The sequence below is a fragment of the Prionailurus viverrinus genome, chromosome D1, assembly GCF_022837055.1.
Source record: "Prionailurus viverrinus isolate Anna chromosome D1, UM_Priviv_1.0, whole genome shotgun sequence".
Taxonomy (NCBI): domain Eukaryota; kingdom Metazoa; phylum Chordata; class Mammalia; order Carnivora; family Felidae; genus Prionailurus; species Prionailurus viverrinus.
The window spans coordinates 104,173,971-104,246,059 of record NC_062570.1 but is presented as its reverse complement, the minus strand read 5'-3'; the positions used below and the strand labels follow the sequence as shown (position 1 = coordinate 104,246,059).

Genomic DNA, 72,089 nt, shown 5'->3' with positions numbered 1-72,089 from the left:
AAATAAATAAATAAATAAATAACCATTGTGGCTTTTGTGCAGATATATTCCCAAACCATACAAGCACTTTTAAGTTTAATTTCAGTGGGCAAATTAGTAGAACGGACCTGAGAACAGGAGATTCTTGGTCCAAGCGTAGATTTGTCCATGTATATATCTGACTAAACATGACTTAAAATATTTCTTCTCTTTTCACTAGTAGGTAAAATATATTGAAGATTCTGTACTCAAAATATTAAATCAAGGAATGATTTTAGTAATTAACTGGAAATACAGAGCCACCAGAGAGAGCACGCATGAAATAAACACGTCCATAATTTCCATATATGCATATTTAGGATTAGAGGGCTAGACAATAGGGAACCTGGATTCTGTGCCTGATTAACGCCATGAGCAGTGCTAATGACCATCCTCTTAGCATTTATTATTCTTCATTCTCATGGCAACCCTGTGAACAGACAGTGTCATTTCCATATTTCAGGTGGTAAAAGTAAGGAAAATATGTTAGCATCGAGAATCACAGGTTATACCAAAATAGCATCAGGTTATCGATTTTCACCTTATATCCCCTACTTCTCCCAAGGTCACAAGCCCAATAGCTCATGTTCAGCCTCATCTCATCCTTCCTGGAAGAGAGTTGAGTGGCTATGAGGATATTCAGAAATGACTGGCAAACGAGCTAGCAGTCTGTTGCCCCAGGACGGCAGTTTGAGGAAAGCAGAGCATAGATTTCCGGTCTCAGTGTGAGTTCTCACCCCAGCTTACTGCTCTCAGAAGGTCCAAGCCTTCTGTGTAGTCTTTTCATGGCAGACTTCATCTCCTGGTTCCTCAGGGTATAAATCATGGGGTTCAGCATGGGCGTAATGACTGTGTTGTTGATGGACACAGCTGTGTCCATGGGCAGTGTAGTGAAGGGCCGGCAGTAGATGTAGACACAAGGCACAAAGTGCAGAGTCACCACGAGGATATGGGAGGTGCAGGTGGACAGGGCCTTGTTCCGTCCTGCCCCAGAGTGAGATCTCAGCATCACCAGAATAACGGTGTAGGATCCCAGGAGCAAGAGGAACCATAGCAGGGTCACCAACCCATTGTTAGAGATCATGAGAAGTTCCAGAGCAAAGGTATCGGTGCAAGCCAGCTTAACTACCTGGGGCACATCACAGTAGAAGGCATCCAGGATGTTGGGGCCACAGAAGGAGAGTGGAAGCATCAGAATTATCTGGACAATTGAGTGCAAACCACCGCCTACCCAGGAAGCCACCACCAAGCCCACCCACACCTCTCTCTTCATAATGGTCACATAATGCAGGGGTTTGGCGATTGCAAGGTATCTGTCATAGGCCATCACGGAGAGGAAGAAAATATCTGCCCCACCAGCAAAATGGAAGAAGAAGATCTGTGCCATGCAGCCATTGTAGGAGATGGTTTTCCTCTCTGATAACAGATCCACCAGGAACTTGGGAACAGTGACAGATGAAAAAACAATGTCCAGGACCGATTTGTTCCGCAGCAGAAAGTACATGGGAGTGTGAAGGTGGGACTCACAGGTGATGGTCAGCACAATGAGGGCATTGCCCAGCACGGTGGTTACATATACAGCAAGGAAAGCCACAAACAAGAAACATTCCAGCTCCTGGAAGTGAGTGAGTTCTAGGAAGACAAATTCCTTCACATTGGTGTGGTTGCTCTGGCCCATGGTTGGGACCACCCTCCTCCATGTCTATCTTGGGAGAAGGTACATTAGGGTTAGGAGTATGGTGTCGTGAAGGGACAGCATCATTTATCCTATATTGTCTTAAGGCTATCTCGAGCATCCAGATCATGACTACTCAGAAAAACTGGGCTAGGGTCTCCCCTCTTATGGCTTGGAAATTCTTTATCCTGATGATTCTTCTTTCCTATTGGAAATACCCTGAGCAGACAGCAAGAGCCATCACACTCTGATGCCTTCCTTCTGAAAGAGGGAGATGGCAGGACTATGGCCATTTGACTATGTCTTGCCTTCTGTCCTGCAAGAGTATGTATGCAGAACTTTACTCTTTACCAAAGTCTTTCACCTGAAATATCTTGATTTTTATTCTTATGATGTTTGTGTGGGGTCTAGAGAGTGGTGATGATCATCTCCATGTTATATAAGGGAAGCTGAAGTTTAGAGCAGTTAATGACTTGCCCACATTTGCACAATTGCAAAGTTAGTGAGTGGCAAGTCAAGGATTCAGATGCAAGTAGTTTTTCTGACTTGACAAAGGCCAATGTTAATTGGGCACCTTGACCTTGGCCTTCTATTCTTTCCTTGCTGAGAATCCTGCTAAATCAGTTTAGCAAGAAGACCCTACCTTTGGTATCTGATCAAATGTCTCATCCCTGATCTTTGATATATAACTCCTTGTAACTAAGTCTTTGGCTTGTCTTTGCAAGAGTCCTGTTAAGCCAGTTTAGTAAGAATCCCTTTGTCTTTGATGTGTCCTTTTAGTAATTTTCCACCTACTGACCCACTTGCTCTGCTCCTGGGCTATAAATCCCCACTGTCCTTGTTGTATTTGGAGTTGAGCTTAATTTCTCTCCTTTATTGTAATAGTTTTGACCCCTGTTGCAATAGTCTTGAATAAAATCTGTCTTGCCATTTTAAATAGTATCCAGTAAAAAATAAATAAATAAATAAATAAATAAATAAATAAATAAATAAATAGTATCCAGTGAATAATTTTTGTTTAATAGACTGCAGAGGTTCCCGCTGAAACATTCTGCCAGATCAGAGATTCTGGCACTTACTTTGGCTTATCAGAATTACAGTGGGGAGATAAGGCTTAAGCAGTTAATTAAATGGCCTGACAACTTAATCCTCACCTCCTCCTTAATTTTTTTTAATTAATTTTTTTTAGCGTTTATTTATTTTTGAGACAGAGAGAGACAGAGCATGAACGGGGGAGGGTCAGAGAGAGAGGGAGACAGAATCCGAAACAGGCTCCAGGCTCTGAGTTGTCAGCACTGGGCACGACACGGAGCTCGAACTCACGGACAGCGAGATCATGACCTGAGCCGAAGTCGGACACTTAACCGACTGAGTCACCCAGGCGCCCCCCTCACCTCCTCCTTTAAAGGAAAAGAAGAATCAGGCCCTCTTAAGTACTATCCCCCTGCACTCGGAGACACTTGGACCTCACCAGGTCCAGGGGCTCTTGATAGCGCGAAGAACTGCAATCATTGTTCAGAGCACATGCAGGTATCACCAACAAACTGATCATTAAAGCTGCAGAGGTGACTTAACCCAAAACTCCTCACTTCAGGGGTGAGCAGAGAAGATTGCTTATTTTTTGAGAATCAGTCTGACTTGGTAAAAGATGGAGAATTTTTTTTAAATATTCTTTTTTGTTTTTTGTTGTCATGAAAACATGTAAGATCTACCCCTGTTAACACATTTCAAGTATACAATAAAGTATTTTTAAGTCCCATCTTCCCTACCTCCTCCTCCCCCTCCCCCATTACCATCTTTCTATTCTCTGTTTCTGTGAGTAGAGCATGTTATGCTAAGTGAAATAAGCCAGACACAAAAAGACAAATACTGCATGATCTCACTTACATGTGGATTCTAAAATAGTCAAACTCATAGAAAGATAGAGACTTTTAACCAGGGTTGATGACTCCAATTTCAGGGATTTTCTACTATTTCTGTATGATAGCACAATAGATTTATTTGATTTTTTTGTCAAATCAGATATTTGACCATCTAAGGACAAAATTCTTTTCAATAGGAATATTTGTATGTCCAAGGACTTTCATATCCCACATAAAATTTAAAAATTCAAGTAGTTGGGATGACTGAAATATGGTTCAACAATAGAAAATAGATAGTCTAGGTATTTGCTGCAATGAAATTATATCTGAAGGAAATAGGCTAAGAAAGAAGAGAATACACTAGATGAAAAAAGAACCAAGCACTTTCCTTGAAATAAAAGTATAATAAACATCAAACAACATATTTCTGCAAACAACATATTTCTTGATGTTTCTTTCCCAATTCTGTTATACTTGGGTGATTTTTATGTTTTAACCTGAATGTTTGGGGCCTATACAAATCCTCTTAAATAAACTTCTCTGTTGATTTTCCTAGATTCCTTGTATTCTTACTATTAGAACCATTTAATTACTGTTGAAAAGTGAATTTTTTCTTTAAAGTTTCTTTTAGTATGATCCAATAGGAATACTAAGTATGACAGCATCCAGGAACAACACATTGCCTAGAACTGGCACTCTGTTTTTTACTGCCACCTAACAAACAGCAGAATGCTTTTTGAACGGTATTCTGCATTTGGGATTATGTTATTGCCTGTAACAAGAAATACAAAGTGGGCTACAAAGAAGAGCCCACTTTAGGATTATATTAAGGCCAGGATCTACTCAGTGTCCCGGATTTGAGACTGCAGGGGAAACCAGGGAAACATTTGTCCTTGATCCAAGGGTAAGGGAGAGCTCCCTGGGAAACCAGTGAGATTCTTCCTCTTAGATGATGAAGACTAAGTATTGGGCCATTTCCCCCTCCTTTGACTATCATATACTCAAAAACATATATGTGGTTTGGGGCACCTGGGTGGTTCAGTCAGTTGGGCGTCTGGCTTTGGCTCAGGTCATGAGCTCATAGTTCACAAGTTCAAGCCCCGCATTGGGCTCTGTGCTGTCAGCTCAGAGACAGGAGCCTGCTTTGGATTCTGTGTCTGTCTCTCCCCTACTTGTTCTCTTTCTCTCTCTCCCTCTTTTTCTCTCTTTCAGAAATAAATAAACATTATTTAAAAAAAACATATGTGGCTTAATTTCCTACTCCATCTTTCTTTCTTTCTTTCTTTCTTTCTTTCTTTCTTTCAAGAGCATGAGCAGGGGAGGGGCAGACAGAGAGGGAGAGAGAATCCCAAGCAAGCTCTGCATTGTCAGTGCGAGGCTCGAACTCACCCACTGCAAGATTATGACCCCTGTCAAAACCAAGATTTTGACACTTAACCAAGATTGAGCCACCCAGTTGCCCCTACTCCATACTTTTTCAAGTGTAGTCTCTTAACAGTTTCTTACTTACATTTTATTTTATTATGTGTGTTTTGTTGTTGTGTCTGTAAGATCTCCTTAATCCTTTGTAGAATGCATTGGGAAAATACATTGGCTACTAAGGTAGAGAATGGTTTTCATAGGAATATGACAATTGGACAGATCAAGAATAAGCATTGGTCACGTGGGCTAGACTGGAATGGGGGTATGCTAGCCAGGCGAGCATAGCAGTCTGAGGAGGCAGGGGTCAGAAAAGGAATATGGAAATTAGGGGTGGGTAGGTAGCACTGGGAGTCAGGCTTGTAGAATATACAGGAGGTGCATGGTCACAGAAGTCATACATTAACCTCTTCAGTTTGCCTAGTTGGGCCCTAATTACTATTTTCAAATAATGCTGCTCTCAACATTCTTTAATTACATTTTCGTGTGCATCTGTAAGTCCAGAAGCAAGCTCACTAGGTCAAGTGATATGTTAGTTTTCTAGTTTTAACTGATGATTAAGGTTTTGTAAAGAAGCAGCCTAATTTTGTGTTCGAATGTTTGATTTGTTTTTAGAAGTAGATGCTATGAACTGAAATAAATGATACTTTATGACTTCTCATGGGAAAAGAAGACTGAAGACTTTGTCCTCTTAGTAATATAAATGTCAAAAAATAATTAAAATATTAGAATGAAATTTAACTAAATATTTTTATAATTTTGGGGATAGAGAACTTTGTAAGCATTTTGCCAAGTATGATTAGATTTGATGAAAAATACGAAACTTTTATGTTTTAAAAGCATGAAAAAGAAGTTAACTAAAAATAAATTAAAAACCTGGGGAAATATACGTAAAAAACATGATACAAAATCGGCTTAATATCTTTGATGTATAAAGAGTGTTTGTCAATCAATAAGAAACATACTTTAAAACAAAAATGGGTTAAATTCACAGAGAAATATAATTGATCAGTCCACATTTTAAAAGATGGTCAACTCCATGTATGGTTGGTAGGAGTGTATATAAGGACAAACTTTCTGGGGTCATTCTGGAAATATGTGTCAAAACCTAAAATATGCAAATCCTTTCATGCAGAAATCCTACTTTAGGAATTTGTGCTAAAGAGTTAAAAACCAAGTGCTTAATATTGTAAGTACAAAAAAAGTTGCTAGTAAAAGAAATTGGAAGAAATTAGAATTTAAGTTAGTATCTGATAAATAAAATTCTTTCTTCTTTTTCTTTTTTTAAATATGTATTTATTTTCGAGAGAGAGAGAGACAGAGCATGAGTGGAGGAGGCCAGAAAGAGAGGGAGACACAGAATCCAAAGTAGGCTCCAGGCTCTGAGCCATCCGCATAGAGCCTGACGTGGGGCTCAAACTCACGAACCATGAGATCATGACCTGAGCCAAAGTCGGATGTTCAACCAACTGAGCCACCCAGGTGCCCCATATAAAATTGTTTCAATAAGTTATGATACACTAGAATAATCTAGTATTACAGTCATTCAAATTTATAATGTAGAATTTAACTTATGGACAAGGTAATATTCCTTTTTAGTGACAGATCAAAACAATGAATGTATCATATAATGTTATTTTGGGGAAAAAATCTACATATCTAGAAGAAATCTGGAAAGATATAATAGTAGCAACCATTACCTGAGAGTAATTGGATTTTGGTAATTTTACTTTAAAAATATATTCTATTGTATCCACTTAAAAAAATGACTTTAAATGGCTTCTGATATAAAAAAAAAACCTCACACATATTTACAACTTGAAGTGGAAGGTTTTTCCTCATTAATTTGAGCTCTGATATTATGTTTCTTGTATTTTCCTTTTCCTTTTCTGTAAAATTGTCTTAAGAAAGGTGAGTTCTTAAGAAAAGAGAAGTGTAGGGAAGACAGTTCTAATTAGTTTTGGTATTTAATGGTTCCATGAGGCACTGGCTGAAAATGTGTAGCAGAGAGCCTGGGATCAGCCAAGTCAAGTCTCTGGACACTGATGTTGAAGCTACTTACTATTGGCTTTTCTGTTGAATTAATACAATTCCACTGGTTCTTCTGGCTAATCATCTTAGAAGATTCCAAACTATACTTGCAATGTCAGGACAGGATAGAATGGTGACCTTTTTTTTTTTTTTTAATATATGAAATTTATTGTCAAATTGGTTTCCATACAACACCCAGTGCTCATCCCAAAAGATGCCCTCTTCAATACCCATCACCCACCCTCCCTTCCCTCCCTCCCCCCCCCCCCCATCAGCCCTCAGTTTGTTCTCAGTTTTTAAGAGTCTCTTATGCTTTGGCTCTCTCCCACTCTAACCTTTCTCTTTTTTTTTTTCCTTCCCCTCCCCCATGGGTTCCTGTTGAGTTTCTCAGGATCCACATAAGAGTGAAAACATATGGTATCTGTCTTTCTCTGTATGGCTTATTTCACTTAGCATCACACTCTCCAGTTCCATCCACGTTGCTACAAAGGGCCATATTTCGTTCTTTCTCATTGCCACGTAGTACTCCATTGTGTATATAAACCACAATTTCTTTATCCATTCTTCAGTTGATGGACATTTAGGCTCTTTCCATAATTTGGTTATTGTTGAGAGTGCTGCTATAAACATTGGGGTACAGGTGCCCCTATGCGTCAGTACTCCTGTATCCCTTGGGTAAATTCCTAGCAGTGCTATTGCTGGGTCATAGGGTAGGTCTATTTTTAATTTTTTGAGGAAATTTCACACTGTTTTCCAGAGTGGCTGCACCAGTTTGCATTCCCACCAACAGTGCAAGAGGGTTCCTGTTTCTCCACATCCTCTCCAGCATCTATAGTCTCCTTATTTGGGAAAAGATATTTGCAAATGACATATTGGACAAAGGGCTAGTATCCAAAATCTATAAAGAGCTCACCAAACTTCACACCCGAAAAACAAATAATCTAGTGAAGAAATGGGCAGAAAACATGAATAGACACTTCTCTAAAGAATGGTGACCTTTCTATCTTGAAACCTCAGGGCTGCATTATGGAACCCAGAGGCAGTTTGTTCAAAAAAGCACAGCCTTTGAATTCAGGTTCGAGCATTTTAAATGTTGACCGTGTGACTCTGAGAAACTTAACCTTTGTGCACGTCCAAATCCTCAGCTATGGAAGGGGAAGGAAGCATAAGGCTTACTCTGCAGTGGAGTTTACTTGTGATAACCTAGCACTTTTTATGACCTATCATTATGCATCTATTTGCTTCTGCCTCTTCCTCCCAATATAAATTCCTTGAGGGCAGAGAATTTGTTTCCTTACCTCCTTTGTATCCCTGCCTCCTACCTGGCATATATCAGTTATTCAGTGATTCTTTTTGAATAGATGAATGGACAGATAGATGGCCAGTGCCTGATAAACAGTAGTTACTCAACAAGTACTTGTTCCTTTTCACTTCATCTCCAGACTCATCCTAAAGGAATGCCCTCCCCATTCACTTTTCTTTCTGCATAAATCCATTAAATGACAATTCATATGAGAGCACATTGTAAACTTCAAAACATTATACAAGCATAAGGGATTAATACCACCATAATGTTAATGGCACTATATAATTGCGTTTCTCTCCCTGTGTCCAGCTAGCTTTTAATCTCTTTCTTAGAGAAAGTCTGTGCCAGTTATTTTTCTATATATTGTAGGTGCTCGCTTGGTGAATATTCGGGGAAGGAGTTTTTGTAAAAAAAAAAATCACTTCTAATTCGAATGTGTCTTGAGAAGTCTAGTATTTTACATAAGAGACGGAGATCTTAATCAGCCTAAGGCTTTTAGCTGAAATGGACAAATAGTACAAGAATCACATGTGGATATTGGTACCTTTCAGGAATCGGAGGCTGAATGGTACTGAAATCCTAAAATCGCCTGTGGGCTATGCTAAGTTGCCTGAAATTGTGTCTTCAGGCAGCCTCACCTACCTTTGCATTAGAAAGGGGAGTCTGCCAGTTCCCCATCTTCACTGCTCTCCTCCTCTTTTCCCAGACGCATGCACAGTCCACACTGCTCCCTTAGACACTGTATTGGAAGTCTCATATAATAATCAGCAAAGGGAATAGTGTCAGATATTTGCAGGAAATATAATTTTCAATGGGGAAGCTGGCAGTTGCAGATGCATTGGGAGTTATTAAATTAAAAGTTACCAAGCAACATGTGGATATATTGGAATTCTTCCATCTATCTTTTTGTTCTTGCTTTCCAGTTTAATATCACTGTGGTCTGAGAGTGTACCTTGTATGATCTTTGCAGGTGTGTTTTACAGCCCAGAATGTGGTCTGAGTGAATGTTCCATGTGAGCTTGGAAAATATGTGTATTTTGCTGTTGTTGGATGAAGTATTTTATAAATACCAGTTAGATCCAATTGATTAATGGTGCTACTTAAATCAACTGTATCCTGACTGATTTTCTGCCTATTGGACCATTAATTGCTGATAGAGGGGTATTAAAGTTGCAACTATAATGTTGGATTTGTCTATTTCTCCTTGTATTTCTATCAGCTTTTGCCTCATCTATTTTGACACTCTGCTGTTAAGGGCATACACATTAATGATTGTTACATACTGGGAGAATTGACCCCTTTATCGTCATCATTATAAAGATCCTCTTTTAATCTGATAATTTCCTTTGTTCTGAAGTCTACTTTATCTCAAATTATGTATCTACTCCAGTTTTCTTTTGGTATATTTTTCTCCATTGTATACTACCTTTAATCTGTGTTTTTATATTTAAAGTAGGTTTCTTGTATAAAACATATAGTTGGGTCTTTAAAAAAAATCCACTCTGCAGTCTCTTTTAACTGTGTATTTAGACCGTCTGCATGATCAAGTGGTTTAAAAAAACCTTTTATTGTAAACTATAGCATACTTTCTATAAGGTATAATTATAGAACCAACTCTTTGTAACCATCATCCAGATCAAGAAATGGAACATTGCTAAGCACTTCAGAAGCCCTAGTGTGTTACACCCTGACCACTGCCCCCATTTAACACTGATCACAATCCTGACTTTTATGGTAATCACTTGTATGTGTGTGTGTGTGTGTGTTTTAATTTTTTTTGCAACCTTTATTTATTTTTGGGACAGAGAGAGACAGAGCATGAACGGGGGAGGGGCAGAGAGAGAGGGAGACACAGAATCGGAAACAGGCTTCAGGCTCTGAGCCATCAGCCCAGAGCCTGACGCAGGGCTCGAACTCACGGACCACGAGATCGTGACCTGGCTGAAGTCGGACGCTTAACCGACTGCGCCACCCAGGTGCCCCGTTGCATGTGTTTTTTTAAAACTACTTATGCTGAGTGTTGTTTCAGCCCTCTGGGTTGGCAGAAAAGGAGAGTAAGAGAGTAGTGGTTTCCTGTTGGGTGGGTTTTGGAGACGACTATGCTCCCTGTTTCTACTTCTAACTGCCCTTTACCAGTTGTGTAACTTTGGGCTACAAATATGGCAACAGATTTTTTTCCAGTTTTTATTCTTTATTGAAGTATAGTTGACACACAATGTTACATTAGTTTCAGGTGTACAACATAGTGATGGGACAAGTCTATGCGATATGCTATGCTCACAAGTGGCCATTACAACACCATTGACTATATTCCCTATCCTGTACCTTTTATCCCCGTGACCTACTCATGCCATAACCGGAAGCCTGTACCTCCATTCCCCTTAACCCATTTTGCCCATCCCCCATCTCCCCTCTCCTCTGGCAACTATCAGACTTTTCCCCGATTTGAGTCTGGTTTTGCTTTTTGTTTGTTCATTTGTTTTTGTTTGTTTGTTTTTATTTTTTTAATGTTTATTTATTTTTGAGAAAGAGAGACAGAACATGAGTTGGGGAGGAGCAGAGAGAGGGGGAGACACAGAATCCAGAGCAGGCTCTGGGCTCTGAGCTGTCAGCACAGAGCTTGACGCGGGGCTTGAATTCACAAACTGTGAGATTGTGACCCAAGCTGAAGTCGGATGCTTAACCAACTGAGCCACCCAGGCACCCCCATTTGTTTTGTTTTTTACACTCCCATATAAGGGAAATCATATGGTATTTGTCTTAGTCTGACTTATTTCATTTAGCATAATAAGTCTACCCATGTTGTTGCAAATGCCAAGATCTCATCCTTTTTATGGCTGTGTAGTATTCCTGTGTGTGTGTGTGTGTGTGTGTGTGTGTGTGTGTGTATCATATCTTCCTTATCCATTCATCTGTTGATGGGCCCTTGGGATGCACCCATATCTTGGCCATTGTAAATAGTGCTGTGATAAACATAGGGTACATATTTTTGAGCTAGTGTTTTCATTTTCTTTGGGTAAATATCCAGTAGTGAAATTATTGGATCATATGGTATTTCTATTTTTAATTTTTTGAGGAACCTCCATATTGCTTTCCACAGTGATCGCACCAATTTACATTTCTACCAACAGTGCACAAGGCTTCCTTTTCTCCACATCCTTGTCAGCACTTGTTGTTTCTTGTGTTTTTTATTCTAGCCATTCTAACATGTGTGAAGTGATATCTCATTGTGGCTGTCATTTGCATTTCCTACAACAGGTTCTTTTTTGAGACTCAGTTTCTATTGTCCAGTGGGAATGATATTGCTTGTCTCATGGGGCTATTTAGACTCCTGTTTCAGAGGATGTATGTAAAGCTTATAATAAAGTTACAGTCAATGAGCAAGTGCTTCTTTAAAGGTGCATATTCCCAACGGTGGCTCTTGGACATGGATGGAGTATGTCATGTGACTCCATGTTGACAAGTGCTAAACACTTGATATAAACACTTTCAAGTGCTAAACACTTGAAAAAATGAGTCCCTTATGGGAGATATGCAAGTTCAGAGGAAGGTGTTTTAGAGGTGATGTTGGGGATTTAGTCTTCTTGAGACTGAAGCATCAAGCAAGGGGCTCTTTTTGATCATTCTTTTATCTTAAAAATTTGGTCTAGAGAGGGGCCCCTGGGTGGCTCAGTTGGTTGAACGTCCGACTTCGGTTCTCACAGCTGGTGAGTTGGAGCCCTGCATCAGGCTCTGTGCTGACAGCTCGGAGCCTGGAGCCTGCTTCTGACTCTGTGTCTCCCTCTATCTCTGCCCCTAACCCACTCGCATTCTGTCTCTGTCTCTCTCAAAAATAAATAAACATTTTTAAAAATTTGAAAAAAATTCAGTCTAGTGAGTACCCTTGAGAAAGAACATTCACAATTTAAGGGTAAGATTTTTTGCCACCATAAATCTATTTTTTATTCAATAAATTGACACCAGAAGGAGAGGAATAGGGATATACTACCCTGAGTATTACTTTACAAACAAATTAGAATGATTTATCATCAGGGATTTTTGATATAATGGGAATTCCTGAACTTTTATTGTAAATGTATAGAGACTCTCCGAACTTAGAAGAGGACTCTTCTTTCCTTGAGTCAGGGGAGAAGGTCTTTGCCCTCATGATAAAACAGAGAATTCAGTCTGCACTCAGAACCACAGAGAGATGGGGACCAAACACAAATTACACAAATTATGTATAGATATATAATGAATTCCCACACCTATTGTGCCAAGTGGATGTGAAATTAAATATTCGTGAATTTAAAATTAATAGCATTCCTTCGGTAGATTTAGAGAAAGGGGATGTGACAGCACAATGACATCCATAAATTGTCAGGTGGCAACTCGAGGCTCTGGGACTGGAACCTTGATCATCTGAGAAATACCCACCTGACAGGTTATGGTGCTAATTACATAAAACAGTGAGTGTGGTGTCTAACACAATGCTCCCTGAGTCATAGGGAAACATTGATTCCTTTATGTATACTGTGGGGTAATGGTGAGAGGCATCTGGGGAATGATTCTTTTCCAATTAGACAACACCAGAACTAATAAAACAGATACAATTTTATTGGTGTGCAAGACCCAGAATGTTTTACACATCTTACCTCGCTGAATTAGCTCTGGCCAGTTTCAAATGTCTTAAAACTTGGCGGCTCGACCATTTGGGTCGACAGTTTTGGTCTGACAGGTGTCTTGACCCTGAAAGTGAAACGGCAAAAGTCGTTATCAATGTAAGTAACCAGACCTGCGTCAGGCTGGGGATCGTGCTTTCTGTCTGCGAGTGCGCCCTCTTCTGGTCCGGAATTTGTCCTCTTCCTAACTTCCCAGGTGCTCAGAGCCTTCCGCTTTCTCTCTCAGAGCCTTACTGTACACATGTCTATGAAACTCACAGAGTAAAGTAACCTCTGTTAAAAGGGGAAAGTTTAAAGAGGGGGCGTTGTAAGAGGGGACAAGCCTTCAATTAACAGATGAGTTTCAGTTGGTAGAATACCAGGCATCAACATTGCAAATAAGGGGGGAGTTTGGAGTTTGGGGACTTCCCTTGTGCATAGGATATATGTCACTCCTAATTGTTTTTAGGTAGGGATTGAAAGCAAGCAACCTCTTTGGGAATTTTTTTTTTAATTTCTTTTCCTTGGAGCAAAGATTCAGACATGGCTCAGGATGCCCATCAGAAGATGTCATCAGAGGAGCAGAAGAGGAAAAGGAAAGATCTGGGTTGAGTTTATAGAAAGGCATAAAGTCTAGAGTAATGCATGGAGAAGAGATGCTAAAGAAGTTTCTGTTCTCTGGCTGAATCTTATGGTTCGCAGGAGGCTCATAAATAAGACTGCCTGGTACATGCACACACAGCAAATGCCAACTGGCTGTGGGTACCCACTCTCTCCTTCGCCCTCCCACCAATCTGTTCCCTAAGTATTTTATGCTTGGATTGACTCTGCTTTGCATACAGTCTAATCAGGCACATGTAGCTCCTTCCAGTCCTCAGTTCGTCTCTAATGAGGCTACTAGAACTTGAAGCTGCCTTATTCATCCATCCTCCTGGACCCAGTAAGGTGTGTTTGCAGGCAGACACTAGAAGTGATAAGACAGAAGGAGATTGGGGAGAAATTGTAAACTTTTAAAGAAACTCTTTTCTAGTGCCTGTTAACACCTGCAACTTTGGACAGTAGAGAAGGGGTTTTCAAAGTCCAAGGTTAGGGGTGTGTTTGGGGAGATGGATCTCTATATTCTTGTAGGTGAATCACTGCATTTACCACTTGGGTGTCTCTGTGAAGGAGGGCTTTGCAGAATTCAAAATCCATGGCTTCATGAATTCATCACTCCCTGAAGTATAGAGGACACATTTCACTTACATTTTCTAAAAGCAGAGTAAATTAATCTCCATTCCATTGGTCAGACTCTCAGATTCCCCAGAGATTATCAATCGTGGGATTCTCCTTTGTGGTCCATGAGGAAAATACACAGGAGGATCTGAAAGACCCAGCACAGGATAAACACCTGATCATAGAAAACCCTGCCCTCTTCACCTCCAAATAACCTGTCAGCACAGAGATTCTCATAAGCATTGAGTTTCTATTGTTTGCCAAGTGCTGGGCATTTTGCATATGTTAACATATTAAATCCTGCAAACCATCCACTCACAGATGATTTGATGGACATCAACACTCACAAATTGGACACTTTGCACTAGAGTCCTTACATCATGAGCCCATACTCTCTTCCCGGCACACACTGTGACCTTTCCCTCCGGTGTCGGAGCACAAAATACTCAGGCTTTCCATAGAATTTAAAAAAAAATTTTTTTTTTAGAATATTTTTTTCCCTAGAATATTTTCTGGGTTTTATTAAAAATGTGCAGTATTTAAGGCAGGAGTGAAGAATATCTTTTCTATGGAGGAAGCATATGCCTATAAAAAGCAATAGAAGATGACAGACTCATAAGAAAAGCAACTTACTAGTTAAATATACATTAAAATTTTAATTTAGCAAACCACTTAATTATATTAAATAAATATTTAATTTTAATTTGATACAGATTTTAATTTAACAGAATATGAACATTTTAATTCACTTGCTTCACAAACAGAATATGGAATTGGACATTTTTTTAAATAGCTAAAATAAATCGTAAAAAAGGTAGAGACAAGTTTGTTCTTAATTCATGTTATGGCCAGTTACAGGGAAGAAAGACACCTAGATTAGAAAACAAGGTTTGATTTTCAAGGCCCACAAGGTCATTTCAACTTTTGCCATCATGCAAAACATTGCGATGAAACATCCTTGGATGTGTGTGAATATCTTAGAATCCATTCCTAGAAGGACAATACTTAGGGCAAAACCATGTACATTTTAATGATTTTTTTAACACACATTGCCAAACTAACCTTTAGAAAGAAAGTACAATTTATATTTTCACCAACTGTATAGGAGAGGGCCCATTTTCCTGTACCTTTGTTAGCATTCAGTATTATGGTTACTTTTAACCCGTCTTTCTAACAAAAAATTTTCTCATGGTTACATTTTCATTTCTTTTTTTTTTTAAAAGATTATATTTTTAAGTTACTTATGCACCCAACATGGGACTAGGGCTGGAATTCACAACCTCAAGATCCACAGTCCCATGCTCCACAGACTGAGTCAAACAGGCGCACCCACATTTACATTCCTTTGAATATTACTACAGTCGAGTATTTTCTCACCAACTTATTAGCCATTTGTGTTTCTCCTTTTGTGAATTGCTTGCTCATAGCTGTGCCCATTTTTTCTATTGGTTTATCTTTTTCTAATTTTGTTTGTAAGAGACATTTACCTAAACTATTTTTTAAATGTTTATTTTTGAGAGAAAGAGCACACAAGAGTCGGGGGGCAGAGAGACAGAGGGACAGAGGATCCTAAGCGGGCTCTGCACCGACAGCAGTGAGCCCCACATGGGGCTCAAAAATCACAAACTGTGAGACCATGACTTGAGTTGAAGTCAGATGCTTAACTGACTGAGCCACCCAGGAGCCCCTATAAAACTATTGTCTACTATAGGTGGCATGCATATTTTCCTTGGCTAAACATATGGTCCTTTAATTTTCTTTATGTTTTGTTTGTCATACAGATTTTATTTTATTTTTTAATTTTTTAATGCTTGTTTATTTTTGAGAGAGAGAGAGTGAGGGAGGGGCAGATAGAGAGAGGGAGACAGAGGATCTGAGGTAGGCTCTGTGCTGAGAGTGCAGAGCCAGATGCAGGGGTTGAACTCAAGATCACGAGATCATGACTTGAGCTGAAGTCAGATGCTTAACCAACTGAGCCACCCAGGCACCCCTGTCATATAGAGTTTAACACTATTGTAGTCAAACCCATCCTTTTTTTTTCTTCATGGTTTGCTTTGAGCATTAAGTTTAGAGAGATTTTTCTACTCCAAGCCTTCATAAATATTTATTTATCTTTTCTAATTGCCATGTAGCATTTTAACTTTTAAAAAGCATATAACTTCACTTTTTTGCAACTTGCTTTATTTTGTGCAGTGAATGCATATTTGAGACTACAAAGAGGTAAAATGTTTTGAATTTTGAAACTAGGATAAAATATTTTGAAACTAGAAAGAGTAAAAATTAAAAAGTGGAGATTTTTATCTCTGCCTCAAAACTTAAAAAAAAATAGGTTATTTAATGTTTAAATATGTTCCACAAAGTGTTTCTGGCAAAATTGGATTTGTAAATATTTTATAAAATCCCTTCGTCCTCTCACCGAGTTAAGTCAGCTTTTCATTTCTAAGGGGAAGGAGCCACATTTCAGAGAGGGAAGATTTCTGCATGAGACGGAGAAAAATGACCTCCAGAGTGTTTTGTTCTGGAAACAGTAGATTCACCTTGTGATCCAGTCGTCTCTTTTCCCTGTTGTCTATGGTTAGAGAGAAAGGGGGCAGGGGAGGCTGAAGAAGCTTCAGGGTGGGCTCACACTTGCTTTTGGGCACAAACTGGGTTAGATTTCTCAGATTAGGGAAATAGGTGCTTTGATACCTGATTGAAGATGCAAGCCCATTCAAGCCAGGAACATGGTAACACACCTCTCACTGCAATTAAGCAATCCTGTATGGGCTTAAATAAGTGATGCTTAGAGACAGCAAAGATGGAAAGTGATTGAGGATTGATGTATAGGGTGTTTTATTTGTGCTGATGCTCTGGTTTTTGCTTTCCTCTTTAACTGTCTCTAGTTGTGTTATACTTACAAAAATTAGTGCTACCAAGTTTTGAATTGTTATGAGTAGCAGTTTAATTAAAAGCTCCCTTGGGGCACCTGGGTGGCTCAGTCAGTTGAGCGTCTGACTCTTGATTTCAGTTCAGGTCATGATCTCACAGTATCGTGAGTTCTAGCCCCGTGTCCAGCTCTGTGCTGACAACTCAGAGCCTGCTTGAGATTCTCTCTCTCTCTACCCCTCCCCCATTCTTACTCTCTGTCTCTCTCAAAATAAATAAATAAGCTTTTTTTTTAAAAAAAAGCTTTCTTAAAACATTTTTAAAAAGAGTAATAGATGGGAAGAGGGGTCTAATTTTGTTCGATCTCTCTTTCATTGAAATAAATCCATAAGAAACCTTGTTAGCCATACCACAAGGCAATAATATAAGCACTATACTCAGCAAAAGCCAAAGTTACTATGAACAGTGAATCGTTCATTTATTAAACAAATATTTATTCCATGCCTACTATATGCCACTGTGTTAGGTTCTGGGAGAACAACAGTGAACAAGGGTCAGTCTCTGTCCTCAAGGAAATTATAGTCTAGTGTATAGGACAAGTTACAGATCAAGCAATTGCAAACAGTCATGTTAGTGCAACGACCGAGTAAATGATTATGTTTTGGATTTGGGAAAAGGGTGGGCAAATCTTCATGGAGGAAGTGCTTCCTGAGCAGAGACCTGAAAGATGAGAAGCCATTAGTTAACTGAAAAGGGTATGGAGGAAAGAGAAAAATCATTGTGTAAAGAGCTCAAGGCAGAAGAAGAAGAACCAGCAGAAGAAGATGAATAGGAAGAAGAAGAAGAAGAAGAAGAAGAAGAAGAAGAAGAAGGGAGGAAGGGGAAGAGGAAGAAGAAGAAGAAGAAGTAGTTGAGGAAGACTAGGAGGAAGAGGAGGAAGAGGAAGAAGAGGAAGAGGATGAGGAGGAGGAAGAAGAAGAAGAAGAAGAAGAAGAAGAAGAAGAAAAGAAGAAGAAGAAGAAGAAGAAGAAGAAGAAGAAGAAGAGGGGGAGGAAGAGAAGGAGTTGTTGTTGTCATGTGACAGTGCTGTCAAGATCCCAAAGTGCTAGGGCGGGGGTGAAAAGCTATAGAGGTAAGCAGGACTATATTGAAAAGCAAAAGGGACTTAATAATGCATGTTAAAGACTAACTTTGAGGTCCATGGGGAACTCATGAACGTTTTTGAGAGCTGGCCTCATAAGCTCAAATCAAGTGATAGGTATTAATAGAACAAAATAAGCAGAAACGTGGCTCCTCAAAGATGCCTACATCTGAATACCAGGAGCCCATAAGTAGATTATCATTCAGGCAAAAGGGACTTTTCAGATGTGATTGAATTATGGGCCTTGAAACAAGGAGGTTTTCCTGGATTATCCAGGTGGGCAAAATATAATCACAAAAGTCTTTAAAGGCAGAGAACCTCTCATCTATCAATGGACACTTGGGTTGTTTCCATAACTTGGCTATTGTAAATAATGCTACAATAAACATAGAGGTGCTTGTATCCCTTTGAATTAGGGTTTTTGTATTTTTTTTTTTTTTTTGGTAAGGACCCAGTAGTACGATTACTGAATCATACAGTAGTTTCATTTTTAACTGTTTGAGGGTAGATGAATAGATAGGGTGTTTGTGTGTGTGTGTGTGTGTGTGTGTGTGTGTGTGTGTGTATAATGGAATATTACTCATCTATAAGGAAAGAATGAAATCTTGTTATTTGCAAGTTTGGATTGAGCTAGAGAGTATAATGCTAAACGAAATAAGCCAGACAGAGAAAGACAAATACCATACAATTTCACTCCTATGAGGAATTTAAGAAACAAAACAAAGGAGAAAAGGGAAAAAGAGGGAGGCAGGGAGATAGATAGAGAGAGAGAGAGAGAGAGTACAAGGAACAGACTTTGAACTATAGAGAACAAACATATGGTTATTAGAGGGAAGGTGGGTGGGTGAGGGAATGGGGGAAATAGGTGAAGGGGATTAAGAGCACACTTATCATGATGAGCACTGAATAATGTATGCAATTGTTGAATCACTGTATTGTACGCCTGAAACTAATATAACACTGTATGTTAACTGCACTGGAATTAAAATTAAACACATAGTTAAAAAAAAAAACAGAGAACCTTTCCCAGCTCAGCATAGATGTGACATCACTGGTTTTGAAGATGGAGGAAGGGAATCACCAGCTAAAGAATGCAGGTGGCCTCTAGAAGCTGGGGAAGGCAAGGAAATGGAGTTTATCCTAGAGCTTCCAGAAAGTAACACAACCCTGCCGATGCCTTGATTTCAACCCAGTGAGACTTTTGTCAAAATTCTAACCTACAGAACGTTGAGATAATTTTTGTATGTGGTTTGAAGCCACTTAGTTTTTGGCAATTAGTTTACAGTAGTGATAATAAACTAATACACTCAGATTCCTCAGATCAAACTATGTAGAGGCCACATTTTACATGTACTTACGTGTAAAGCTTACATGTAAAGCTCCTTCATGAGGTCACGTGGAGGTCTATGGTATATGAACTAAGATTGGTTGCAAAATAAGACATAAGGAAAAACAAAGGGGATGTGTGTATGTTTGAACTTAAAGAAGAAGGTAAGATGATCTGATATTGAATAAAGATTTTCTTTAAGTAAACCTTTTCCCATAATTTTCATAAATTGAATCACTTCTTTTAGGAAGAAAGAATAATTATCCTTAATCAAGTTGTATTCATTTTGATTAAAAAAAAACCCCATAATTCAAGCATATCAATGCTAAGCTTCAAAGGAATAATCAATTTTTTGGTCCTGAGGTCTGCTCTTCTTGGCCCCTCCATTGGATCTTACATTTTAAATAATCACAAAGACCTCCTCACATTATCCTCAGCCAGCTGGGGAAGCACAAAACTAGAGCTGTCCAGGGTGTAGCAACCATCAGTAGAAATGATCCCCAGACTTTCCAATACAATGATGTCATATGGGTTCTAATATTCATAAAGATAACTGATAAAGGAACTTCAGGAAAAGTTACCCATTGGGTAATACCATTGGGTGTTATTTCTATGGGTCATTTTAAGTTTGCTTGACCTTGGGTGGGAATGAATTTAGGAGACTGGAGAGACCAGGAGACCTAACACAGATATCTTTCTTCCCCGTGCATTCTTTACACTCTTCCAGATACAAAGGAAATAATTAATCCACTTACATGAACAACAAAATCAAATTAAATCTTTCTGCATATCCACTAGACCTGCACGAATGGAAAGTCAGTGTGTTGGGAAGGGAACAGAGCCACAGAACAATGAGAGAGGGATTTGCCAGGAGAAATGGTTGTGCTGATCAATGCCACTGTAAGTACCTTCCATAAAGGAGTAATGACCTGGAGGTGAGAGCCTGGGTATACCTTCCTGAGATGATAGCAAATAATACTCACTGTGGGTCTGCAAGGGCTAATCTATACAGGGAAAGAAGCAAGGATCTTATAGGAGCAATGGGTTCAAATAGAAGAGAGCAAGAAGAACTCAGAATATGGTGAGAAAAGGAGACCATACTATGAAATGGAGTCAGGTGCTGAACAGGATGACGTGGTAGAAATCTGGAAGATACTGACCAACTAGGTGGTTTCAGTGATTGAGACTGGGAAGAAGAGCACTGATGTGATTCCGTTGAGTTCAGAATTTCTAGGCCCCAATGTAGTGGAGATAGAGAAAAATGGCGGCAAAGGGTAATGTCCTTCAGTGTTAGCAAATAATTGAGTAGCTGTAATGGCAATCTAACAGGGAGGTCTTGGAAGAGTGTTTAATGGAGTAGGTATCTTATGCCTCTCATTCACCTCAACCATACATAGTGTATCTTTTTGGGTTCTGCCATATGCCAGTAACAAGAGTCATACACTTGTACAACTTCAAGGTTGTTTGTTGTTGAATGTGGAAGGTAGCATTTGGGCAGAGCACTGGCTCTGGAGTTCGGAAAACCTGGGCCTGAATGGGTTCAACCTTTTCCTGTATGGTCCTGGGCAAGTCAGTCTTCCTTGCTGGGACTCTGTCTCCTCATTTATAACATGGGGATGGTGCTATGTGCGTCATTATTTAATTAAATAACGTTTGTGCCTGGTACTCATTAAGCACCCAATAAAAGGTGGTTGTTGTAATACCAATTGGGTATCCTGGGGTGATGTTTTTGCTGAAGTAATCTCTTCCTCCTTTTGACTATCCATGGTGGGTCAGTAGGCAGATGGCCATGAGGAATGGTGAGAGAAATCTGGTGGGAGGAGCCTCCATTTTCAAATATGCACACAAGATGTCTCCCTTGTCAATGTCAGAGGTGTAGGTAGATGCCAGAGATCATTTGTCTCTGGAGAAATATATTTTCAATCGTGAACTAGGAAAACAGTTTCTTCTTCTCCAACACCTTCCATAGGGCATCTTTGATCTCTCTGTTCCTCAAACTGTAAATGAGAGGGTTCAGCATGGGGATCACCAGTGAATAGAACACAGACACTACCTTGTCCCTGCCAAGCGAGTAGCTGGAGCTGGGTCTCAGGTACATGAAAAGGGCTGTCCCAAACAACAGAGTCACCACCATCAAGTGTGAGGCACATGTGCTGAAGGCTTTCTTTCGGCCTTCCACTGAACGGATTTTCAAGACAGCATTTCCTATGTAACTGTAGGAGATGATGAGGATGAGGAACGATGTCCCCCCAATAGTGACTACCACGAGAAAATTCACCACTTGACTAGGAAAGGTGTCAGAGCAAGAAAGTGCCAGTACTGGAGGGAGGTCACAGAAGAAATGATTGATAATGTTGGGTCCGCAGAAGTGAAGCTGAAATATGGAGCTGGCCTGGATCAGGGAGCTCAGGAAGCCACCAACATATGCCCCAAGCACCATGCGTGTGCAGAGGCCCTGGGACATGATGGCTGTGTAGAGCAGGGGACTGGAGATGGCTGCATATCTGTCGTATGCCATGACAGTCAGGAGGAAGCACTCAGTGAGACCCATACTGACGAAGAAAAAAAACTGAGCAGCACAGCCCAAGAATGATATGGTCTTTTGCTCCCGGAAGAAATCAGTGAGCATCTTGGGGGCCACTGTAGAAGAGTAGCAGATGTCGATGAAAGACAAGTTGCTGAGGAAGAAGTACATGGGTGTGTGCAGACGGGGGTCACCTCTGATCAAAAAGATGAGGGCCAGGTTCCAGGCCAGTGTCACAAGATAGATACCCAGGAAGGTCACAAAGAGAAGGGTCTGGAGTTCTGGATGGTCTGCAAATCCCAGGAATATGAACATGGTTACAGAAGAGCTATTCCAGGCCTTAGCTGTGGACATGCTTCTCATGGACCACAAAGAGAAGAGTAGACCTGGCACAATAGTGATAATCCAAGGGCAACTGTTGGACTTCATCAAGACAAAAAGCTTCTGCACAGTGAAGGAAACAATCCACAAAACTAAAAGGCAGCCTGTGGGTTGGGAGAAGATATTTGCAAATGACATATCTGATAAAGGGTTAGTACCAAAATCTAGAACGAGCTTACCAAACTTAACACCCCAAAACCAAGTAATCTAGTTAAGAAATGGGTAGAAGACATGAGTAGACATTTTTCCAAAGAAGACAACCAGATGTCTAGTAGACACAAGAAAAGATGCTCAACATCACTCATCCTCAGGAAAATACAAATCAAAACCACCCGCACCCGTCAGAAAGGCTAAAATTAACAACACAGGAAACAACAGATGTTGGGGAGGATTTGGCAAATTGTTTTTTTATTGTTGGTGGGAATGCAAACCAGTGTAGCCACTCTGGAACAGTATGGAGGTTCCTCAAAAAATTAAAAATAGAACTACCCTACCACCCAGCAATTGCACTACTAGGTATTTACCCACAGGATATAAAAATATAGGTTTGAAGGGATATATGCACATCAATGTTTATAGTAGCATTATAAACAATAGCCAAACTATAGGGAGAGCCACATCTTCTTTATCCATTCATCAGTTGCTGGACATTTGGGCTCTCTCTGTAGTTTAGCTATTGTTGATAATGCTACTATAAATATAGTATGCATATATAAATATATATTTATAATATATGTGTATATATAATGTGTATATATAACGTATAATATGTATGTGTATATATATAATGTATATATATATGAATGTATATATAGTATGTATAAATATGGTATGTATATATAAATATATATGTATATATATGATGGAATATTAGTCATCAAAAAGAATGAAATCTTGCCATTTGCAACAATGTGGATGGAGCTAGAGTGTTTTATACTAAGTGAAATAAGTCAGTCAGAGAAAGACAAATACCATATGATTTCATTCATATGTGGAGTTTAGGAGACAAAGCAGATGAACATAGGGGAAGGGAGAAAAAAAGAGAGAGGGGAGCAAACCATCAGTGAGTAACACCAAACAGCTCTGCTGGAGCACTCACCCATTCACATGAGCTCTGCCCTTAGGTAGACACCTGAGGTCTGCAATGTGATTCAAGGTCTTTTGGGGGGCACCTCTTCAGGTTATCAGGAAAAGGAGGGGAGTAGGGTGGTGGTTATAATTCTGGGTAGGCTTCAGGACAAGCCTGGCTCTCATCCTGACTCTGCCACTTGCCAGCTGTGGGATGTTGGGCAACTCATTTAGGCTTTCTGAGTTTCAGTTTCTCCATTTGTACAATGGGGATAACAGTGACTTCTTCACAGAGTTGTTGAAGGGTTGCTTAAGATAATGTGCACAAGGCTCATGGATCTTGAGATAAGACTTTTCTTAATTGGGTCTGTGATTGCTATCAGCAGTGAATATTCCTTAAAGAATTCTTTAAGGAACTGGGTTTTATTTGGAAACTCTTCCCCTTATGTGGGGGAAATGTGCTTACCTTACTGAATTGAGTTCACTGATGGGACATGTAGGTTTGTAACAAGTGTTTAGGAGAGGGGTTGAAGAATTTAATGATCTAGGGGTTGATAGGTCAACTGCAAGTCTGTTTGAATGTTGCCATCAGTGGGGAGAACTTCCACATTTAAGAATGAAATTTACCATTCCCAGAAACAGAAAGTGAATCTGGACAAATTGAACAAGAGAAAAAGCATACCCAGAGTTTCACTCTTGCCCATGGATGCCCTGAATCTTACTCTAGAACATTAAACAGAAGGTATTTAAGGGCTCTTGGGAGCACTTTATGCCACTGAACTCTGCTCATGAGGACTTTCTTCTTTTTTTCACAGAGAAAGAAAATCTTCACTCACAGCAAACTTGCAGGGCTCATTTTGGTCTGAGTCTAGACTCCCTACTATCCTATGATATAAGTATAAACAATAGCAGCTGGAAAAGGAGAGTTTGGGAGGCTCAGTGACCTCACTGCACTCAGTGAGGCTGCACTCAGTGCTGACCTCACTGCACTCAGAGGCTCAGTGACCTCACTGCTGAACTGCATCTTTGTGAATAACACTAGTCTTTGAGGCCATTGTGAAGATATGATAAGCCAGCAAAATCAGGCACCTAGAATAGTACCTTGCACACAGAAGACACTCAGGAATTGATGGGAACTGATAAAGTTGATTTACAACTCAGCTCATCTTTTATCAAATATCTGCAAGACAGTACTAAGTCTGCTTAGTCCGAGCTTAACAGAATAGTTGGTGATGGAATTAAAAAATGGTGTAATGACAAGAGTTTCGGCCAAACTGGGGAGTAGGTGTGGATCATCTGATCTGCCCATTATTCCTGCCCTGGGCTCTGTCCTCCACTCCATGATGCCTCCTCCTCTCACTGCTGCTGGAGCCCAATCCCTCAAGATCTTCTTCCAGGTCTGTCCTACAGATGTACAAATTGTCCTACAATGTACAAATAGTTGATGGAAATGAAAGAGTCCCTCTTGACATAAGGTGAGCATTCAAAAAGCACCAAAGCTTGACTCCAAGAATTAAGATTCAGATAGTAAAATTCAGGCCACCAGTTAGAAAAGAGAGAGAGGGTTTTAGAGGTGAGGGGTCTCTGTGGTGTTTGGAAAATCTGCTATGTAAAGTCTGCGCCAATCACAGCCCTTCCAAATTGATTTTCAAACCACTTATTAATAACTGGATCTCTGTTCGAGGGCATAACAATTCCTTCAAAATTTCATTTCCTCTTAATTTCTCTTTCTAGTTGCAAGGGCTCAAACATAGTCCAGGAAGCCCACCAAAGCAGGGGTAAGGTAAGATTGTGGCTGAATTGGGGAAAAGACAGAATTGAGAGTAAATGGAGAAAAACTAAAATCCAAGGAACTTAGTCATCTGTATAGTCTTGTAGATCTAAAGTGCTCTATAAAGCAAGAAGACAAAACAATAAAAGATGAATGACTGAACTCACCCTCTTCCTCTCGTCTGTCTGTCCTTTAGCTGATACCCGTCTTGAGTTTTGTGTTGAAAGGAGTCTAATCATGCTTCAGTAACTGCTTTCAATCCCCAAAGTGCTAATGAGCTGGGAGAGCAAGTTTGGAGCTGGTTTGTTCAGGGGAGATAAAAATATCCACTTGATGCATAGAATGTGTGTTAGCCAGCAGAAAAGTAGGAGAGAAAAATATACAGAGAGAAGAGAGAGATATAATCTTTAAGAAGTTCCTCTGGTATCTGCTAATATCTGCAGTTGGGGTCATGTTGAAAATGTTTCAAAGCTGGGATTGGAAATGAACTTGAGAGAAATTTTTTCCTCTCTCCTTGGAGATATTTCATTACATTTGCCCTTGAGGGTCTTTTTTGAAAGAGAAAGAAATGTATCACCCAAACCTCAAAGATCTGTAGTTAATTGATCTCTGGGGTGGTATGGAGAACACATACTCAAATAAATGCTCCGAACGCAATGTTATTAAACTCCATCCCAGTGGCCATCTCTTCTGATCCCCCAAGGCTAGTCAAAATCTCTTCTGGTGGTACATGATGAACGAACTCAGGATAGCAGAAGAACACACAGGACAAGATAAACGCCTACTCTGCAGAAGAAAGCAAAGCTGTATATATATATGCAGAAAAGCTAAGTGAGTTGCTCAAAATTTTATGGCTAGTAAGAGACTGATCCAGTATTTGAACCCATGATTATATGACACCAATGAATGGTACATTCATTTACTTTGGAATGCAATTGCACATAAATGTGTTGAAAGGTCAATTGTAATCTTCCCTTCATAAATCCATTCTCTTTCCACAGAAACCTGCTATCTTTCTGTGAGAGAGACGTTAGATACACGGCTTTTTCCTCTAAAAATTTTAAAATTTACTCTGATATAGCATGATGTAGTATAAGAATGTAAAAACGTTGATTCTATGGAGGGTCATGTACAAATAAAAAATAATTTAAGGCCAGACACTCTGCACAAAGGAAATCACTAATTTTTGTGTTTGGAGAGAGGAAGGGAGAAAAGAAAAAGGTTTGATTCACTTGTTTCTTAAACTGAGAATACTGAATTTTGATGAGAATTGAAAGGACATTTGAGTAAGCTCAACTGAAACAGATAATCCTGTACCTCCAAGTGACCCTGAACCTTTCTAGCCATGAGAATAGTCTCTTACTCTGTCTGAAGAGACTAGCCCCTTTGGGCTTGGACAGAAGGATGATTTTTTTTAAATTTTTATTTTTTATTTTTTAAAATTTACATCCAAGTTAGTTAGCATATAGTGCAGCAATGATTTCAGGAGTAGATTCCTTAGTGCCCCTAACCCATTTAGCCCATTCCCCCTCCCACAACCCCTCCAGTAACCCTCAGTTTGTTCTCCATATTTATGAGTCTCTTCTGTTTTGTCCCCCTGTGTTTATATTATTTTTGTTTCCCTTCCCTTATGTTCATCTGTTTTGTCTCTTAAAGTCCTTATATGAGTGAAGTCATATGATTTTTGTCTTTCTCTGACTGACTAATTTCACTTAGCATAATACCCTCCAGTTCTATCCACATAGTTGCAAATGTCAAGATTTCATTCTTTTTGATTGCTGAGTAATACTCCATTGTATGTATATATACCACATCTTCTTTATCCACTCATCCATCAATGGACATCTGGGCTGTTTCCATACTTTGGCTATTGTCGATAGTGCTGCTATAAACATGGGGGTACATGTGTCCCTTCGAAACAGCACACCTGTATCTCATGGATAAATGCCTCATAGTGCAATTGCTGGGTTGTAGGGTAGTTCTATTTTTAGTTTTTTGAGGAACCACCTGTCAGAATGGCTAACATTAACAACTCAGGTAACAACAGATGTTGGCGAGGAGAAGGATGATTTAAGTGATAGAAAATGTTTTTTTCCAGATCACCTCTCCTCTCAGGCTGTACCACTGTCCCGAAACCAGATGAGTACACTTTTATTTCTTCCTTTGGGATCTTCCCTTTGAGAATTTCTGAGGGAAATGTAGATCAATGGACATTTAGTCAAAACGTGGAAAACTCATGCTTAAGAAGATGTTGATTCATAGGTGTCTTCAAATGCCTTGATAAGTAGAAAACACTTAATGGTTTATTTCCATGAAAATTATTTAAAGTTTAAAAATCAGTGTACAGAAATCAGTTGCATTCTTATACACTAATAATGAAGCAACAGAAAGACAAATAAAGAAACTGATCCCATTCACAATTGCACCAAGAAGCATAAAATACCTAGGAATAAATCTAACCAAAGATGTAAAAGATCTGTATGCTGAAAACTATAGAAAGCTTATGAAGGAAATTGAAGAAGATTTAAAGAAATGGAAAAACATTCCATGCTCATGGATTGGAAGAATAAGTATTGTTAAAATGTCAATACTACCCAAAGCTATCTACACATTCAATGTAATCCCAATCAAAATTGCACCAGCATTCTTCTCAAAGCTAGAAGAAGCAATCCTAAAATTTGTATGGAACCACAAAAGGCCCTGACTACCCAAAGTAATTTTGAAGAAGAAGACCAAAGCAGGAGGCATCACAATCCCAGACTTTAGCCTCTACTACAAAGCTGTAATCATCAAGACAGCATGGTATTGGCACCAAAACAGACACATAGACCAATGGAATAGAATAGAAACCCCAGAACTAGACCCACAAACGTATGGCCAACTCATCTTTGACAAAGCAGGAAAGAATATCCAATGGAAAAAAGACAGTCTCTTTAACAAATGGTGCTGGGAGAACTGGACGGCAACATGCAGAAAGATGAAAGTAGACCACTTTCTTACACCATTCACAAAAGCAAACTCAAAATGGATAAAGGACCTGAATGTGAGACAGGAAACCATGAAAACCCTAGAGGAGAAAGCAGGAAAAGACCTCTCTGACCTCAGCCGCAGCAATCTCTTACTTGACACATCCCCAAAGGCAAGGGAATTAAAAGCAAAAATGAACTATTGGGACCTCATGAAGATAAAAAGCTTCTGCACAGCAAAGGAAACAACCAACAAAACTAAAAGGCAACCAATGGAATGGGAAAAGATATTTGCAAAGGACATATCGCACAAAGGGCTAGTATCCAAAATCTATAAAGAGCTCACCAAACTCCACACCCAAAAAACAAATAATCCAGTGAAGAAATGGGCAGAAGACATGAATAGACACTTCTCTAAAGAAGATATCCAGATGGCCAACAGGCACATGAAAAGATGCTCAATATCACTCCTCATCAGGGAAATACAAATCAAAACCACACTGATAGAGTCACCTCACCCCAGTCAGAGTGGCTAAAATGAGCAAATCAGGAGACTATAGATGCTGGAGAGGATGTGGAGAAACGGGAACCCTCTTGCACTGTTGGTGGGAATGCAAACTGGTGCAGCTGCTCTGGAAAACAGTGTGGGGGTTCCTCAAAAAATTAAAAATAGATCTACCCTATGACCCAGCAATAGCACTGCTAGGAATTTACCAAGGGATACAGGACTGCTGATGCATAGGGGCACTTGTACCCCAATGTTTATAGTAGCACTTTCAACAATAGCCAAATTATGGAAAGAGCCTAAATGTCCATCAACTGATGAATGGATAAAGAAATTCTGGTTTATATACACAATGGAGTACTATGTGGCAATGAGAAAGAATGAAATATGGCCTTTTGTAGCAATGTGGATGGAACTGGAGAGTGTTATGCTAAGTGAAGTAAGTCATACAGAAAAAGACAGATACCATATGTTTTCACTCTTATGTGGGTCCTGAGAAACTTAACATAAGACCATGGGGGAGGGGAAGGAAAAAAAAAGAGGTTAGAGAGGGAGAGAGCCAAAGCATAAGAGACTCTTAAAAACTGAGAACAAACTGAGGGTTGATAGGGGGTGGGTGATGGGTATTGAGGAGGGCACCTTTTGGGATGAGCACTGGGTGTTGTATGGGAACCAATTTGACAATAAATTTCATATTAAAAATAGAAATGAAAATGAAAATTAAAATTAAAAAAACTATTTAAAGTATAAATTTTTTGTTGCAATTTTTACTGTATCAATGGTTAAGGATATTTTTATCTTATTTAGGATTCAACACTTATAATTTCCTAATGATTCATTTTGAGTTTAAGTCTTACTTAGCAATTCCAAGAGGGTCTAATATGTTCATGTATTTTCCAGAAGTATAATGTCACATCACTCACAAATAGTGTTCATAGTAATACTAAGCTCAAAATAATAAAAAATGACTGATAGTAATAATAGTTTATTAAAAAATTATTGTGCCAATAATAATTGCTAAACATGAAAGTCTTCTAAAAACTATGTCCAAGATGAGGCTCCCAGGTGGCTTAGTTGGTTAAGCATTGGATTCTTTATTTCAGCTTGGGTCATGATCCACGGGGTCATGGGATTGGGCCCGGTGTCAGGTTCCATGCTGAGCATGGAGCCTGCTTGGGATTCTCTCCCACCCTCTCTCTCTCTCTGCCCCTCCCCCCTCTAAAAAAAACTATGTCCAACTTAGCTGGCATCTTAATGAAAACATGTACAGTAGTTAGTTGGTATTTAATAAAAACATATTAGCTGGGAACAATAGTAATATAGATTACCATGAATTTCTAATAAACTGGTATCAGAATTCTATAGCTGAAGGTGTTTCTTCTGAGCCAAATTGATAATTTAAAAATCATTCCATTTGAATAGTTTTTATATAGTGGTTTTTATATAGGGTGCATATATGATCCTGACACAATCATACAATGTTGATACACTTGGTTGAATCTCACAGATGAAGAGGTGATGTGAAATCAGGGGAGGTGCACAAGACCACTCAGATGAAAACAGGCAGGATTAAGACTCATGCCATGTGTTAACACTACCATTTTTAATTAAAAATTTTAAAAATATTTATTCATTTTTGAGAGAGAGAGAGAGAGAGAGAGAGAGAGAGAGAGAGAAAGTATGAGCAGGGAAGGGGGCTGAGACAGGGAGACACAGAATCTAAAGCAGGCTCCAGGCTGTGAGCTGTCAGCACAGAGGCTGACACGGGGCTCTAACTCACGAACCATGAGATCATGACCTGAGCCGAAGTCTGATGCTTAACAGACTGAGCCACCCAGGCGCCCCCCCCCCCCATTTTTAATATTTTTTAACTCGGAATGGCCACTTTTCTAGACTGTTCTTTCATTATGTTATGATGCTTCTTTTAAAGCACTTAAAAATCTGATTGGTTTAAAACGGTACCTTGAATGTGAACTTGTGACTTGCCTATTCTCAATTACATCACTCTTGTCTAAATATATTTGTTGATTAGTGTTATTTACCATTTTCAATTTGCTTAGCGACTTGCTCCATCTCCTGGTCTGGTTCCTTTCCCAGAATTGAACTGCATGATGGTATTGAGTTAAGGAACTTGAGGGGTATATATAGTACAATGCTTAGAGCATAGTGGGTATATACTGTTTGAGGATAATCCATTACTATTGCAATGCTAGGTTCTCACGTGGATTTTAGTCCCCAAAGGTCACCTCCTAAAACTGACCCTACATGGGGCACCTGGGTGACTCGGTTAAGAGTCAACTTCGGCTCAGGTCATGATCTTGGGGTTTGTGAGTCTGAGCCCCACCTTGGGCTCTGTGCTGACAGCTCAGATCCTGGAGACTCCCTCTGTCTTTGCCCCTCCTTCAGCTCGCGCTCTGTCTCTCTCTCCTCTCAAAAATTAACATAAAAAAGGTCCCGGGCTCGGCCCCGCCGCTGCTCTCCGTTCCTCTCGCTGCAGCCCCGGCGGTAGCAGCCGCCGAGCCCGCTGCCACCGCGCCCCCCCCTTCCCCCCCCCCGCAGAAGATGGCTGTGCCTCCCACATATGCTGATCTTGGCAAATGTGCCAGGGATGTCTTCACCAAGGGTTATGGATTTGGCTTAATCAAACTCGATTTGAAGACAAAATCTGAGAATGGACTGGAATTTACGAGCTCAGGTTCCGCCAACACTGAGACCACCAAAGTGACGGGCAGTCTGGAAACCAAGTACAGATGGACTGAATATGGTCTGACGTTTACGGAGAAATGAACACTAACGACACACTAGGCAGAGATGACTGTGGAGGATCAGCTTGCACGTGGACTGAAGCTGACCTTTGATTCATCCTTCTCACCAAACACGGGGGGGGGGGGGTGGGAAATGCTAAAATCAAGACAGGGTATAAGCGGGAGCACATCAACCTGGGCTGTGACGTGGATTTCGACATCGCCGGCCCTTCGACCCGCAGCGCTCTGGTGCTGGCTGGGCTATGAGGGCTGGCTGGCAGGCTACCAGATGAATTTTGAGACTGCAAAGTCTCGAGTGACCCAGAGCAACTTTGCAGTTGGCTACAAGACTGACGAATTCCAGCTCCACAGGAACGTAAACAATGGGACAGAGTTTGGTGGCTCCATTTATCAGAAGGTGAACAAGAAGTTAGAGACCGCCGTTAATCTGGCCTGGACAGCAGGAAATAGTAACACTCGCTTTGGAATAGCGGCCAAGTATCAGATCGATCCTGATGCCTGCTTCTCGGCTAAAGTGAACAACTCCAGCCTGATAGGTTTAGGATACACTCAGACCCTAAAGCCAGGTATCAAACTGACGCTCTCAGCTTTGCTGGATGGCAAGAATGTCAATGCTGGTGGCCACAAGCTTGGTCTAGGACTGGAATTTCAGGCATAAACAAATACTGTACAATCGTTTAATTTTAAACTATTTTGAGCATAGCTACCTTCAGAATTTAGTGTACCTTTTAATGTCAATATGTCTGGGATGCGAGTATTGCTAAATATCACGTTAGACCTCCAGGTTAAAGATGATTCAGCTTTAAGGTGTTACCCTTTCAGAGGTACAGAAGAAACCCAATTCCAAGAAGAGTCCTTTCAGCTGTAGACTTTGGGGGACCTTGGTGGCCCTCTAGAATTGTCAGTTTTCTTTTTTTATCTAGAAATGGCTGCAAGTGGAAGCTGAGACTTCGTAGGCACTTTGTAAACTGGTATTGAGTAAATGGATGAAATTATGACTTCCTGAGAATTAACTTTGGTTTCCTACCCTAATGAAGGAGAGACTCACTGGTGGTGTGTACAAAATCATCTGAAAGAGACTTTTTTAGACAGATTTTCATGACCTGTTTCCACCCCAGTCCATCACCTCTTTTACACCAAAAGTAGTCTGCAGGGCGTGGTAGCTGTTTCTTTTGTGCCATTTGGGGTGGAGAAGGTGGATGTGATGAAGCCAATAATTCAGGACTTAATTCCCTCTCATGTTGTGTTTTTTTTGCCCTTGCACCAGAGTATGAAATAGCTTCTAAGAGTCCCAGCTGCAAGCTGGGAAGAGTCTCTGTGACTGTAATCACATGGTGACAACATTCGGAATTTAAATTGGACTTCTGTTATATTCTTGCCACTCAGTTTATTTTTTAGCAGTTTAATGGGTACATTTTAGAGTCTTCCATTTTGTGTGGAATTAGATCCTCCCCTTCAAATGCTGTAATTAACATGACTTAAAGTAAAACTTGAATAAAATATTGAAACCTCAAAAAAAAAAAAAAAAACCATAAAAAAACCCACCAAAAAACCCCACCAAAAAAACCTGATCATACAGTTTAGACATACTTCCACTAGGTGGCAGCAACATTCCACAGGAGGGCCTAACCTAGTAGTCCTCTGTGCAGATGATTTGTTAATATAGTTGAAACCGTGTTAAGTTAATGTAGTGGTTAATGTCAGTTGTAATCATGCTGTTTGGGTTCTTAGAGGTCTTCCACTTTAGTATTTTGTTTTATAGCAAAAACCTGAGGTCCAGAGAGGTTAAGAACCTAATCTCCCACATCAGAATAGGAATTGGAACTCTGGTTCTGTAATTTACCGTTTAGCACTTTCCTTTTATATATACATTTAAGACCTCTAAAACCTCTAAATTTACTCTCATCTTGTAATTTATCTTTGTTTGGAATATCTTGTGAAAAGATTTTGGATCTATAAAAGGTTGACAGTTTTACTCCTCACCAGTAGTGGAAATACAAACTGAGATAACTTTTCAAACTCCAATTTGAGAATTGAGATTGTGTTTTACTGTCAAAAATACCTCCAGATTTTTCTCTGGGCTTCCTTTGAAACAATTAGAATAACCTCATTAAAGTAGCTGTGCTAAATGTTAAATAAACATGAAAGCAAATCATATTTTAGGAGAAGCTGTCAGTAAACAAAATCTAAGATGTGTAGAATCCTAGTGAGATAAATTTTGAGTTGACTCTCAAAGAATTGCCTCCTAAAATTTGTAATTCTAAATGAAGTTTATTTTCTTGTATGTGCTATTTGCTTTCATACTTTTTGATGTTCACTTAACCTTCTGCTTTACATTCTTAAATTTAATCATACATGAAGTCCAATATTTTAAAGTAAGGGTAATGAGAGTTTATGGTTATAGCCAAGTGAATTTAATAAAACAAATTTATTCTTTGTTCTTAAATTTCTTATAGAATAGGTTGGCAAATATGTCGAATGTCCCCACTCTACATTTTCCTATCAAATGCAGACATTGCTAATTTAGAATTTGCTCTTATTCTTGAGTTTCTCAGTCTTACTTTGCCAATAATCATTGTCACTATAATCAGAGTTATCATGACAGATGACATCTATAACTATCTTCTATTATTAACTTTTCTAATCCCAAGAAAATGTATTGATCATAATTAGGGATTTATCCTCTAAATTATCTGGGATCTTAATTCAGTACCAAATCACTTTCATAGTTGAGCTTGACTCTCTTAGCCTCAGGCTCTCTGGGGCCAGTATATCCCCAATCCTAGCCTAAAATGCTTCTCTTAATAAAGGACTTCCTTGGGGCACCTGGGTGGCTCTGTCAGTTGAGTGTCTGACTCTTGGTTTTGGCTCAGGTCATGCTCTCATGGTTCGTGAGTTTGAGTCCTACATCTAGCTCTGAGCTGACAGTGCAGAACCTGCTTGGGATTCTCTCTCTCTCCCTGTCTCTCTGCCCCCTGCCCCTTGCTCGTTTTCTCTCTCTCTCTCTCTCTTAAAATAAATAAACTTAAAAATTTTTAAATAAAGAACTTCCTTACCTTCTTTCCTTCACTGTCTATTTTTGGAGTCCCTTACTTTTTTCTTTCAGTGATGTCAGTTGCTAAATTTGTTCCCCTAAATTCAGCCTATTATCTTGTGTCAAGAATCTCAGTAATTATATTCTTTCGCATAGAAGATATCTTTGTCACTTAATTAATTTTTATTCTCAGGCTAAGGTTTGCTGACTTGATCTCCATGGAACAGATTAACTCCTTCTTATAAACTTTATTTCTGTACAAAAGTTTCAAAAACCAGGAAATGAGTGTCTCAAAATTTTAGATTTTCAGAGTTTGAGGGGTCCTTGGAAAATGAGCCCAATTTACTCAGGCCCTGAGAGGTGGGGGGAGGGGTTAACTGACCTGCCCACAGCCACATATCTAGGTCATGGCAGTGCTGGGAGTAGCACCCAAAATATTAAAGGGTAAAGAAACTGTTTTCATCACACAAAAAAGTCAAATAAGTAGGAAAGAGCTCTTGGCCACGACCCTGGAGACAAAGTTAATGATGTCGTTACTCAATATTCCTGGAGTGATTTCTATTCATCAGGCACTGTGATGAGACCTACCTGTTTGCATCTCATTTCATTACCAAACAACCCTTTGAGATTGGTATAATGATTATTACACCAGTGTTACAAGGAAGGAAATGGATATTTCAGAGATTTAAAAAATGTGTACATGTTTATACAGATAAAATGGCAGAGCCAGAATTTGAGCCCAACTCTCCTGTGTGTGGTTTACTTCCAATGAAGGGTCTCAAAGTGGAAGGTTGCCCACCAATGCAAAAGGATGTCTTCCTGGACCCAGATCAGGGAAAGCTCAGAGAAGAATAAGACAGGAGGCTGCAAATAAGACTCTGGCAATGGGTGGTTTTCCCTGTCCCCATCACCCAGAGAACAATTAGTGCTCAGAAATGTTTGGTTCTAATGATTGCTGGGCTTTTACTTTGGACCCAGGAGTGAATGACAGGGCAGCCATGTGGAGGAAAAGTGTGGCTATCCCTGCCCATTAAAATAATGAACTCCCTAAGGCCATTTTGAAGACTTGATAATAAAGGAGCAGGGATTCCAGAAGCAGATATTACTATTTGCATGAGGCCAAACCACAAAAAATTGACTGAACCAGAAACCAGGCATAGAGCAGTGGGAAATGCAGATGAAGTGAAGTTTAGAAAAAATGTTAGTGGAGCAAAGCAACCAACAATTCTTCTTCTGTAGGAAGAGATCTCAGGACACTTCTGCTTGAAGTAATTCAGTAAGTTAAACTCCTTCCTTCCCAACCTCATTCATCCAAAAAATGACAATTATATTTTACAGCCTATTCCACATTTTATCTGTAAAAGGGGCAGAGTAAGTCCACACTTCCAGGTAGGATTAAATGAGTTAATATAAATCAAGTCCTTTGACAGTGCCTGGTACTCAATAAGCCTTTAATAATGTTTGTGATTAGATTATATATTGCATATTATATTATAATTGAACACTAATTATAAGCTAAACATTCTGTGAAAGCTCTATAGATAAGCAGTGAAGAAAATTCATTCATTCAACAAATATTTACCGTGCCAATGTCCCAAACACTGTTCTAGATCTATGATAGGATAAATCAATAAGGAAGTTGATAAACAGAGGAGGGCACCTGTTGGGATGAGCACTGGATGTTGTATGGAAACAAATCTGACAATAAATTTCATATTAAAAAAAAAAGTAGATCAATAAACAGAACTCCTGGCCTGCCTTTAAGTAGCTTACATTCTTTCAGGGAAGATTTCATTAAGATAAGAAACACAGGGACACCTGGGTGACTCAGTCAGTTGAGCATCTGACTCTTGATTTAGGCTCAGGTCATGCTCTTAGGGTTGTGGGATCAAGCCCCGTGTCAGACTCTGTGCTGAGCATGGAGCCTGTTTAAGATTCTTTCTCTCCCTCTGCCCCTCTCCTCTGCTTGAGCTCTCTCTCTCTCTCTCTAAAATAATAAGATGAGAAACACAAAACTCATGTTATTTTCTCCTTGGGAGGTTCATAGATTAATGTCATGGTGAAGAACAGTCTTGGCTCTTCTTGGTTTTGGCTCCTCAATCAGTTACTGATTGTGGGGAGATTTTAAATTTTAGAAAACACAAAGCTAGTAGTATGTATTTATTTTAACTTAATTGGCACATCTGTTTATATATATATATATATATACACACACACACACACACACACACACACATATATATGTATACATTGTGAAAAGATCACCACAATCACGCTAAATAACTTATCTGTCACCTCTACATAGTCACCCTTTGTGTGTGTGTATGTGTGTGTGTGTGTATGTGTGTGTGTTTTGAGATTTAAGATCTATCTTCTTAGAAAACTTCAGATATACAATAATGTCAACTATTGTCACCAAGCTGTTCATTAAATCTCTAGAACTTATCCTGAATAACTGAAACTTTGCACCCTTTGACCAATATTTTCTCATTCCCCCCTCAACCACCCCAGCCTGCAACCATTATTCTGCCCTCTACTTTTATGAGTTTGACTTTTTAGATTCCACAAATGATATGCAGAATTTATCTTTATGTGTCTGGCTTTTTTCACTTAGCAAAAAGTCCTCCAGTTTCACCTATGTTGCTGCAAATGACAAGATTTCCAACTTTCTTATGACTGAATAATATTCCACTCTCTCTCTCTCATCTATATATTTATCTACCATCATCATCATCATCATCATCGTCACTACCACCACTACCACCATCATAATCATCTACCTCAAGTTTCTTTACCCATTTACCTATTAATGGACATTTAGGTTCTTTCCATATGTTGACTATTGTGAATAATGCTGCAATAAACACGTAAGTGAACTATCTCTTCAAGATACTGGCTTCATTTTCTTTGGATGTATATCCAGAAGAAGGATTTTTGAATCATACGGTAGTTTCCTTTTTAAAATTTTGAGGAACCTCCATAGTGTTTGTCATTATGACTACATCAATTTACATTCCCACCAACAGTGCACAAGACTTTTCTCTGTATCCTCACCAACACTTATCTTTCATCTTTTTAATAACATCTGTCCTTCCTGACAGATGTGAGGTGATAACTCACTGTGGTTTGATGTGCATTCCCCTGATGATTAGTGATGTTGACCACCTCTTCATGTAGAACAACTTTTAATATGATGAATGATAAAGAAACACCATCAGATAGTTGCAATTGGCTGCAAACATGCATGAGCGGTCAAATTTCATAAAATGATAAAATATCAGTAACTTTAATTTTAGCCTTGAGTCTTCCCCAGGGTACTTCTGCCTTTTTTACACCCATTTATATTTCCTCATTTTGCACCCATTTATATTTCCTCATTTTGATCTTAGATCAGTGCCGGTTTGTCTTTCTTAATTCAAAATGCATACGGGCATCCCTCATGCCTTAAAAATGATAATCTGGTCTGGCCTGATGACATCAAAGCTGTTCCATGCTTATCCTTAAATATTGTCCTTGAATATCTAATGAACTCTCTCCAGTTTTTCTTGCTCAGAAAATACTGGTTTCTGCTTGTTCTTGACCACAATGGCTCATCCGATTTCAGTTAGCTTTGATGTTCCATGGAGGCATTGTTCATGGCCCTTCTATCCCATAATGGTGTTGATTGTGTTCATCCAAATTTTGATCATTTTATGCAGTGACCTGTATAAAACTTATTAGGTAATTAGAAAAAATTTTCTAGTTCTAAGCATGTGTATGTATACTTTTTCTCTTGGTTTTATTACTTAGAAGAATGGATTATTTTTTATTGTGGGTTAGATTTGCTGCCTCAAAATGGAGTATGTCAAATATAATAGCCTGTAGTGCTTAGCTGCTTTTCCAGATTCTTACATTAAAGATATACAAAATATAAGAAATTCCTAACTTTATTATTCATCTGAGTTTATATTTTCTAGTCAGAAAGTCTAAAAGGCCAAAAGAAACTGAAGTCCAAAGGAACCTTGAGACTCATCTGACTCAACCCTCCCATTTTTCAGTTGAGAAAATGCGGATCGGGAGTGGTGAAGTCACTTTTCCACAGTCCTCAGGGAGTCAGGGATGGCCCAGGAGATCCTGAGGATACAAGAGTCAAGCCCAACTAACTATGAAAGTGTTTTGATACTGAATTAAGATCTGGGATAATTTAGAAGGTAAACCCCTAATTTTTTATCAATACATTTTCTTGGGATTAGAAAAGCTGATAATGTAGGATAGTGATAGATTTAATCTGTGATGACAACTCTGATTATAGTGATAAAAATGTTTAGTCTCCATTAGATGGATTCTCTTCTAATCAGCAATATATATAGCATACAGATTTTAACGTTTATTTATTTTTGGGACAGAGAGAGACAGAGCATGAATGGGGGAGGGGCAGAGAGAGAGGGAGACACAGAATTGGAAACAGGCTCCAGGCTCTGAGCCATCAGCCCAGAGCCTGACGCGGGGCTCGAACTCACGGACCGCGAGATCGTGACCTGGCTGAAGTCGGACGCTTAACCGACTGCGCCACCCAGGCGCCCCTAGCATACAGATTTTAAATAGTGCCAAGAGATTATCATGGGCAGACTTCCTCCAAGAAGGTTGCTTAGCAGGTGGCTGTGATGTTAAGTTGGTGTTAATGGTTTATATGATCTTCCAAGAAATATCCACTTACATAATAACAAACACAATCTTACTGATCACAGGATTGTTTCTTTCCTTTATTCAAGAAGCAGGTCTATGGTTGTAGGAAGGAATAACACGATTGTGACAAAATTCATCCTCCTGGGATTTTCAGACCATCCTCAAATGAAGATTTTCCTTTTTGTGTTATTTCTGGGGATTTACCTCCTGACCCTAGCCTGGAACCTGAGCCTCATTGCCCTCATCAGGATGGACTCCCACTTGCACACGCCCATGTACTTCTTCCTCAGTAACCTATCCTTCCTAGATATCTGCTATGTGTCCTCCACAACTCCGAAGATGCTCTCTGACATCATCACAGGGCAGAAAACCATTTCTTTTGTTGGCTGTGCCACGCAGTACTTTGTGTTCTGTGGAATGGGGCTGACTGAATGCTTTCTTTTGGCAGCCATGGCATATGACCGCTATGCTGCAATCTGCAACCCATTGCTCTACACAGTCCTCATATCCCATACACTTTGTTTAAAGATGGTGGCTGGGGCCTATGTGGGTGGATTCCTCAGTTCTTTGATTGAAACATACTCTGTCTATCAGCATGATTTCTGTGGGCCCAACAGGATCAACCACTTCTTCTGTGACCTTCCTCCAGTTCTGGTTCTGTCCTGCTCTGATACCTTTGCCAGCCAGGTGGTGAATTTCATTGTGGGTGTTGTTGTTGGAATGGTTTCTGTCCTTGTGATCCTCATTTCTTATGGTTACATTGTTGCTGCTGTCCTGAAGATCAGCTCAGCTAAAGGTAGGACCAAAACCTTCAGCACGTGTGCCTCTCACCTGACTGCTGTGACTCTCTTCTATGGTTCTGGTCTCTTCATGTACATGCGACCTCGTTCTAGCTACTCCCTAAACCGGGACAAGGTGGTGTCCATATTCTATGCTCTGGTGATCCCTATGGTGAATCCTATCATCTATAGTCTTAGGAATAAGGAGATTAAAAATGCCATGAGGAAAGCTGTGCAAAAGGATCACATGCATTCTCATGGGCCTTTGTTTTTCTCACCCTGAGCTAATGTTTTCAAAGAAGCCATGAGCTGAATTAACTATGCAGATTTTCATGTGGTTTTGGACCAGGTGATTTACACAATGATTTGTGTTGACCAGATTTTTTTCCCCTTTCCAATATTCCCCCAACTAGTTTACCTATTGGTTATTGGAAAACAGTTTGGCCATTACTGGTTCCTAGAATGAATACATGAATTACATAAACCAATATTATAAATGCTCAGTTTAGCAGAAAACTTCACCATGACAAAGACAAAGACATTGTGTCTATAGAAGGAAAGTACTGAACAAAATGTTAGTCCTGCATTCAGGATGGTGATTCTTAAAGTAAGATAGGAATATAGAGCATAGTAACCTGAGGAAGGAGATACTATTTCTAAAAACAGTTGCCTTTCTCTCTTATGAGGTTCTAACATGCTTCCTTTATGGCACATGAGCACTACAAGGCAGACACCCTCTCTTCTTTGAGAATCACAGCTATTGTGATCCCTGTGACTGATGGTGGTATAGTATTGACCCTTTAGATGTGTTAAGGCAGGAAAGAGATCTCTAATCATGGCCTTAATGACTGAACATTTCTTAGGAACCTACAGAAGAGGAGCATACCTTCATTTGGCATGAAAAGTTTTATGTTTTCACCAATTTTGTGATAAGTTCTAGAAGGGAATTTAGCCAAGGAATTGAAGAGAGTGATTTTTCTCCTCCATGTTGTCTCAGAACTTGTTATGTGTCCTTGAACCAGCAGTAAACAACTGGCATACATTTATTCAGCTGTGGCTGCTCTTGGTTGGTCATAAATAAGTAAAGTACCTACCTGTGTATACTTGGGCTCTGTGTACCTTAGTTCCTTCTGTGGGTAAAATAGGAATAATAATAGTAAATATATCATAGGTTTATTGTGAAGAATTACATGACTCAGTATATACAAGCACTAGAATAGTACTGGTGGGCAGCAAATACTCAAGGGGTGATTATTATTATTATTCTATAATAATATTTATTTATCACCATTTGAGCCAAAGAAATAGACAACATTTCCTTAGTTTGGTAGAAAATGTGATATTTGTGATGGCTTTAATGCACTGGAAAGTGGGTCTGCAGATACCAGAGTGAAAGTGGTTAAGAGTATTTGTTAGGCATTCTTAAATCAGTAGACCTGCAATTATTTACCTCATGTTTGCCACTTTGTAGGTAGGTGGCCTTATGCAAGTTATTTACAAGCTCCATTTTTCTCATCTGTAAAATGAGGATAACAATGGTATCTACCTCATGCAATTGATTCAACAATTAAGTGAAGCATATGCATGAAAAGAGCTTAGCTTAGTGCCTGGTTTTATGGTAATACTTAATAAATGTTAGCTCATATTACTAGTCAATTTTGTATAAATCAAGAGAAATTCAGGTTAATGTGCTAAAAAGAAGCAAATTAGGTACTTTGGGGATAGCTACTCAAATTGAGACATAATAGTCTCAGTAAAAAGGCATGCCTGTGCCTCCCATCTCTGCCACTTACTTTGCATAAGGAAGCAGTCATTAGAAAAACAGCAAGAATTCAAGTTCATAGAAGTGGCTATACATGGAAATGCTACTATTAAGCCAACTCTATCAGTTACCTGGACACCTCGGCTTTCCTTATAGCCATTTTTCCCTCCTCCTTTCCTTATCTGTACCCCACTTCACTGAGCTCTTACCTTTCAATTTACCTTTGGTAGCTAAGCTTAAATTCTCCTAATGCCAAAAGTCATTGGAACAAAACAAACAAACAAACAAACAAACAAACAAACAAACAAACATATAAAGGAAAATATGCCTCACGCTTTGGATTTACATGGAGCTGTCACTGGTCTAATTATCATACATGAATTTTTTTGATGAACACAGATTCTGAATGTAAGATCTTTAGAAAAATAACTCTTGTTTAGCTACACACGTTTGCTGCCAATTGAAATTTTCTCCTTGCATTGAGAAGACATAATGTACTTTTGCAGTTTTCCCAACTACCAAACAGAAAGTAATGCTCATTAATAATTGTTAAATACAGTGCATAAGATGGGGTTTGGTCATGAGACTTGAATGAAGCAAAAATAACCTGGGGTTTATAGTAAGCCATATGTTAAATGAAACTTCCTATATCAATGCATTTATTATGGGGCAGATAAATAGACATACATTAAATAATATTTCTGGCAGTGAAAGAATCAGGCATTCCATAGCTCTTCGAAGCAAGACAAGGTAGAGCTGTCCTGGGGAGGCGGGCAGTTAGCTGGCTGGAGGTGAATTCACTTTAGTAAAATTACCAGAATTCAGGGTGTGCTGCTAATCTTCACAACCTCTGAAGACCTCTTCCAGATGGACTGAAGTTACCAAGCTCAGAATAGCTAACTGCATAAGCCAGATGCCATTTTTAGTTTTGGAAGAACTAAATTGCCAAGCTTGTGCTTGCGCGAGCAGCACAATCCTGTCCTGCTGAGGAAACCACATGGAAAAACAAGTTATAAGGGAAAGTCTATTTGGAGAGAAAGTGGGCAATGTGTGTCAGCACTTGGCGTGTCCAACAACAGGGTCCAGACAGGCTGAAGTGCTGGGCCAGGGCACTGACACTTTCTCTCCCCAAGAATTCATCTTCCTCTCTTCTAGGTGACCATCTTCCCTTCTAATCAACATGTCCATAGATTGATTAATAGACAGATCTTCCTTCCTTTGGTGTAAGAAAAATTGTGTCTCTAAATACCTCGGTTATTTATTTATTTATTTAATGCTTATTTGTTCATTTATTTTTAAAAGAATTTTATTATTATTTTTAAATGTTTATTTATTTTTGAGAGAGAGAGAGAGGGAGAGACCCAAGTAGGTTCCATTCTGGCAGTCCAGAGCCTGATTTGGGTCTCCATCCCACAAACCATGAGATCATGACCTGAGCCAAAATCAAGAGTTGGACACTTAACTGACTGAGTCACCCAGGTGCCCCCATTTTATTTACTATGATCTGATTTTGTGGTTTAATTTTTAGAGTTTTCAGAAACCTGATTATTGTCCACAGTACCACCTATATTCCCCTAATTTTTTGGTAGGTATATATGATTACAGTCCCTCTCTGCCTCCCTCCCTCACATACTCAGGGATTAGTGACTGATGCATTAAATGGGTTCTGGTGAGATTTTTAACTTTTTCCTAAAGATTAAGAGTCTTATGTTTCTAGTCATAAACCTAGAGAAACCTAGAGCTTGCCTATTCTGTGATCACCCACACAAATAAGGAAACACTTGCAATTCACTTCCCTGCGTCCAGATAACTGACTTGGATCCTTCTGACCTACCGTTGATCAGGGAGAACCTAAATGTCTTGCATATATGAAGATATACCATGTGTTTCAGCATTCCCCCCATCACCTTGATCTATGACTACCTTCCTTGAATTCTTGATAGGTCTCCTTGTCTGTAACATCTCCTAAATAACAGAAAGAGAAACCAATGGTTTATATGTGACCTTTGCTGCTTCTATTCCATTCTCACTCTTCCCATGCTTTCCTTTCCCCTTCTAATGCTGGCTAAGACTTCCTATGCGCAATAGTGTTTATGGATCTGGCCAGGGATGAGATTCCCCACCTTCCTACAAGTAAAGAAATAGCCAGCAGGCTCTTGCAATCATGACTTGGAACTTCTATCAAATGGATATAGTGGCGTGTCCCTTCAGTGTTGCCAGACTAGATGGAAGACAGACAAACCACCCATTTTGGTGAAACCACACTCTATAAATAGGCATCTTGACCCAGGGAGACTCCATGGGAAAACAGCCTTCATTTCGCTTTCAAAACTTTTCTAAAGTAACTCATAATGGACTTAAATGTTGACATAAGTAGAAAAACTGACATGTGTAAAGTATCACATTGATACTGATGGAATATTCTTGTTCTAATAAAATCTCTTTCTTTTTTTTTTTTTTTTTTTTTTTAATGTTTATTTATTTTTGAGACAGAGAGAGACAGAGCATGAACAGGGGAGGGTCAGAGAGAGAGGGAGACACAGAATTCGAAGCAGGCTCCAGGCTCCGAGCTGTCAGCACAGAGCCCGACGCGGGGCTCGAACTCACGGACCCTGAGATCGTGACCTGAGCTGAAGTCGGATGCTTAACCGACTGAGCCACCCAGGCGCCCCTAAAATCTCTTTCTTATGCAAAGGAAGGCTGGGTGGTTTTCATCTTAAGAAATGCTTAAGAAACAAAATTATTGATGCACATGGGCCAGAGGGAGGAAGTCCCTATATGAGACATTCACTGAAACTCACAGTTCATTTTCTAACAAATAACAAAGCTAAGGAAGTAGTCTTGCAGGGATCCTCTCACCCTTCAACCTGACCCTCAGTCTAGGCTACAATTGGAAATAAGATCTGGGGCTGAGCAGCAGGGAGTTGTCCATGAGACTTATCAAAAAGAGGTGGGTTCTGAGAAATCCTGCACCTCAGGGGACCTACCTGTCCAATTTTTCCTTTACTCATTCCATGTATCCTGTTACAGATACTCTTTACAATTTGCTGTATTATCTACACTGTCAGATCTAAATGCCACTTTTTTCTTGCAGTCCCTTTTTACCAGAGGCAAACCAGAAGGTTTAACACTTGCTGTCTGTGGTTTTCAGATCTCTGAAAGTTCTGGAATTGTTTTTCATACACTTGCCATCTCTGGCAGTTTTTCAACAGAAGACCATGCATGAGATTTTCCTGCGTTAGCCAGTTGAGCACCTTTGATGAAGACGCTAGCTTTCTTTATTCATTTGATTTATTTTTATTTTACAATTACAATTAAGTGTAACTCAGTATTACTTTTTTATCCTTTTGGCACTCAGCTCATGTCCTTTTAAAAAAATTTTTTTAACGTTTATTCATTTTTTGATAGAGATAGAGCGTGAGTGGAGGAGGGGCAGAGAGAGAGGGAGACACAGAATCCGAAGTAGGTTCCAGGTTCTGAACTGACAGTACAGAGCCTGATGCGAAGCTAGAACTCACGGAGTGTGAGATCATGACCTGAGCTGAAGTTGACGCTTAACCAACTGAGCCACCCAGTCGCCCCAGCATGTGTCCTTTTTAAAATTTAGTTTTAAAATTTTAATTGAAATATACTTGACCTATAACATTAAGGTATACAATATATTGATTTGATGCATTTACATATTGTGATATGGTTGCCATTGTAGCAGAGTTAGCACCTCTATCATATCACATAATTACCATTTCTTATTTTTGGTTGGCATAATTTTTTAAAAATGTTTATTTATATTTGAGACAGAAAGAGAGACACAGCGCAAGTGGAGGAGGGGCAGAGAGACAGGGAGACACAGAATCTGAAGCAGGCTCCAGGCTCTGAGCTGTCAGCACAGAGCCTGATGCGGGGCTCAAACTCACGAGAGTTTGAATCATGAGATTATGACCTGAGCCAAAGTTGCACGCTCAACCAACTGAGCCATCTAGATGCTTCTGATTGGGATAATTTAAGATCCAGTCTCTTATTAAGTTTGATGAATATAATGCATTATTGTTGCTTACAATCACTGTACTTTGCATTAGCTCTCTAAGATTTATTTACTATTAGTTGCAAGTTTGTACCCTTAAAAAACATCTTATTCCCCCCAGCAACCATCTTTTTACTCTCTGTTTATTAGTTTGGCTTTTTTTAGATTCCACCCGTAAAGTGCCATCATATAGTATTTGTCTTTCTGTCTGACTAATGTCACTTAGTATAATGTCCTCAGGGGCCATCCATTTTGTCTCACATGGCAGAGTTTCCTTCTTACTCATGGCTAAATAATATTCTTGTGTGTGTGTGAGTGTGTGTGTATCACATATATCACATTTTATGGGTGATCCATTGATGGGTATTCAGGTTATTACCGTATCTTGGCTACTGTGAATAATGCCACAATAAACATGAGAGTGCAGGTATCTCTTTGATATCCTGTTTTCATTTCCTTTGGGTGTATACCCAGTAGTGGGATCACTGGATTGTATGGTATTTCTATTTTTAATTTTCTGAGGAACCTCCACACTGTTTTCCACAGTGGCTACACCAATTTATATTCCTACCGAAGGTATAGAAAGGTTCCCTTTTTCCCACATCCTCACCTACATTGGTTATCTCTTGCCTTTTTAAAAAATTTTTATTAAAAATTTTTTTAACATTTATTCATTTTTGAGAGTGAGAGAGACAGAGCATGAGTCGGGGGGGGGGGGTGCGGGCAGAGAGAGTGGAAGACACAGAATCCGAAGCAGGCTCCAGGCTCTGAGCTGCCAGCACAGAGGCCGATGAAGGACTCAAATTCACGGACTGTGAGATCATGACCTGAGCAGAAGTCAGATGCTTAACCGACTAAGCCACCACGCACCCCTCTCTTGCCTTCTTGATTATGGCCATTCTAATAGGTGGGAGGTGGTATCTCATTGTGGTATTAATCTGCATTTCCCTGATGATTAGTGATGTTGAGCATCCTTTCATGTAGCTCTTAGCCATTTAGATATTTTCAGTATGTGCCCTTAAAAATGAGTTTGACATTTCTCCACCCTCATAGAGTAAACTTTCACTTGTAGGAGTTGTTAGAGGGGTTCATTGTACAGGGAGGGATCGCAATTCAGTCAATCTTTCTGTGACCTTATCTACCTGTTTGGGTTTCAAAGAGGCAGGGGAAGATTGCCCTCCTTCCACATCCTGCGATCTTGGCATCTATCATTTATCTTAAAAGGACCCTCAGTATTCCGGTATGTGAACAATGCCTGGCACATTGTATGCACTTAATATCTGCCTAAAGAATTAACCTTAGTATTTTGTACAAATCTTAATATTTTGGTTCTTTCTTGCCCAGCCCCACTGCATTTTATTGCCTTTGGGAGTCTTATCACATTTTAATTTGGGAGAGGCATTCCTAGACTTCTCAGGGACTTCAAATTTGCCTTACCTCAAAAGGATGGGAGGGGATTTCTACTTAGCTCCTTAAAGTGGTGCCCTCCTATGATCACAGCTCAGGCTTTGGCTTCTGGCCACTCTTACCCAGTTTTAACTGTGCATTTGCGTTCAGTGCAGACTTTATTCTTAAGGTTAAGCCACATTAATTATTCGTAGCCCACACCTTTGAACTCAAGCTATTGCAGAAGGTGTACCCGGGGAGTGGCTGGCCTCCTCACCTGCCACAGTCCCGGGCTCCAGCGCAGCCAACGAGGTGGGGCGCCACGAGGCCAGTCGCGTGCCAGTGCTGATGAGCTCTCCCGCGAGCCGGGCCGGCATGATGGACATCGACTTCTTGGCCTCCGCCATCACGCTGGAGCCAGTCAAGTCCATGCCGCTCCGGCTGCACCACCATGACGTCGCTTCTCGCAGTTCACAAGTCCACCCTGTCCTTCCGAGTCAGCTTCTGCAGGCTCTCGAGAGTGACCCTGGCCCCAGAGGACCTGAACACTGCACGAGGCGTGCCAACACTCCGGCTGTCGCGGGTCCCAGGGCACCCTCAGCGCTCACTGCGCGTGATGAACCCCACGCAGTCCACAGGGCGTCGAACGGAGTGAAGCGCATGCGCGTCAGGTCTGACATGCGCACTGGCTTCCCGGACATGGGGCAGGAGCGAGGCGCGCGTGTAGGCTTCTACGGGTCGGTGGCCTTAGCTTCTGTGATTTGCCACGGAATCCAGGCAGCGCTTTGTCCTTGTCTGCGAGGCCGGCACTGGGCTCTTGTCAGGCATCCTCTGGGCCATTCCCCGGGGCAGCCTTGGGCGTGAAGGGTTCCTTCTAGAGGAAGGCCGCACCTGATTCTGGTCTGTGGCTGCGCAGCTCCTCCTGGTCCTCACGTCGAGCCCCCAGCTGCTTCTCGAGCGCCTTCCTCGGCCGGGGGGATCCCCTCCTCTGGAGTGAAGGGTCACCCGGGATTGCCTCACGCTGGTACACGAAGCCGTCAGGGGTGACCTTGGGCCATGGCTGGGCTGCGGAGAGTTGCGGCTGCAGCTGCAGACCTGGAAGGCATCCCGGCTCCTTTCGTACGTTCTGGTCCTATCGCCTGAGGCCGCTGTGCCCTTCTCCTGGCAGGTGTAGACAGCTCAGCCAGTTGTAGACCGCCCAGCTGTGCGGTTCGTGCCTGGAAGTGTCATCCTCACAGACTGCGCCCTGTTCCTTCAGTTGTGCCGGTATTTTGGTTAAGTCCAAGTTATTATTCAGCACTGTAAGTATTTAACTAAAAATAGGAGTTCTTGGTAGAGTGCTTTTGAGGGAAATATGGTTATCACGACTGTTTAATTTTTAGGCTCTCTTACGTTGTAACAACATATGTTTACTTTTTTGTTTTAAAGGGAATTGGTCTTTTGTGGTGAAATTAGTAAAAATTGTGGTTCAGTAGGTCTTGTTTTAAAATGTAGTGACGTTGTTTATTTTAGATTCTACATATGGGATTCTACATATGAATTTCTCATTTTTTCAGGCAACTCTGGTGTGTTTAAATTTAATTTTTTAAGAATTTATTTATTTTGAGAGCTAGCATCAGTGGGGGAGGGGCAGGGAGAGAGGGAGAGAGAGAGAATCCCAAGCAGAGTTAACCAACTGAGCCACCTGAGTGCCCCTTGAAATTTAATTTTTAAAATTATGCCCTAATTATAGTTTTGGAATGAAAGAAAAATGTGATTTTTATCAGATCTTTACACACATATATATGTATATATATTTGTTACTCAGATATTAGTCCTTAGTAGTAAAAAGTGTGGTTGTAACAGTAGGCTATAGACATTAATAAAATAACAGTATAAGCTAATTACATTTTTACAAGTAGAGGTGCTGAAGAGAAATTAGGATGAAAAGGAATATGGTTAAAATATATAAAAATACAAAGACAAAGTTTCATTTCAAAGATAATAAAGGGAAATTAAAACAATTTTTTTTACCTAATGAAATATCAGTTAAAAAAAATTAAAATAATTTTTATTTACATTAACTGAATGCTGGCGAAATACAGTAAACAATGGCATATAGTCACTTATTTCTACTGAAGATATAAAATGGCTTAAGCAATTTGAAAGTACAGTTGTGATATGTGGCTAAACATAATGAGCCGAATCCATGCGTTTGCCTTTACTCCTTCCTAGAACCTGCCTAAATGACAATAGGAGGTTCCCCCCCCCCATAAAATCACTAAGATATGGATACCAGGAGAAATGACCACGGAAGTTGGAAGCTGGAAAGCAGATCTATGAGGAGTAACCAACTTAGATTCAAGAAATCAGGAAGCTATGGGTCCTGGGTAGGTGGGGTGGAAAAGCCAAGAAGCAGCAAGTTGATTCCCATTGCACAACCCTCAAAAGGATCAGGAATTGTAGGCACCAAGTACCTGCACAGTGGGTGGGACTTAAAACTGGAGATTTTATTGAAAATCTTTTAAGAGTGTCTAGACTCCTAGACCAACCCATCCTGTTCTCTAGCTGATAGGAAACTGCACCTTCCCCCATCATTCCTCCCTCTGGGATATTGAACCAAGAAGTGTGGGCTCAGGGCCATCACTTATATCTATGGGGGAATGATAAAAATAGAGGGATGAATATAATATGTACATAGCGAAAAGGGAGATTCTTTCTCCACTGCACACCTACTCCATTCACTTGTTCAACTCTCAGAATACTCCTAGCTAGGTTGATATCTCCTGGGCAGGAAACTGGAGAATTCCTGTGTAGAGAAAAACCTGCCCATGATTACAGCAGAGTTTATCAGAGCACTTGAGAGGTGCTCCCCAGATTGCCCTGCAGGAAGCCCAACAAAGGACAGTCTCTGGCCATAAACACCAAACCTCAAATCTTGCTTTTTTAGCACCTTTTCTCTGCAATGTGGAAGGACAGCAAAAAACACCTCAGATGGTAAAAAGACAATGAATGGAGTGTAAGACTGTGTAAAAAATAAAACTCCAAAATTAGTACACTCAGATTAAAGTAGTTTCATGTGTCTTAAAGAAGATACTGCATCCTTATACTGCCATATAAGGAGTGAGAATGGGATGGAACCAAAAAATTTTCCATTACAAGTCTGTTAAAACTACTTGACTTTAAAAACTGTATATACTTAGTATTTTTTTTTTACATTGAGAATTAAAATTACAAAAATTCGTGATTTATTTATTTACCAACTTATTGCTGTCTAGCATTCATAATCATTCGTTCTCTGAGGAGTATCTTTAATGTACAGGAGGAATATATGTAATAACATACATTATATACACATATAATAGTATATTAATATATTTTTATTGGTATATTAATTATGTATAATTAATTATATTAATTATATATTTATATGTAGGTTTAAGCCAATCAGAAAATAATCAATAGCCATTGCAAATAGCTTGGGGTAGAAGTGAGAGATAAAACCTGATCAAAGCTATCTCTGATGCTTTGAAAGATGCAAAGAGATGCTTGTTGGGGCTTTTGGGAGAGAAAACATTTTTATCTTTTGTGGAAGCTGCTAGAAGACACACTGTCTTCTTTTGGATGATATGAAGCGAGACTGGGAGATCTAGAACTTACACAACTTTTCTGTATAATGGAAATTATCCATAGGATGGAACAATTACAACATTAGGCATATTAAACAGAAGAGAAGAAACTGGCCATTTGTAATATTGTTAGAGTCACTGGATCATCAAATTTTCTCTGACTACTTCAGTTTTATGAGCTAACAGATTCACTTTATTGTTATGCCCAGTTTCAGTTCTTTTTTTCTGTTGCTAAAAATGAAAGATTCCTGGGGTGCCTGGGTGCTTCAGTCGGTTAAATGTCCAACTCTTGATTTCAGCTGAGGTCATGATCTGGGGACTTGTGAGTTTGAGCTCTACATCAGGCTTCATGCTGTTGAGTGGAGCCTGTTTGGGATTCTCTCTCTCCCTCTGCCTCTGCCCCTTCCTTGCTCTCTCTCTCTCTCTCTGTCTCTCAAAAGAAATACACTTGAAAAAAATGAAAGATCTTGATTCTGAAATAATTTTATAATATATACCAAGATCACAAAAATGTGACTTCTTTTCAGTATGAATGGCCTTCATTTATAGGTAATTACTCTTCTTGCACAAGAAATTACTATAAAACCTTGAGACTTCAAACATAAGTAGATATGTATTAGAAAGTTTCCTTGGATCAGGAATTCAGGGGTGATTTGGCTGTGTGTTCTGGCTCAGGGTCTCTCATACGGTTGTACTCCAGTAAGTAGGGGGTCAGGACTGTAGTCCTCTGAAGGTAGATTGAGGCTGGAGGACCCACTTCCCCAATAGGCTGGCAGGTTTGTGCTGGCTGATGGCAGGAGGCTAATATATTCTTGGTTACATGAATTAGCCCTATTAAATATAGGAGTGGTCCTCACAAATCCATGAATAACAGAAGGCTAGGGTCACTGGGGACCATCTTGGAGGCTTCCTATTACAGTCAGATGTTAGAAATGCTTCAGAGTCAATATATTAAAAAATATTCATTGAAAGTTTAGAAACAGCTTACCCCTGGGACCTTCATGTGAAGTGAATTGTGAAAAAGAGATGGGAGAAAGACATGGAAGAAAGAAGGTGCACACTTAAAATCAAGGTGGGGATTTTTCTTTCTTCTTGAGGTAGTCTTGCATTCATATAATATTCCCTCTTAGAATAGCTTTTCCTGCACCCCAAAGATTTTAGACCATTGTGTTTTCATTTTCATTTGTCCCCTGTCTCTTTTGATTTCCTCTTTGATTTCTGGCTGGACCATTCATTATATTGTACACTGGAAACTAATATAACACAGTATGTTAATTATACTTAAAATATAGAATCGAGGGGGACGCCTGGGTGGCTCAGTCGGTTAAGTGTCCGACTCCAGCTCAGGTCATGATCTTGCGGTTCATGAGTTCAAGCCCCGTTTCAGGCTCTGTACTAACAGCTCAGAGCCTGGAGCCTGATTCAGATTCTGTCTCCCTCTCTCTCTGCCCCTCCCCTGCCTGTGTTCTGTCTCTGTCTCTCTCTTACTCAAAAATAAAAAATAAAAAAAATAGAATCAAGGTTGGGGAGATTTGCACAGGCTATAAAGAAGTCAAAGCCATCAATTTCTGGGTAAAGGCAAGCCTGAAGCATGCTCCATGGTAGCTTCGCAGAGACAGTGCAAGACCTCAGAAATAATGGCTATTGTGGTGTGCCTAAGTCCAAGACATCTGAGCCCCTCAGGGATTCCAGGACAATAAGTTGACCAAGGGGCAGAAAAGCCACCAGACTGGGGTACCATGGAGACTCAGAGTCCAACCAAGAGAATTTACAGAGAATTTTTTAAAGACATTTTTTCCACACAATTTATGGACTAATTTCATACATATATTACATTAGTATTTATACAGTACTTTACATTTTGCATAGTTACATCACATAGGTTTGACTTGTTTTTTTGTTAACCATATGAAAATGGCAGGTGAGAAATTATATTGCAGATATTACAGATAGAATGCTTGGGCACATAGAGGTCTGCCACATTCGTCCCAGTGTAGCAACAATTTATTAGAATCTCACAAAGTGTGATTTGTGGAACATTTTTGTTCTTACCAGAAACATGGCCTCCATTGCTTGGCCATGATACCCACATTCTGTACTTTTTGGTGTTCTGTCTTTAAAAGGATTAAGATATTACAGTTCTTATCAGGGGGAATATATAACTACTAAACTATCAGTGAGAGTTAAATAATTAACTCATTGCCCACCCACCTGTTTCTCCCTGCAGGTAAGAATAACTGAAGTAGATCAAATTAAGGATGGGATCTTGTCTAGAACATCTCTGCATCCCTAGTAACTGGCAGGGTAGATGAGTTTCATTTCTAAAAACCCAGAAACAGGGGTAGCTGGATGGTTCAGTTGGTTAAGCGTCCAACTTCGGCTCAGGTCATGGTCTCACAGTTTGTGAGTGTCGGGTTCTGTACTGACAGCTTAGAGCCTGGAGCCTGCTTTGGATTCTATGTCTCCCTTTCACTCTCTGCCCCTCCCCTGCTCACATTCTGTCTCTCTCTCTCTCTCTCTCTCTCTCTCTCTCTCTCTCTCTCTCTTTGTGTCTCAAATAAACATTGAAAAAAAAGTTTTTTTTTAAACCTAGAAACAAACAAGCAAAAATGTTTGTGGGAATGATCTTAAGTAGGTATTTTTAGTGAGGGATTAGTAATGCAGCAGAACACGTTGGAAAGAACTCCAGATCAGAACACACAAATCACACCCACTGTTAATAGAAGTTATACTTGTACTACACCCCCTGGTAAGAACTTTACATGCATTATCTAACTTGATTCTCTCTATGTAGACGTACTGTATGAAGTAGCTACTCCTATCAGCCCCATTTTATGATAATCCTGAGGCTTGGAGAGGCTAATTTGTTCAAGGTCACACAGTCATCAAGTCATCAAATTGGTTGATACCCATGTCCCAGGTTGTAACCATGATAAGTCGTGACTCTGTCATGAATTAGTTTTGTTGTTTTCCTTATTGTCTCAGTTTCCTCATTATGCGTAGGGGATAATGGCATGTCTGCCTCACAGGACTGCTGTGAGAGTCTGGTCATTTGAGAAAATGTATGTTTGTAAATATCTAAAATGAAAGTGCTTTGTACAGAGGGAAATGTTCATGTATCTAATTTATTTTAATTAAGATATTTTACCAGTTAGCTTGGTCATCTTGAGCAAATCTTTTAGCTCCTTGGCCTCAGGTTCCTCACCTGGTAATTGAGGTATTGTAGTAGATGGTCCCTAGGTTCTTTCCAACTCAAATGACTCCAAGTTCGTTAAAAGAAAAGCTACAATCATGAGAACGTGATTGGACTATGGGGATGCGGGGAATGGATCCAGAAGGGACATGGCAAAGTGGAGCATGAAATTAGCAGGGACAAAAACTCCATGACAATCATGACTCCAGAGAGCAGGTATCTGGGGGTTTTCTCCCTCTAATTGCCTTCTCCTGTTACCTTTGCTCTTAATAACACATTTTATAGGATCTCCAGTTGTGGGCATCTCTCTTGCTCTGAGTGGACAGCCAATTTCATGGCCTAAGGCTCCCATCTTGGAGAGTGATAGGGCCCAGCTGGAAAATTCCTTTGGAAAAGAAATAAGCAGTTTTAACCTTTGGCAAGAGCTCTGTCTTCTTGGGAAATCTGGGTCAAGGTGAGAGGGCAAGGTTTAGTGAGAATGGTGGATTTTTTTCTGTCTTAATAGCCATGTGATTCTTCCAGTAGGACCTGCGTGGAGCAAGGTTTATGGTCCTCAGTCTCTCCCATTCTTCACCTCTTCCCTCTCCCTCCCTCACTCCCACACTCTCCCTGGTGTGCTCTTCCTTGGGTTCTCTTTCACCTATAGAATGTCTCTGACCTTCCTTGAAAAGATTAATCTCTACTCTAAAATATCAGGGATTATTCTGGGGTGAGGGATGAATGTTGAGTTCCAGTTCTGCAATTTCTGAAGGATATGGTCTTAATCTCTGTTACCTTCTTTTTTTTCACCTGTAAAGTGGGGGATAATGGGATTACTTAGAGCCTAATAAGACAATGTTTATGAAGCCTAGCAAATTTTAGAAGTCAATAATTTCACACTGAGCTAAAATGAACAGTTTATTGACTCTCAGGCAAATAATGGTATGACAGAGTATTCAAGTAGAATTCCATTGGCCTTTTGAAATACTTCATATACCTCTCCATGGTCATCTTTGGAGAGCCTGGGGGTCTGGAGGCACTAGTGTTAGGGTAACACAGATATCAGAGATGCTTCACTCCCAAGCATAAGTAGTTGTTTTTGTTTGTTTGTTTGAGAGAGCATGTGTGTGTGTGAGAGCTTGGGAGGGACAGAGAGAGAGGGGGAGAGAGAATCCCAAGAAGGCTCCACATTCATCATGGATCCCAATGTGGGGCTCTATCTCACAAAACATGAGATCATTACCTGAACCGATATCAAGAGTTGGATGCTTAACCAACTGAGCCGCCCATGTACCATGGTTATTGTTGGTCTTACTGTCTCTTTTATTTTTTTTTAATTAAAATTTTTCTCAATGTTTATTTATTTTTGAGAGAAAGACAGAGCATGAGTGGGGGAGGGGCAGAGAGAGAGGGAGACAGAATCTGAAGCAGGCTCCAGGGTCCGAGCTGTCAGCAGAGAGCCCAGTGAGGCACCTGAACCCCAAAACTGTGAGATCATGACCTGAGCTGAAGCTGGGCGCTTAATTAGGTGACTGAGCCACCCAGGCACCCCGACCTTTTTTTTTTAACTTATATTTTTCTTCTTCATTCAGCAACATCTTGCTTTTTACCTGACTTTGTACCCTGAACAGCCTTATAGAGTGGCCATGTCCTTAGTAGATCATATTGGAAAATGTGTTGATTAGCTATAATCCTATCTCCAACCAATATTTATGTCAGTCACCTTTTCTTCAAAGTGTCTGGGATATTCTGAACACATGCAAAAAACTAATTAAAGAGAGTGAATATATTCAGAATTTTTCCCTCTTCCTCTATCTTACCAAATTTTAGCAAGATAAGTTTTCAGGATCAATTTTAACATGAATTAGTAAACAATCCACAGTTCTTCACCTTTATTGGGAGAATGATGAGTTAAATAAAATACTTTTAGCTCTGCCTGCCTCTTGTTACCAGAATGTAATAAGAAAATAAAATTATTGCAAGTGATTAATTAGAAGCTTGACTTAATTTTCACAGAATTGATCGATTATGTTGGTGTATTGGGGTATGTTTTGCACAGGAGTTCCTACTTGCAAAATATATTCATTGACTTTGACTCGTCTTGGATAAAATAATGGAGAACGTATATTGGCAACACTTTATTTTAAGAGTAAACAGAAAGATTTCCAAGTTCCTAAAAACATATTTGAAATGTAATAAGACAATTTTAGATTTACATCCAAAAGTGGGGGAAAGAACCATTTGTTCAACATATATTTATTCAGTTATGCAAACATTAGTATACAAAATGCTTATCACTAAATAGTGGAACATCTCCATTGGACTATGCACTGTGCATAGTGTTGTCAGCTCAAGAGTAGTTGGTGGTGGTAGAACACAAAAAGTGGCATCAGGAGTTTACAGCTGACTGGCAGATAACAGAACAATATGAGATAGAAATAACTATAGTCATTGATTAACAATATTCTTGAGTCTAGGCACAGAGGCCATCTAATTTAGAAAATAATTATGTGAAGAGCTCCTTGATCTTTCAGTATTCATTCTGCCTTATTTTTCTTTCATAGAGAGGAATGATAATGGGGATGATAAGTGCTAACATTTATTGAGCCTCTACTGTTTGAAGCCCTTTATGTCATTCAGTCCTTGCAGCAATCCTATGAGGTAGTAAGTATCATTAGCCCCCTTTATAGATGAGACAACTGAGGAGGAAGGGCCAAGATGGTAGAATAGCATGGAAAGTTTTTTTGCGTCTCTTGACCCTGAATTGTGGCCAGAGCAACACGAAACTATCTTGCACACCTAGAAAACTGATTTGAGGATTAGCACAACAATCTGCACAACCTGAACCACAGAACTCGGCAGGTATGCAGCGTGAAGAGGTGAACTGGGGAAGAGAGAAGCCGCAGAGGGCAGGGAGTGGTTTTTGCTTGCGGAGAGATGATGGGGTGTGTGGGGGGGGTGAGTACGGGAAAATCACCCCCCCCCCCCCCGCAAAGCAGCTGGAGAGAAAAAAGGAAAAAGGAAAAGTAGAAACAGCCTCAAGGGTCTGAACAAAAAAAGAAGGGAGAAAGGAGAAAGGAGAGTGTTTAAATTCCATTAAGACTCAGTAAACAGGGAGAGTGCAGTCTGAGACTCTGTATGATTAAGGATGTATGTATCTTAATAAGTTGTTTCTTATAGGAGTTGTTGAAAATTTATCAAATACAAGGATGTTTAAAAGAGGAATCAAAATCATACCAGTCATTACTTTTGGTATTTGTAATTGGCTCACATGTTGTGTGTGTGTGTGTGTGTGTGTGTGTGTGTGTGTGTGAGAGAGAGAGAGAGAGAGAGAGAGAGAGAGACAGAGAGAGAGAGAGACAGAGAGAGACAGAGAGAGGGAGACAGAGAGAGAGAGAGAGACAGAGATATTATATAAAGCAAAAACGTTTTTCCTCCAGAGAGATAAAATCCTTTTGTACCCTTATCAGGAGTAAATGTGAATGCCCCATCCCTTGATTTATACCTTTTATATTAAAGGGATTACTACATTTGTCTTTTTTATGTTTGTGACTATTTTTCCTTCATCAATTGTATTTCAAAAGTATTTTACATAAGTGAATTTTTCTGACATAAACAAGTTTTAAATTGTATCATATTTTTCTCTTCTAGTTTCTGTTTTGATGCTATATTTCAGAAATTTTTCTGCCTACTTAGATTATATAAATTTATGTCAAAAGTTTATCAATTTAAAATACTATTATCATATATTAAATTCTTACCAGTATTTAAATTTTTCTGAGATTTCTATATATTCTTCTGACACGTATGTTTTGTAAGAATAGTGAGTTATCAGTGTGTATAATACTTTTTAATATATGAAAGTTCATGTCTTTTTAATTATTAATCTTTTTTTTCAAAAATTTCTTAGTTTGTCTCATTGATTTACTCTTTCATCTCAAGGAAGGACAGTTTGTTTATGGAGCACAGGCCATAGCTGCAATCTATTATGAATCTGTTAGTAAGCTCTAACATGGTGACTATATCAATAAAACGTTATGAGCTATAGCTATGAGCTATGCAGTACTTGGTAATTGAAACTACTTTTTCTCTGCATCAAGGCCCTACATAGCTTGATGGTGGTTGTCAATTGACCCAGTGTAATTAACTCAAACTAAATAGAAAATTGTTTATGTGGTTCGTGTCTTCATGGCTGCAGGTGATTGATTTGCTTCTACATGAGATCTGAATCTGAATCTGCCTAGAGGCATTGATTCCTGACAGTCTACAAGACCAGTGATGTCTCAGGAAATATCTCAAATTAACCCATACAGCTCTAGCACCATTGACAGTCCTATCCATGGGTACAGCTGTCACTCATGGCTATCTGTAAGCCATCCATGATAATAATAGCCAACACCTGTTCAACAGTTACTTTGTACAGCATTGTATGCTGGGCCTCCCCATGAATTTTCCTGTAACTCTCCTAGTAATCTTATAGTCCAGGGGCTCTTGATGTTCTCATTTTATTGGGAGCAAATCAGTCTTAGTGTGTAAGCTATGGGGGCGAGTTCATAAAATGAGAAGGTATCAGACAAAACTCCAAAGTCTGAACCTTTAACCACAGTACCATGCTGTTTTCAAGTAGTAAAATACCCTAAGATTGAAAAAATTGTTGGGGTCAGTAATGAGCTATGCTGGCTTCCCTTTGGTGTACTTAGTATGAAGACTTCCCAAGAGACTTCTTCCATAACTTTATTGGGCATTTAAGCTATGCCTTGAGAAAATATTATCAAAGTCAAGTTACGATATAGTTTTCTGGGCCAGTTAGAAGATGATATATCAAAAAATTTACATAAAAGTTTGTAAAATTGTTATAAACATCAAAAATAACTTTTCTTAAGGGTAAAAGAAGAAATTTAAAAAATTTATCTAGATGGCTATCTGGGACTGAAGGGCTATTTCAGTTTTAATCTGCAGTGATGACCCTTATGCTCTTACAAAGCTGCACTTATATAATGAATTTTCAAAGGCTTAAAAAAAACTTTCAATGACTGATCTCTGTAGTAACCACAGAATTTCTGTTAAGTTTTCAGTCAAATTTGAAAATATCTCTTTAATTTGAATGAGATTTCAGCAGTGCATTCTCTTCTCTCTTTTCTGATTCTAGAAGCACCAAGCCAATGACTGGGGGAGGAAATATTACAGAGGTCACTTATTTCATCCTTTTGGGATTCTCTGATTTCCCCAGAATCCTAGCAGTGCTCTTTGTTGTATTTCTGCTCATCTACATTATGACTCTGACTTGGAACTTGTGCCTCATCATCTTAATAAGGATGGACTGTCACCTCCACACACCCATGTACTTCTTCCTCAGTAATCTGTCCTTCATGGATATCTGCTATGTGACCTCCACAGCCCCCAAGATGCTCTCCAGCTTTTTCCAAGAGCAGCAGACTATCACCTTTGTGGGTTGCGCCGTTCAATACTTTGTTTTTTCAATCATGGGACTGAGTGAGTCTTGTCTCATGACAGCCATGGCTTATGACCGATATGCCGCCATTTGTAATCCTCTTCTCTATTCATCAGTCATGTCACCCACCCTCTGTATTCGGATGGTGCTGGGGTCCTATCTGGCTGGACTCTCTGGTTCTGTATCCCAATTGTGTGCCATACTTCATCTTCACTTCTGTGGCCCTAATGTCATCAACCACTTCTTCTGTGACATACCCCAGTTGTTAGTCCTGTCCTGCACTGACATTTTCTTTGTACAGCTATTGCTTGCTATAGTAACAATGATCTTTGGGGTAGTTAATGCTCTCATTATCATGGTATCCTACTGTTATATTGTCATCTCCGTCATGAAGATCACTTCAGCTAAAGGCAGGTCCAAGGCTTTCAACACCTGTGCTTCTCATCTAACAGCAGTTTCCCTTTTTTATATCTCGAGTGTCTTTGTCTATTTGAGTTCCAGCTCTGGCGGTTCCTCCAGCTTTGACAGATTTGCATCAGTATTCTACACTGTGGCCATCCCCATGTTGAATCCTTTGATTTACAGTCTGAGGAACAAGGAAATCAAAGATGCCTTGAGGAGTTTACAGAAGAAGAGATGGTACTGCTGAGGTTCTGTCCAGATTTGTCCTATCAGAAAGCTTAACTCCTAAGAGTATGCAAATAAATGGACTATAATATCGCCTTTGTATAAAGAAAGCTTAGTTTGACACAGATTAATATGCCAAATGGACTGACGGTGACTTGATTCCACACAAACACAATGTCTTTAAGTCCTGAGGAGGTTCATACTTTCACTGTACATGGGGAATGTCATCATCATTTATAAATAATCTGCAAGTATTTGTAAAATGTTAAGGTTTAGAAACTCGTTAGTTCCTTTTGCTTTGGAGATTGAGCCCTGCTCAGTCTCAGACCTCTGATCGTAAAGGACTGATATCTGACAGAGGCCCCCAAGAATGTGGAGAACTTGTGTCCCAAATATTTTGATGTGGCGTAATCCAGACATGATGGTGATTGATGTTTGTTGTGTGTTTCTGCCATAGTGGGAATAAATGGAGAGAGAGGATGTGCCTTTGAACAGAAATAAAGCTATACGATTAGCCTGGTTGTGTCTCCTGGGAAGAGTCTGATATAGCTACTGTTTGTCTAAGGCCTCTTTCAGAGCTAATCATCCCATAAATTTGGTCACATCCCAGTCTCTACCAGCTATAATCTTCTGAAGGAAAAGGTGATTTGAATCATAAAGAGGATGGGAATGAAGGATGTGGTCCCTTCCTTACCATTTCTTAGGAGTCTGATGGTTTAGTTTCTTGCTTCTAGTTTCAGTGGGGATTTCTGATGGAAGATGATGTTCAAAACCCATGTCATAGCCAATATCAGTTTTTTATATTGTGGGACTCAAGCCTCTTTCTCCCATTAAATGTGGAAAATTTGCCGTTGTCTGACATAGCCAGTGTTTCACACTCTCAAATCATTTCTGATATTTCAAGCATCTGTTTATGTTTGGTGTGAGGAGACTTGTGTGAAAATCCATTGTAGGAATAGAGTTACTGAATTATAAATATTGCAGACTAAGAACAAATATGGAAAGCTGATATATATTCTTTTTATTTTCTATGTTAAACATTTTATGTCCTAGTGATTTTTGGTGTTGTATGGGGTGATATAATGTGTGGAGTAGATGGTTAGAGTTACTCTAATGCTGATATTTTCTAGGAAGCCTCAAGAGCCAGAGAAGAAATAATAGTGCGAGAGGCAGGGTTTTTAACTTTGGCCAGTTTTCTTTGTGTAAAGTAGAACATAAAGCTTTTGGTTCTTGTGATCTGTTTGAAAAGGGAACAAGATGTGTAACAATACTGGCTGCTGATTTGCCAGATTGCTCAGACTTGAACCAGCTGATATAAAACATATGTCATTACAATGACATATTAACCTTGGAGATTCATTGGGTTCTCATTGCTGTTTGGGGGGGAGGTCCTAATTCTGATGAGTCACATAATTGTTCTCTTTAATTAAAGATTATAAATGAAGAGGCATTTGAAGCCTTTGCCAAATTTTTCACGAGTTTGCAAATGGATGGGATTGAGAGAAGGGGAATCATTGAATCTCTGGGAGAGAATGTGAGGTCTTACCCCATACCAAGGAAGTAGTGCAGTGTGAATAAAAGAGGTGTGCTGCCCTTCCCCACTGTGCAAGCTTAGGTATGTTCTTTGAAGCATTGTTCTTTAAAAGTGTGTAATGATGTATGAGAAGGCTCCTAAGGAACCATGAGGGCTTCAGTAGGAGGCGCACCTCATAATCATTATGCTGTGCATTAGATTTCCATATTTATTTATCTTTTAGTTGCAAGGTTATACCCTTTCAAAAAATATCTCTCCTATTTCCTTGCTCTCCAGGTCCTGGTAACCACCATTGGATTCTCTGTTTCAATGGGTTTGGCTTTTTGACTCTGTATGATATTAGTGCTATCATACAGTTTATGTCTTTGTCTGACTTATGTCACTTGGCATAATGCCATCAGGGTCCATTCATGTTGTCTCAAATGGCAAGATTTCCTTCACTGTTGTAGTTGAGTAATATTCCACTGTGCTGTGTGTCAACACCATGTCTTCTTTATAATTCTTTATCATTCCATATATTGCCTATTATGAATAATGCTGCAATAAACATGGGCGTGGAGATTATCTTTTTGGTATCCTGTTTTTATTTCTGTTGAGTGTATACCCAGAAGTGGGGTTGCTGGATCCTATGGTAGTTCTTTAATCTTTTGAGGAACATCCATACTGTTTTTAATAGTGGCTAAACCAAGTTACCTTTCCACCAGTAGTGTACAGGTGTTCCCTTTTCTTTAAATCCTCACCACCACTTATGATCTCTTGTTATGATGATAGTCATTTTAACAGGTGTGAGTTGATATTTCATTGTGGTTTGGATATGCATTTCCTTGATGATTAGTGATGTTGGATATTTTTTTAATGTACCTGTTGGACAATTGGGTGTCTTCTAGGAAAAACATCTATTTGGTTCCTGTACACATTTTTTAATCAGATTGTTTTGTTTTTGAGTTGTATGAGTTCTTTTTATATATTGGATATTAACCCCTATCTGAGATACGTGGTTGGTAAATATTTTTAAGTATATGGTTTACAGATAAGTTGCCTTTTGATGGTAACTTTGTTAATTGTTCTCTTGCTGTGCAGAGGCTTTTTAGTTTGATGTAGCTGCACTTGTTGACTTTTGCTTTTGTTGATTATGCTTTTGGTGTGAGATCTAAAAAATCGTTTTTAAGACCAGTGTCAAGGACCTTGTTCCCTATCTTTTCTTCTAGGAGTTTTATGGTTTCAGGTCTTATATTCTTATCTTTAATCCATTTAGGGTTAATTTTTGTGAGTGGTAAAAGGTATTGATCCAGTTTTATTATTACACATTTGATAATCCAGGTTTTACAAAAGCATTTATTAAAGAAACTGTTCTTTCCCGACTGAGTATTCTTGGCTCCCTTGTTAAACAGTAGTTGACATGTAGGTGGGAGTTGATTTCTCAATTCTATTTTATTCTACTGACCTATGTGTCTATTTTTTTTTAATATTTAAAATGTTTATTTATTATTGAGAGACAGAACATGATCATGGGAGGGGCAGAGAGAGGGAGAGACACAGAATCCGAAGCAGGCTGCAGGCTCTGAGCTGTCAGCACAGAGCCAAATATGGGGCTTGAACTCACAAACCACAAGATCATGACCTGAGCCGAAGGCCAATGCTTAACCGACCGACCCACCCAGGCGCCCCACTATGTGTCTATTTTAATGACAGACTCATACTTGTGTTTAGTATAGCTTTGTAGTATAGTTTGGAATCAGGAGTGTGATGCCTCCACCTTTGTTCTTTCTCAAGATTCCTTTGGCTTAGGTCTTTTGAAGTGTCACACAAATTTTAGTATTTTTTCTATTTTGGTAAAAAATGTCATTGTAATTTTGATGGAGATTTTCTTCAATCTATTGATGACTTTGGGTAGTATGGACATTTGAAGAATATTAATTTTGGTTCATGAACATGGGATATGTTTCCATTTTTTTGGTGTGTTCTCTAATTTCTTCAATGTATTTTAGTTTTAATAGTACAGATCTTTTACTTCCTTGGTTAAATTTATTCCTAAGCATTTTATTGTTTTTAATGTTACTGTGAATGGTATAATATTTTTTACTTCTTTTTCAGGTGTTTCATTGTTAGCGTATAGAAATGCAACTGCTTTCTGTATGTTGATTCTAAGTACTGCAAGTTTACTGAATTTCTTTAGTTCCAATAGATTTTTGGTTGAGTCTTTACGACTTTCTAGATATAAGAATATATCATCTGCAGTAATGACAGTTTTCTTTCTTCCTTTCTGATTTAGATGCCTTTTACCTCTTTATCTTGCCTAATTATTCTAACTACGGCTTCCAGTACTATGTTGCATAAGCATGGTGAGAATGGACACTCTTGTCTTGCTCTTGATCTTGGAAATGATTTTAACCTTCCATTGTTGAGGGATGTTAAGTGTGGATGTCTCATTTCTGGCTTTATTATGTTTAGGTCAGTTCCTTCTATACCCAAAGTGTTGACTATTTAAAAAAGGATGTTGTATTTTTTCAAACGCTTTTTCTGCATCTTTGAGATGATATGCTTTTTATCTTATATTAACGTGGTGCATCATATTTGTGGCTTTGTGTATGTTGAACTATCCTTGTAGGGACAATATTCATTTAGTCATGGTAGATGATCCCTTAATTATTTTGACTTGCTGATATTTTATTATGAATTTTTGCGTCTGTATTCATCAGGGACATTGGTATATAATTTTCATGTAGTGTTCTTATCACTCTTTAGTATCAGCATAATGTTGCGATCATAAAATGAGGTTTAGGGTTAAGGTTATAGGATTATTCCTCTCTTTTCTTTTTTTTTAAAATAATTTTATAGAATTTCTGTAATTTTTTTATGTTTATGTTTTATTTTTGACAGAGAGAGAGAGAGAGAGAGAGAGAGACAGAGCATGAGCGGGGGAGGGGCAGAGAGAGAGGGAGACACCGAATCTGAAACAGGCTCCAGGCTCTGAGCTGTCAGCACAGAGCCCGACACAGGGCTCGAACTCACAGACCGCGAGATCATGACCTGGGCCGAAGTCACTCAACCGACTGAGCCACCAAGGCACCCCTCCTCTCTTTTTTTTTTTTTTTAGTCTAGGTAAAGATTTATCACTTTGTTTATTCTTTAAAAACCCCAGCTTTAGTTTCATTGATATTTTTCTATTGCTTTTCTGATCTTTATCCCATTTGTTTCTACTATTTGTTATTTCCTTTATTCTGCTAGCACTGGCTATATTTGTACTTCTTTTTCTACTTCTATGAGGTCAAAAGTTAGGTTATTTATTTGAAATCTTTTTAATTCCTTGATATATGCAATTTTCACTGTAAACTTCCCCCTTAGAACTGCTTTTGTAGCATCACTTAGGTTTTCCTGTGTTGTGTTGACATTTTCATTTGTTTTTGAGGTATTTTTTGGTTACTATTTTGATTTCCTCTTTGACCCATTAGTTGTTCAGGAATGTGTTTAGTGTTCACATGCTTGTCATTTTTCCAGCTTTCCTCTTGTTGATTTCTAGTTTCATAACAATGCATGTGGGAAAGATACTTGGCATGATTTCAGTCTTGAATTTGTAAAGACTTGGTTTGTGTCCTGTCATATGATTTATCTTGAAGAATTTTCAGTGTGTGGTTAAGAAGAATGTGTATTCTGGTGCTGTTGGATAGAATGTTCTATAAATGTTTGTTCAAGACATCTGGCTTACTGTTTGGTTTTGTCCAACATTTCCATGTTGATTTTCTGCTTGCATGATCTATCTATTGCTGATAGTGGGGTATTGAAGTCTTTTACTCTTATTTACTCTTATTGTATTGCTGTTTATCTCTCCCTTCAGATCTGTTCATTTTTGCTTATATATATTGGAACTCTGATATTGGGTGCACATATTCATGTTCTTAATGAATTGACCCCTTTATCATTATATAGTGACCTTCTTTGTCTCTTATTTCCATTTTTGGCGTGTAGTCTACTTTGTCTGATATGAGTATAGCTGCCCTGCTTTCCTTGTTTCTTTCTTTGTTTCTTTATTTTAATATATCTTTTGTTTCTTTATTTTAATATGTATATAATATATATAATAATATATATTTTAATATATATTTTTAATATATGAAACTTTTTGTCAAATGGGTTTCCATACAACACCCAAAAGATGCCCTCTTCAATACCCATCACCTCCCCTCCCCTCCCTCCCACCCCCCATCAACCCTCAGTTTGTTCTCAGTTTTGTTTTTTTTAACATTTATTTATTTTTGAGACAGAGACAGACCATGAACGGGGGAGGATCAGAGAGAGAGGGAGACACAGAATCTGAAACAGGCTCCAGGTTCTGAGCTGTCAGCACAGAGCCCAACGCAGGGCTCAAACTCACGGACCGCGAGATCATGACCCGAGCAGAGGTTGGCCGCTTAACCGACTGAGTGACCCAGGTGCCCCTGTTCTCAGTTTTTAAGAGTGTCTTATGCTTTGGCTCTTTCCCACTCTAACCTCTTTTTATTTTTTTCCTTCCCCTCCCCCATGGGTTTCTGTTAAGTTTCTCAGGATCCACATAAGAGTGAAAACATATGGTATCTGTCTTTGTATGGCTTATTTCATTTAGCATCACACTCTCCAGTTCCATCCATCTTGCTACAAAGGGCCATATTTCGTTCTTTCTCATTGCCACGTAGTACTCCATTGTGTATATAAACCACAATTTCTTTATCCATTCATCAGTTGATGGACATTTAAACTCTTTCCATAATTTGGCTATTGTTGAGAGTGCTGCTATAAACATTGGGGTACAAGTGCCCCTATGCATCAGTGCTCTTGTATCCCTTGGGTAAATTCCTAGCAGTGCTACTGCTGGGTCATAGGGTAGGTCTATTTTTAATTTTTTGAGGAACTTCCACACTGTTTTCCAGAGTGGCTGCACCAGTTTGCATTCCTACCAACAGTGCAAGAGGGTTCCCGTTTCTCCAAATCCTCGCCAGCATCTGTAGTCTCCTGATTTGTTCATTTTGGCCACTCTGACTGTCGTGAGGTGATATCTGAGTGTGGTTTTGATTTGTATTTCCCTGATAAGGAGCGACGTTGAGCATCTTTTCATGTGCCTGTTGGCCATCCGGATGTCTTCTTTAGAGAAGTGTCTATTCATGTTTTCTGCCCATTTCTTCACTGGGTTATTTGTTTTTTGGGTGTGGAGTTTGGTGAGCTCTTTATAGATTTTGGATACTCGCCCTTTGTCTGATATGTCATTTGCAAATATCTTTTTCCATTCCGTTGGTTGCCTTTTAGTTTTGTTGATTGTTTCCTTTGCTGTGCAGAAGCTTTTTATCTTCATAAGGTCCCAGTAGTTCATTTTTGCTTTTAATTCCCTTGCCTTTGGGGATGTGTCAAGTAAGAAATTGCTACGACTGAGGTCAGAGAGGTTTTTTCCTGCTTTATCCTCTAGGGTTTTGATGGTTTCCTGTCTCACATTCAGGTCCTTTATCCATTTTGAGTTTATTTTTGTGAATGGTGTGAGAAAGTGGTCTAGTTTCAACCTTCTGCATGTTGCCATCCAGTTCTCCCAGCACCATTTGTTAAAGAGACTGTCTTTTTTCCATTGGATGTTCTTTCCTGCTTTGTCAAAGATTAGTTGGCCATACGTTTGTGGGTCTAGTTCTGGGGTTTCTATTCTATTCCATTGGTCTATGTATCTGTTTTTGTGCCAATACCATGCTGTCTTGATGATTACAGCTTTGTAGTAGAGGCTGAGGTCTGGGATTGTGATGCCTCCTGCTTTGGTCTTCTTCTTCAAAATTACTTTGGCTATTTGGGGCCTTTTGTAGTTCCATATGAATTTTAGGATTGCTTGTTCTAGTTTCGAGAAGAATGCTGGTGCAATTTTGATTGGGATTGCATTGAATGTGTAGATAGCTTTGGGTAGTATTGACATTTTGACAATATTTATTCTTCCAATCCATGAGCATGGAATGTTTTTCCATTTCTTTATATCTTCTTCAATTTCCTTCATAAGCTTTCTATAGTTTTCAGCATACAGATCTTTTACATCTTTGGTTAGATTTATTCCTAGGTATTTTATGCTTCTTGGTGCAATTGTGAATGGGATCAGTTTCTTTATTTGTCTTTCTGTTGCTTCATTGTTAGTGTATAAGAATGCAACTGATTTCTGTACATTGATTTTGTATCCTGCAACTTTGCTGAATTCATGTATCAGTTCTAGCAGACTTTTGGTGGAGTCTATCGGATTTTCCATGTATAATATCATGTCATCTGCAAAAAGCGAAAGCTTGACTTCATCTTTGCCAATTTTGATGCCTTTGATTTCCTTTTGTTGTCTGATTGCTGATGCTAGTACTTCCAACACTATGTTAAACAGCAGCGGTGAGAGTGGGCATCCTTGTCGTGTTCCTGATCTCAGGGAAAAAGCTCTCAGTTTTTCCCCATTGAGGATGATGTTAGCTGTGGGCTTTTCATAAATGGCTTTTATGATCTTTAAGTATGTTCCTTCTGTCCTGACTTTCTCCAGGGTTTTTGTTAAGGAAGGGTGTTGAATTTTGTCAAAGGCCTTTTCTGCATCGATTGACAGGATCATATGGTTCTTATCTTTTCTTTTATTAATGTGATGTATCACGTTGATTGATTTGCGAATGTTGAACCAGCCCTGCATCCCAGGAATGAATCCCACTTGATCATGGTGAATAATTCTTTTTATATGCTGTTGAATTCGATTTGCTAGTATCTTATGGAGAATTTTTGCATCTATATTCATCAGGGATATTGGCCTGTAGTTCTCTTTTTTTACTGGGTCTCTGTCTGGTTTAGGAATCAAAGTAATATTGGCTTCATAGAATGAGTCTGGAAGTTTTCCTTCCCTTTCTATTTCTTGGAATACCTTGAGAAGGATAGGTATTATCTCTGCTTTAAACGTCTGGTAGAACTCCCCAGGGAAGCCATCTGGTCCTGGACTCTTATTTGTTGGGAGATTTTTGATAACCGATTCAATTTCTTCGCTGGTTATGGGTCTGTTCAAGCTTTCTATTTCCTCCTGATTGAGTTTTGGAAGAGTGTGGGTGTTCAGGAATTTGTCCATTTCTTCCAGGTTGTCCAATTTGTTGGCATATAATTTTTCATAGTATTCCCTGATTATTGTTTGTATCTCTGAGGGATTGGTTGTAATAATTCCATTTTCATTCATGATTTTATCTATTTGGGTCATCTCCCTTTTCTTTTTGAGAAGCCTGGCTAGAGGTTTGTCAATTTTGTTTATTTTTTCAAAAAACCAACTCTTGGTTTCGTTGATCTGCTCTACAGTTTTTTTAGATTCTATATTGTTTATTTCTGCTCTGATCTTTATTATATCTCTTCTTCTGCTGGGTTTAGGCTGCCTTTGCTGTTCTGCTTCTAGTTCCTTTAGGTGTGCTGTTAGATTTTGTATTTGGGATTTTTCTTGTTTCTTGAGATAGGCCTGGATTGCAATGTATTTTCCTCTCAGGACTGCCTTCGCTGCATCCCAAAGCTTTTGGACTGTTGTATTTTCATTTTCATTTGTTTCCATATATTTTTTAATTTCTTCTCTAATTGCCTGGTTGACCCACTAATTCTTTAGTAGGGTGTTCTTTAACCTCCATGCTTTTGGAGGTTTTCCAGACTTTTTGCTGTGGTTGATTTCAAGCTTCATAGCATTGTGGTCTGAAAGTATGCATGGTATAATTTCAATTCTTGTAAACTTACGAAGGGCTGTTTTGTGACCCAGTATATGATCTATCTTGGAGAATGTTCCATGTGCACTCGAGAAGAAAGTATATTCTGTTGCTTTGGGATGCAGAGTTCTAAATATATCTGTCAAGTCCATCTGATCCAATGTCTCATTCAGGGCCCTTGTTTCTTTATTGACTGTGTGTCTAGATGATCTATCCATTTCTGTAAGTGGAGTGTTAAAGTCCCCTGCAATTACCACATTCTTATCAATAAGGTTGCTTGTGTTTATGAGTAATTGTTTTATATATTTGGGGGCTCCCGTATTCGGCACATAGACATTTATAATTGTTAGCTCTTCCTGATGGATAGACCCTGTAATTATTATATAATGCCCTTCTTAATCTCTTGTTACAGCCTTTAATTTAAAGTCTAGTTTGTCTGATATAAGTATGGCTACTCCAGCTTTCTTTTGGCTTCCAGTTAATGATAAATAGTTCTCCATCCCCTCACTCTCAATCTAAAGGTGTCCTCAGGTCTAAAATGAGTCTCTTGTAGACAGCAAATAGATGGGTCTTGTTTTTTTATCCATTCTGATACCCTATGTCTTTTGGTTGGCGCATTTAATCCATTTAAATTCAGTGTTATTATAGAAAGATACGGGTTTAGAGTCATTGCGATGTCCGTAGGTTTCATGCTTGTAGTGATGTCTCTGGTACTTTGTCTCACAGGGTCCCCCTTAGGATCTCTTGTAGGGCTGGTTTAGTGGTGACAAATTCCTTCAGTTTTTGTTTGTTTGGGAAGACCTTTATCTCTCCTTCTATTCTAAATGACAGACTGGCTGGATAAAGGATTCTCGCCTGCATATTTTTCTGTTCAACACATTGAAGATCTCCTGCCAATCCTTTCTGGCCTGCTAAGTTTCAGAAGAGAGATCAGTCACGAGTCTTATAGGTCTCCCTTTATATGTGAGGGCACGTTTACCCCTTGCTGCTTTCAGAATTTTCTCTTTATCCTTGTATTTTGCCAGTTTCACTATGATATGTCGTGCAGAAGATCGATTCAAGTTACGTGTGAAGGGAATTCTTTGTGCCTCTTGGATTTCAGTGCCTTTTTCCTTCCCCAGTTCAGGGAAGTTCTCAGCTATTATTTCTTCAAGTACATCTTCAGCACCTTTCCCTCTCTCTTCCTCCTCTGGGATACCAATTATGCGTATATTATTTCTTTTTAGTGTATCACTTAGTTCTCTAATTTTCCCCTCATACTCCTGGATTTTTTTATCTCTCTTTTTCTCAGCTTCCTCTTTTTCCATAATTTTATCTTCTAGTTCACCTATTGTCTCCTCTGTCTCTTCAATCCGAGCTGTGGTCGTTTCCATTTTATTTTGCATCTCGTTTAAAGCGTTTTTCAGCTCCTCTTGACTATTCCTTAGTCCCTTGATCTCTGTAGCAAGAGATTCTCTGCTGTCCTCTATACTGTTTTCAAGCCCAGCGATTAATTTTATGACTATTATTCTAAATTCACTTTCTGTTATATTAAATCCTTTTTAATCAGTTCATTAGCTGTTGTTATTTCCTGGAGATGGGAATTCTTCCGTTTGGTCATTTTGGATAGTCCCTGGAGTGGTGAGGACCTGCAGGGCACTTCCCCTGTGCTGTGGTGTATAACTGGAGTTGGTGGGCGGGGCGCAGTCACACCTGATGTCTGCCCCCAGCCCACTGCTGGGGCCACAGTCAGACTGGTGTGTGCCTTCTCTTCACCTCTCCTAGGCATTCACTGTGGGGTGGCGTGGCCTGTCTGGGCTACTTGCACATTGCCAGGCTTGTGGTGCTGGTGATCTGGCGTATTAGCTGGGGTGGATCGGCAAGGTGCACAGGAGCGGGAGGGGCAGGCTCAGCTCACTTTTCCTTCAGTGATCCGCTTCGGGAGGGGCCCTGTGCCACCAGGAGGGAGTCAGACCTGCCACTGGAGTCAGACCTGCCACTGGAGGGATGGATCCACAGAAGCACAGCGTTGGGTGCAAGCAAAGTTCCCTGACAGGAACTGGTTCCCTTTGGGATTTTGGCTGGGGGATGGTTGAGGGAGATGGCGCTGGCAAGCGTCTTTGTTCCCCGCCAAGCTGAGCTCTGTCATCTGGGGCTCAACAACTCTCCCTCCTGTTGTCCCCAGCCATCCTGCTCTCTGAGCAGAGCTGTTAACTTATAACCTTCCAGATGTTAAGTCCCTCTTACTGTCAGAACACACTCCGTCCAGCCCCTCCGCTTTTGCAAGCCATACTCAGGGGCTCTGCTTTGCCGGCGTGCTGCCCCTCCGCCCCGTCTCCCTCCCGCCAGTCCGTGTAGCGCACACTGCCTCTCTGCCCTTCCTACCCTCTTCCGTGGGCCTCTCGTCTATGCTTGGCTCTGGAGAATCCATTCTGCTAGTCTTCTGGTGGTTTCTGGGTTATTTAGGCAGGTGTGGGTGGAATCTAAGTGATCCGCAGGATGCGGTGAGCCCAGTGTCCTCCTAAGCCGCCATCTTCCCTTTCCTTCTTTATTTAAAAGGAAATGCATCAACCCTATTTTTTTCCTTTTTTTTTTTTTTTTTAGAGAGAGAGCAAGAACGAGAGAGCAAACAGGGGAGGGTCAGAGGGAGAGGGAGATAGAGAATACCAAGCTGGCTCCCAGCTCAGTGCAGAGCCTGATGCAGGGCTCTATCTCACTACTGTGAGATCATGACCTGAGCCAACAATCAAGAGTTGGACGCTGAAACGCCTGAGCCACCCAAATCCGGGAGCTCCTACCCCTGTTTTCTTTTGGTTTCTACTTTTTCCATCTTCTCACTTTTAGCCTCTGTGTCCTTACAGTTGAAGTAAGTCTCTTGTAGGCAGCATATAGTTGGGTCTTAT

The 72,089-nt window shown here is 39.6% G+C and overlaps 4 protein-coding genes and 2 pseudogenes across 4 annotated transcripts; 3 read left to right on the top strand and 3 right to left on the bottom strand.

Moving 5' to 3' along the window:
* Positions 1-751: 751 nt before the first annotated feature.
* LOC125176945 (olfactory receptor 4D6) lies at positions 752-1,696 on the bottom strand. Its single transcript, XM_047878885.1, has one exon. The coding sequence runs from the start codon at positions 1,694-1,696 to the stop codon at positions 752-754; it is 945 nt and encodes a 314-aa protein (XP_047734841.1).
* Positions 1,697-21,429: 19,733 nt separating this feature from the next.
* On the bottom strand, positions 21,430-22,392 carry LOC125177139 (olfactory receptor 5A1). Its single transcript, XM_047879219.1, has one exon. It carries the CDS (start codon positions 22,384-22,386, stop codon positions 21,430-21,432), a length of 957 nt encoding a protein of 318 aa, XP_047735175.1. The 5' UTR covers positions 22,387-22,392.
* An 8,848-nt stretch (positions 22,393-31,240) lies between these two features.
* LOC125176660 (voltage-dependent anion-selective channel protein 1-like) lies at positions 31,241-32,186 on the top strand (annotated as a pseudogene).
* A 7,088-nt stretch (positions 32,187-39,274) lies between these two features.
* On the top strand, positions 39,275-40,240 carry LOC125146585 (olfactory receptor 5A2). Its single transcript, XM_047823282.1, has one exon. It carries the CDS (start codon positions 39,275-39,277, stop codon positions 40,238-40,240), a length of 966 nt encoding a protein of 321 aa, XP_047679238.1.
* Positions 40,241-47,597: 7,357 nt separating this feature from the next.
* Positions 47,598-54,279, bottom strand: LOC125146584 (nitric oxide synthase-interacting protein-like; annotated as a pseudogene).
* Positions 54,280-59,068: 4,789 nt separating this feature from the next.
* On the top strand, positions 59,069-60,007 carry LOC125177166 (olfactory receptor 5AN1-like). The gene has a single exon (XM_047879256.1). The coding sequence runs from the start codon at positions 59,069-59,071 to the stop codon at positions 60,005-60,007; it is 939 nt and encodes a 312-aa protein (XP_047735212.1).
* Positions 60,008-72,089: the final 12,082 nt, after the last annotated feature.

Coding starts and splice junctions, on each gene's coding strand:
- LOC125177166 (XM_047879256.1), top strand. CDS start 59,069: ATGACTGGGGGAGGAAATATTACAGAGGTCACTTATTTCATCCTTTTG.
- LOC125177139 (XM_047879219.1), bottom strand. CDS start 22,386: ATGAGAAGCATGTCCACAGCTAAGGCCTGGAATAGCTCTTCTGTAACC.
- LOC125176945 (XM_047878885.1), bottom strand. CDS start 1,696: ATGGGCCAGAGCAACCACACCAATGTGAAGGAATTTGTCTTCCTAGAA.
- LOC125146585 (XM_047823282.1), top strand. CDS start 39,275: ATGGTTGTAGGAAGGAATAACACGATTGTGACAAAATTCATCCTCCTG.